Source organism: Salvelinus alpinus, chromosome 24, assembly GCF_045679555.1.
Source record: "Salvelinus alpinus chromosome 24, SLU_Salpinus.1, whole genome shotgun sequence".
Classification (NCBI taxonomy): Eukaryota; Metazoa; Chordata; class Actinopteri; order Salmoniformes; family Salmonidae; genus Salvelinus; species Salvelinus alpinus.
The window spans coordinates 12913395-12985483 of record NC_092109.1 but is presented as its reverse complement, the minus strand read 5'-3'; the positions used below and the strand labels follow the sequence as shown (position 1 = coordinate 12985483).

The following is a 72089-nucleotide window of genomic DNA, read 5'->3' as shown; positions in this document are numbered from 1 at the left end:
CTGAGCAATCGGGGGAGAAGGGCTTTGGTCAGGGAGGTGACCAAGAACTCAATGGTCACTCTGACAGAGCTCTAGAGTTCCTCTGTGGAGATGGGAGAACCTTCCAGAAGGACAACCATCTCTGCAGCACTCCACCAATCAGGCCTTTATGGTAGAGTGGCCAGACGAAAGCCACTCCTCAGTAAAAGGTACATGACAGCCCGCTTGGAGTATGCCAAAAGGCACCTAAAGACTCTCAGATCTTGAGAAACAAGATTCTCTGATCTGATGAAACCAAGGCTAAACTCATTGGCCTGAATGCCAAGCTTAATGCGTGGAGAAAACCAGGCACCATCCCTACGGTGAAGCATGGTGGTGGCAGCATCATGCTGTGGGGATGTTTTTCAGCAGTAGGGACTGAGAGACTAGTCAGGCTTGAGGCAAAGTTGAACAGAGCAAAGTCTTGAAAAATCCTTGACGGAAACCTGCTCCAGAGTGCCCAGGATCTCAGACTGGGGCAAAGGTTCATCTTCCAACAGGACAACGATCCTAAGTATACAGCCAAGACAACGCAGGAGTAGCTTCGGGATCAGTATCTGAATGTCCTTGAGTGGCCCAGCCAGAGCCCAGACTTGAACCCAATTGAACATCTCTGGAGAGACCTGAAAAAAAGCTGTTCAGCGATGCTCCCCATCCAATCTGACAGAGCTTGAGAGGATCTGCAGAGGAGAATGTGAGAAACTCCATAAATACAGGTGTTCCAAGCTTGTAGCGTCATACCCAAGAAGACTTGATGCTGTAATCGCTGCCAAAGGTACTTCAACAAAGTTTTGACTAAAGGGTCTGAATACTTATGTAAATTTAACATTTCATTTTTTTAAGCATATTAGCAAAAAAATCTAAAAACCTGTTTTGCTTTGTTATTATGTGGTATTGTGTGTAGATTGATGAGGGGAAAATAACAATTTAATCAATTTTAGAATAAGGCTGTTTGGTAACAAAATGTGGAAAAAGTCTGAATACTTTCCGAAGGCACTGCATATGTATTTATATTTACATATAGCCTACAAATAGCTGTACCACATAGACGTAGGCCTATTATGCTATAGGCATACCGCAGCATCCCTGTGGAATGCTTTCGACACCTTGTAGAGTCCATGCCCTGAAGAATTGAGGTTGTTCTGAGGGCAAAAGGTGGTGCAACTCAATATTAGAAAGGTGTTTTTAATGTATTGTATATATATTTTGCCAATTAGAAAGAATGACTCAGGTCGGTGTCTGTATACTGTATGCAGTTTCAACCCTGCTAGCTAGCTAACATTAGTAGCCACATTGTTTCAAGGGTCTTTCCTGAACTTTCTGACAAGGTGGGTGGTGCTGATGTAGCTAGCTACTATAAGCGCAGAGAGAGGGGAAGCTCAAGCTGGAGATGTATTTAGCATTTTTTTAAACAAGTTACAGCCCCAAATGAAATTGAAAAAAGTTAACTAACATAGTTAGCCTAATTGACAGTATTTGATTCTGAAATAATTTGAGGTCCCAATTACATCCTCACATTTTTCTAGGTTATAGGGGGTTAATGTAAATAGCCAACACATGGAGAGAAAAAAGTGGCTTGCTTAATGGGGCGCTCTGCAGTCGCTACATCCATGTTTTTGGCTTATAAATGAATGATATATAACCATTGAATCCTGTAGAATATAACTTGTAAATGCCACATGAGCATAGTTCAACTGTCGTACCCAAATATAAGCTTTTTTTACTCCAATGTGTGTAAACAAAATAAATGTAAATAAATACTATATAGCCTCAAAACATGGTTAAATTATAATGTTGATATAATGTATGGTCAGTCCTTGCATCCGTAGCTCTGTCTATGAATTTGAGTTTCGTTACCTTTCTCCAGCCCCATCCCTCAGCTTTTTGCCGAAACAGGTGGGGGAAACGCTTTGTTATTGTTTCAACTCCAGCCACCCAAGTCATCACATGGCGAGCGGTACCAGAGCGCAAAGTCTGGGAACAAAAGGCTCCCAAACAGCTTCTACCCCTAAGCCATAAATAAGACTGCTGAACAGTTAATCAAATGGCTACCCGGACTATTTGCATTGACCCCGTTTTTTATGCAGTGAGTCTCTTGCACTACCCACACACTCACACATACTACACTGATACTCCAACACACAGATACACACAGATTCACACAGATACACACACACACACACACACACACACACACACACACACACACACACACACACACACACTACAGTACATATGCTCACACACACAAAACACACATGTGCATATTGACACCACACACACACTCACACAGACACACTTTCACACTCTTCACATACGCTGCTGCTACTCTGTTAATTATCTATCCTGATTGCCTAGTCACTTTTACCACTACCTACATGTACAGTGGGGAGAACAAGTATTTGATACACTGCCGATTTTGCAGGTTTTCCTACTTACAAAGCATGTAGAGGTCTGTAATTTTTATCATAGGTACACTTCAACTATGAGAGACGGAATCTAAAACAAAAATCCAGAAAATCACATTGTATGATTTTTAAGTAATTAATTTGCATTTTATTGCATGACATAAGTATTTGATACATCAGAAAAGCAGAACTTAATATTTGGTACAGAAACCTTTGTTTGCAATTACAGAGATCATACGTTTCCTGTAGTTCTTGACTAGGTTTGCACACACTGCAGCAGGGATTTTGGCCCACTCCTCCCTACAGATCTTCTCCAGATCCTTCAGGTTTCGGGGCTGTCGCTGGGCAATACGGACTTTCAGCTCCCTCCAAAGATTTTCTATTGGGTTCAGGTCTGGAGACTGGCTAGGCCACTCCAGGACCTTGAGATGCTTCTTACGGAGCCACTCCTTAGTTGCCATGGCTGTGTGTTTCGTGTCGTTGTCATGCTGGAAGACCCAGCCACGACCCATCTTCAATGCTCTTACTGAGGGAAGGAGGTTGTTGGCCAAGATCTCGCGATACATGGCCCCATCCATCCTCCCCTCAATACGGTGCAGTCGTCCTGTCCCCTTTGCAGAAAAGCATCCCCAAAGAATGATGTTTCCACCTCCATGCTTCACGGTTGGGATGGTGTTCTTGGGGTTGTACTCATACTTCTTCTTCCTCCAAACACGGCGAGTGGATTTAGACCAAAAAGCTCTATTTTTGTCTCATCAGACCACATGACCTTCTCCCATTCCTCCTCTGGATCATCCAGATGGTCATTGGCAAACTTCAGACAGGCCTGGACATGCACTGGCTTAAGCAGGGGGACCTTGCGTGCGCTGCAGGAGTTTAATCCATGACGGCGTAGTCTGTTACTAATGGTTTTCTTTGAGACTGTGGTCCCAGCTCTCTTCAGGTCATTGACCAGGTCCTGCCGTGTAGTTCTGGGCTGATCCCTCACCTTCCTCATGATCATTGATGCCCCACGAGGTGAAATCTTGCATGGAGCCCCAGACCGAGGGTGATTGACCGTCATCTTGAACTTCTTCCATTTTCTAATAATTGCGCCAACAGTTGTTTCCTTCTCACCAAGCTGCTTGCCTATTGTCCTGTAGCCCATCCCAGCCTTGTGCAGGTCTACAATTTTATCCCTGATGTCCTTACACAGCTCTCTGGTCTTGGCCATTGTGGAGAGGTTGGAATCTGTTTGATTGAGTGTGTGGACAGGTGTCTTTTATACAGGTAACGAGTTCAAACAGGTGCAGTTAATACAGGTAATGAGTGGAGAACAGGAGGGCTTCTTAAAGAAAAACTAACAGGTCTGTGAGAGCCGGAATTCTTACTGGTTGGTAGGTGATCAAATACTTATGTCATGCAATAAAATGCAAATTAATTATTTAAAAATCATACAATGTGATTTTCTGGATTTTTGTTTTAGATTCCGTCTCTCACAGTTGAAGTGTACCTATGATAAAAATTACAGACCTCTACATGCTTTGTAAGTAGGAAAACCTGCAAAATCGGCAGTGTATCAAATACTTGTTCTCCCCACTGTATATATTTCGTCAATTTTTTGTATATTTTTTTAACTCTGCGTTGTTGGAAAGGGGCTCATAAGTAAGAATTTTCATGGTCAATTTGATTTGATTTGAACTGCTGATTGCCCCTTTAACTCTTTCTGCATTTTTGGTTTTAACTCTGTAAATTTTTTGTGAATTTATTAATTTTGTGTTTATTGTTGGGGGGGGCGTGTCACTGAATGTCACTTGTCATATGGGCAATTTCACCTGTTTGTGGACTGGGCTTTGTTTGTCATGTCATTGCAGTTTAGTGTCACTTTACAAGGACATATGTCACTGTTATGTTATGGGGAAGAGATATAGAAACTATGTTTCCAGGTAGCAACCATGGACTAGTTAGGATATTTAAAGGGGTATAACAGTTTAACTAAAGAAAAATAGGCCATCTTGCATTTTTCCACCACTGGTTCAGCATTATTACATAGGAACTACCATCTCTGTTTCAAGGTAGCAACCATGGACTGGTTAGGATATTTAAAGGGGTATAACAGTTTAACTAAAGAAAAATAGGTCATCTTGCATTTTGCAGCACTGATTCAGCGTTATTACATAGGAACTACCATCTCTGTTTCAAGGTAACAACCATGGGCTGGATGGGGTGTCAGGAAAGGATTGGGAGGAAACAACAGGGATTGTTAAATGCGTTTGTTAGGTGTTAAGCCTGTGGTAGCTCCTGCAGTGAAATGACCAAATCGCCTTCTAGTGGCCTCATTGGTGGAATGTTATTCATACTTGTCATCATTTAATAATTAATAAACATTATTTATTTTTTAGGCTGAAAATCTGTTACTTCTATGTCAAACGGTTTTGTTATATTTCTTCTGTGACGTATATAAAGTGTAATATTGGGATGTAAACTCAAAATCACGTGCGCCGAATATAACAGGTATAGATCATACAGTGAAATGCTTACTTACAAGCCCTTAACCAGCAATGCAGTTTTAAGAAAATACCCCCCAAAAAGTAAGAGATAAGAATAACAAATGATTAAAGAGCAGCAGTAAATAACAATGGCAGGGCTATATAAAGGGGGTAGTAGAGGCTATTTAGGAGCCTCTTGGACCTAGACTTGGCGCTCCGGTACCGATTGCCATCCGGTAGCAGAGTGAATATATTTCAACTCTATATCTGACATGTGTGTGAGGTGTATACTTTAGTTTCAAAGTACATTTGTTTCAAAGTACATTTGTTTCAAAGTACATTTGTTTAAGACTATCAACAAACACTCCGTGTGACCCTGATTTAGCCCACTCCAGTAAAAGGTTAAAATATGCTTAAAATGGTTAAAATATCAAAAGGCGATTGTGACCGTGTTGAAATATATTTGGGAAATAAATATAGACATGGTTTTAAAAAGGTAGTGGTAATATTTTACTCAGTAAATAAATTTGTAGGTGGCTTAATTTACACTGTATCGCAGCTAAACTTACCTCATACCCAGGTTAAGTTGTGCCTAGAGACCACTTTTTTGGGGGGACAAGCTTTGTTTTCAAAACTGTAATGTTTACATGAATTCTGATTATTTCCAGAGATACAAAACATTTGTTAGAAATAATATTATATTTCCCTTGACTGAGGGATGCTGAATGTAAAATACCTCAACTTAACCCCACTCTCCCCTAGCAAACCTTGCACTCTGCCTGTAATTATTATTATCTTAACATTATGCATGTTCTGGCAGTTTGCTACCCTGAAGGAGCAGAGTCTAATGCCAAGACTAACATATTGCATCTATTGTAATCTTTTCTAATAAATCGTTAAACGATCACGTGGCTTTTCCTGTCTACACCAGAGTTTCGTTGGAAAATACCCTCGGGTGCTTTTTCTTAGGTAAAGATAATGATAGGGCTCAATTCAATTGAACCTGTGGTATTTACACAGTAGTTATTTTTCAAATGTTAAAAGCTAATTCAGAGAATGGATCTGGGTACGGTAAAAAAAACTACTTCTATTAGTACCACTAGCAACACAACATCATGCCATCGTGTAGTAACACACGGAAAATAGAACTCCTACTCTTCTTGACTCCCCTCACAAATAAAAACGTTCCATTTTCAGAATAAAAGTGCATATGAGCAGCAGCCATCAGAGATGTGGCGTAAGACATTGACATGGAGGGTTTTGATTGAACAACTGCATCACCTTTAACCTATTTATCAGAAAGGTTTTGCTAACCAACATTCATTATAACCTAGACAGTGTGTCACTTTGTGTCACTTTGACAAATCACATTTTATTTTCATTAAATGCTCTTTGCAAACAATTGTTACAAGCCCTCACCAGTCACAATCTACCAAACAGCAAGGAAATGTCTGGGAAGAGAGCCGAAACAACCTCCTGCCTGGTCAAAGTAAGTCCACAACTCCGGAATCCTGGAAAAACATGACATCAGCATTAGCATCTAGCCCTAACTGCCAAAACAAGCACTGAGACCACGAACAGGTTGACAAGTGTCTTGTTAGGGAAGCAGTAAAGACACATGTAGTCTACAGTACACCTACTACTGCTGCTACTGTGTGCATGACGTGTGGGTCTCAACCCAACGCATAATGTAAAGAGTTTTTCGGGACTGTTAGAGCATAGGCCATGGGCATGATGAATGTCTAACATTGTGGCTTGCAGTTAAATAGTCCAAGACGCTGGTGGGAGCAATCAAGGGTTCAAAGGCATACAGTGGTTTTGAATGTCCGCCTCTGATATTTACCATATGGGAACGCAGCATTTAACCACAAAGCTGCTCCTTCTAAATGAGAGCATTTAGAGGTTTTATCTGAGGCTATAGCTTCACTGTTGGGGCATATAGATGCTGTCCACATTAGATGTAAATGAATCTCATAGAAAATGCTATATGTTGTATGCCATAAGTTAAGGAGAGGTATCATCGCTGTAACCTTGAACGAACCTTAGCTCGAACATTTTTGAAAGTCGCACGATATACTGTATGTTTAACACAACATTTTACAACTTTAACAACCACGTTCCAAAGATGAATGTGAGATACAGTACATGTGGCCTATATCCAAGTGCCTCCCAACTTCCTGAAGGCAATTTCATTGGTTTGTTGGGTATCAAGTGTTCTAGAAAACTGGAGTGCAGACGAACGTCGACCTTATCAGTCACTACAGTAACTGCTCTGCCGTGACGACCACCATTTAAAATGGCCTTGCATTAATCACCTTCAAATGACTGATTGGGGAGTTCCATGCATACGTATTCAACAAAGTCGGAAGCTGAGACTAAGTGCATCACATACTGTATAGCCTACCCCCATTAACGGGGTCAGAGTAGAGTTCTGCTAGACAAAATAAGGCATCCATTATCCTGTTTAGTCTGGATGGAAACTGTTGGCATTGGTGAATAGGGATGATGATTTATAATGCAGCCCAAGGCTAGTGAGGACGGTGATGTCATTCTCAGACTGTGGGCTTCAAGGAGGACAGGGGAATGCACTGCTTTGTCATCACCGTCTGTCCTTTCCTGGCGCCAGCTACAAACGAGAGGCTGGGGCATCCATCACACACACAGATGTGAATAAGACATGCATGTACACAGGTGCATACACGCGCCCACGTGCACACACGCACACAGCCTGAGAGTAGCGAGTCAGTGAGATCCATTAGGCTTTCCTCTCATTTGTAGCCTACTTACTCACTCACTCCTATTGTCTTCACCACTGTACACTGTCTAGTCGGGCCGGGGTACATTAGATCATGTGGTGTAACGTTTCTGCACTTGTAAATACAGTAGATGACATATCAGAAGTCAAATAAGGGTTATGTGCTATAAGAGTACAAGATGATATCGTCTAGTAGCTTACAAACCATTGAAACTGAACCTGTATTGACTCTAGGGTCAAGACAGTGTTGGAGCCTGCTCTAAATCTAATACATGGAGGTTATCACTTTGCCACACACACAGGATGTACAGTACGTCAAGGGACTGTTAACGTTCAGGTGGGTAAATAAAGGCCTGAGTGAATACAGGTCCCATTGAGGATATTAGTGCCAAAGTTGAACAACATTCCGTTATGGTCAGAAACATGACCTTGACGACCTTGTAAAACTGCCTCTGTGCCTCGCTGCTGGGATTATGTTTGCAAAACTATAGAGGGATCAAATGTCTGTTTGTCACACACACATAGAGAACACACACACACACACAGAAAGAGAGTGCCAGACAAAGAAAAGTGAACAATGGAAAATGAATATTAGGCGGGTGAACCACTCTCTGTCTCTCACTCTCTTGTCAAAACGCTGGCTTAGAGTCCCGACCGCACACAGTGTTTCTCCTGAGTCCTGCGGCACTTGACGTGTCAGTTTCACAGTCTCCAGACCCCTAAACTGCCCTCTGACGCCTTAGTCCATCAGAAATATGATTAGGGAACCTCAAACATGACATACAGCTGTGCTCTATAGTTGAGCACCTCTGGGCGACATTGTTTGAATTCTACTGTTGACAAGTCACAGGCACAGCGGTAAATTTGAATGGTAAGCACTGTCATTACAGCATTGTCATTTTACAGCCTAAACTCATAAACCAGACAGATCCAGGTGTCTGATTACCTGTGAAAAGCTGGTGGTCATCCGATATAACTACTGCTGTACACACCCTTTCTATTCATTTTCTGTCCGTACTGTTTATACAAACCATCATATATATAATATACAGTGCATTTGGAAAGTATTCAGACCCCTTAACTTTTTCTACATTTTGTTACGTTACAGGACATCATTAACCAGAGCCTGGAACACAGCAGGGGAGTTGGTAAGGACAAATGGCATGACCAGATACTCGTAGTGACCGCTGGCTGTGTAGAAGGCAGTTTTCCACTCGTCCCCTTCCCGTATCCGCACCAGGTGGTAGGCATTCTGTAGGTCCAGCTTGGAGAACACAGTGGCTCCCTGGAGCGGCTCGAAGGCCGAGGAGATGAGAGGTAGCGGGTAGCGGTTCCTCACCGTGATGTCGTTGAGACCTCGGTAGTCGATGCACGGGCGCAGGGTTTTGTTCTTCTTCACCACAAAGAAGAACCTTGTGCCGGTGGGGGAGGCAGAAGGACAGATGAACCCAGGAGCCTGGGAGTCCTTAATGTAGGTCTCCATAGCCTTGGCCACCGGACCCAACAGAGAGTACAGTCGTCCCCGAGGCGGAGTGGTGCCTGGGAGAAGGTCAATCCCGCAGCCATATGGTCGGTGCGGCAGCGAAGTGGCCCGTGCCTTACTGAACACCTCCTGTCACGTAGAGTAGGCCAGAAGGCTAAACTGAAAAACCTAAAGATGGCAGAGCCGCAAAAGTACTTCTGTGCAAGTGTGTTTATTTACATAGTGAATCAGGAAGAAAAACCACAGTACTACCATCCAAAGTATACATTATGGGGACAGCTTAAAAACAATGCTGCCCCCATCAACAGCTCAATCCAAAATGGTTCCCCCCTTGAACTGAAAGAGAGGGGAAGCATTTGTAGGGGAAGCCCCTCCCATCAGAACATACCCAGCACTAATTAATTAAGCAATTACCTTCATCAAAGCCTACATTTTCCACTCAGCTAAACATAATTAACTATATACATTGCAACACGTTTCTTGTGATACAATATACCAATATAACACATTTACAAAATCCCATCCCTACTGACATAGAGCCTTCCAATATGCTCATTCACATGAATGAGCCATTCGGGACAGCCTGATTACCGTAGCTCTGGTCTTTATCCCAGCATACACAGAAGCTACAGAGATGGAGAGAGAGGAACAGAACCAAACAAACAACACGCTCATCCATAACATTGATAAGTACAATAAACGTTGCTTAAATTAAACATGAACGCTTGTCTGTATATTCTTTATACCATAAACTGTTACTGACGGGAGGTAAGAATAAAGTGTCAATTGTATGTACTAAGATAGAGAAGTTAACTTGTGTGTCGACCCACATTGTTAACGTAGCTGATAACAGAGCAGGGAGGCGCGATAAATGTGTGTGTGTTAGTGTACCAAACGCTTCCCGCGGCCAGTGACGGACTTCTCCGACACACCTCCCGAAGGTCCTGGTACTCCGCGGGAATATCGAAGAGGTCCGGGGCAACTTCTCAGCCACCAGGAAGACGTCCCGGGGCAGGCTGCGCTGACTTCAGGCAATGGGTGTGGCAGAACCAGCTCCAGCCCATGATGGCACCGGCAGAACAGTCAATGAGGGGATTGGGTCGCTGGAGCCAGGAGAATTCCAATACCCCGGGAACCTGAGGAGACTTAATGAGAAGGAACTGGATCGTCTCGCTGTGGTTCTCTGACACACATAAGTTGATAGGGGTGGTATTGTGGGTGACCCGGCCTATAGAGCGCCCGTCCAGTACTCTAACGTCCATAGGAATGGATAGGGGCTGAGTGGGGATATCCAGCTCGGAAGCCAGGGTAGCGTCCATAAAGCTCTCATCGGCCCCAGAATCGATGAGTACCCGGAGAGATTTCGACTGGTTCCCCCAAAGCAACATGGCATGAAAAGGGATGCGAGTAAGGGGACAGGAAAAGGTCTCTCTCACCAGAGTACTCGCTTCTACCGTTGAGCCTGGTCTTTTAGTGGACAGGTGGAGACGAAATGACCAGTAGTCACGCAATACAGGCAGCTCTTAGTGTGAAGCCTGTATAGCCAGACAGCCTAGCTCTGCCTCATTGCATGGGCTCGGGAAGAGATGAATCGGCAGTCTTCGGAGGCTCTCGTGGGAAGTCGGGTAGCCTCGGGTTCACCCCGGCAACGGAGCCGTCGGGGACTTCTGGGATATCTCGGAGGCGAGGTGGAATCGAATCGAATCTCCTTCCTTCATTCCCGTAGTCGCCCATTGATCCGAATGGTCAAGGCGATGAGCGAGTCGAGATTCTTCTGTAGTTCCCGGGCTGCAAGCTAGTCCTTTACTTCCTCTGATACTCCGTGTAGGAACATGTCAAACAGAGCTTCCGGGTTAAAAGCACTCTCAGTTGCCAACGTGCGGAAATCCATTGCGTTGTCTGCCACACTACGGGAGTCTTGACGTAGCTGGAGCAGCTTGCGAGCAGCCTCCCTCCCAGACAACGGAGAATCAAACACCTTCCAAACCTCCTCCCCGAACTCCTCCAGACTGAGGCAGACGGTGGATTGTTTCTCCCACACCGCCGTGGCCCAGGCAGGTGCCCTCCCAGACATCAGCGTTATGATGTACGCTATCCTCGAATGGGCTGAGGGGAACGAAGAAGACTGCAGCTCGAAAATGAGGGAGCACTGGGAGAGAAAAGTCCAGCAGGTTCCGGAATCTCCAGCGTAGCGCTCCGGAGGAGGTAAGTGGAGTTCTCGGGTCACTGGGGTAGGCTGGGAGATCACCATTGTGGTAGGCTGCCTAACAGACAGACAGACGGAATTACTCCAGCTATGTGTTAAACGCTCGGTCATGGCGTTCGGCCAAGGTCTGGAACCCTTCCATGAGACCACTAAGCAACTCCTCGTGCCTTCCAATGATGGCTCCTTGGGAGGAGAGGGCATTGCGGAGCTGGTCAGAGTCTGCTGGGTCAGTCATGGCCAGTTCATACTATCAGGTTTCAGGTATGACCCAGATGCAGACAGTGTCGAAGAAACAAAAGTTTATTTTTCCTACAGGGGCAGGCAAACAACAGGTCAAAGGCTGGCAGAAGTTAATAATCCAGAGAGGGTGCAAAAGTTCCAGAACGGCAGGCAGTCTCAGGGTCAGGGCAGGCAGGGGTCAATAAACCAGTGAGGTGGGGCAAGGAATAGAACGGCAGGCAGGGTCAGGGCAGGAAAAACGGTCAAAACCGGGAAGGACTAAAAAACAGGTGTAAGAACAGACAGGATCAGGGGAACAAACGCTGGTAGGTTTCACGAAACAAAACGAACTGGCAACAGACAAACAGAGAACACAGGTATAAATACACAGGGGATAATGGGGAAGACGGGCGACACCTGGAGAGGGGTGGAGACAAGCACAAAGACAGGTGAAACAGATCAGGGTGTGACAGAATATTTACATTCATGCACTTCAAAATTAATTTCTTAACTTTGTCCCATAAACATTTAACTGCAGGGTACTCCCACATCATATGAAGGATGATTTAGGGGACACAGTGAACAGTTGGGACTTGGGGCCAATTTCATCATAAAACTGTGAACAAACTTAAAATGTAAAGGTTGATGGTTCGGATTACATCATATTGGTCCATATTCTGTTCCAGTTAAAGGGTTGTTCAGATTCACTTAGATCCGTGGACCCTACTTTTTTAATGGCTAGCTCAGAATATGAGCTTTCCAAATGTTGTTTACATCAGTCATTTTGGGAGCCAAGATAATTTATTTAGATAGTTTGGATAGTTCGGTAGTTGGATTTCCCAAGGGACTACATAGGCCAGCATGCTGACCTAAATTCAGGGCCTAACACTAACTTTTTTGTATACCAGCCACTGTGGCACGTAGATTTTTTTTTTTTAATCTATCATTCAGTTTTTTACCAGCCCAAATTTTTTGGGCCATAATTACAGACAAATGGATTGGCATGCTTAGTAATGTTTCTAAAACAATAAATGTATAACTAGTAAGAATGAATGTGGTATATTGCTCAATTTAATTTAATATTCTGTGACCTGAGTCTTTTAACCAAAATATCAGAGACAAAAATGTTCTGCTCCCCCTTTAATGTTACCTTGGTAACAGGGCCACTCAATTCTTCATGTGTGCCTGTGAGACTTTCACTAGCACAGGCTGATGATGTATCTTTTTGATAGAAGTGGAAGCAAATTCAAACATTGAAAAGCAACCTAGCTGTGAACAAAACAATGTAAAAAGGCCAAAAAGCACGAGGACAAAGTCTCACTTTTATGGCCATATGAATTTTGAAACCGCACTATTTTATCCCAATAGCCAGAAGGAGGAGACATGGAAGCATTGAGCTAGATTGTTTAGATATAGTAACATTTTGTCAGCGCATAATGAGATGAAGTGATCAGTATATTTTAAGGAAATTGGTGTTGTTTCCTTCGATTAACAAATTGCTTGGGCCAGGGGTTCCATGGATAATAAAAATAGCAAAGGATAAATCGGATCACCTGTCTGCTGCTTCTAGTGATTCTGAACGGAGCAGAACCGATATTGCCTGGTATAACTATGGCTAAGAGACTGGCATATAGTATTTTAATCATATTAATGAAATTGGAGCCAATTCCTATATGTTCCAAGACAGACCAGAGATATGACCATTCTAGTCTATAAAAAGCTTTTTCTGCATCGAGAGATAAAGCAACCCAAGGAGCTATTGTTTCTGATGAAGCATTTAAGATATGTAATAATCAACAAAGTTTATCCAACAAAGTTTTTTTAACTGCTTCGGTCCGTGTGGACCAATTCCTCCCTTCCTATAGTCAGAAACTCAAACAGGATGTACCCGTGTTAAGAACTATTCAACGCTCGCCTGACCAATCGGAATCCACGCATCAAGAGAATAATATCGACGTATACGCTGGTTCGGTGAGTGAGTTTATATGGAAGTGAATAGGAGATGTTGTACCCACTGCGACTATTAAAATCCTACTCTAACCAGAAAAAATAGATAGATGCCGGCATTCGCGCAAAATTGAAAGCGCGAACGACCGCATTTAACCATGGAAAGGTGACTGGGATTATGGGTGAATACAAACAATGTAGTTATTCCCTCCGCAAGGCAATCAAACAAGCAAAATGTCAGTATAGGGACAAAGTGGAGTCGCAATTCAATGGCTCAGACACGAGACGTATGTGGTAGGGTCTACAGACAATCACGGACTACAAAAAGAAAACCAACCACGGACACCGACGTCTTGCTTCCAGACAAACTAAACACCTTCTTTGCCCGCTTTGGGCTCTCCTTCTCCATAGCCGATGTGAGTAAGACATTTAAACGTGTTAACCCTCACAAGGCTGCCGGCCCAGACACCATCCCTAGCCGCGTCCTCAGAGCATGCTGGCTGGTGTGTTTACGGACATATTCAATCTCTCCCTATCCCAGTCTGCTGTCCCCACATGCTTCAAGATGGCCACCATTGTTCCTGTACCTAAGAAGGCAAAGCTAACTGAACTAAATGACTATCGCCCCATAGCACTCACTTCTGTCATCATGAAGTGCTTTGAGAGGCTAGTTAAGGATCATATCACCTCCACCTTACCTGTCACCCTAGACCCACTTCAATTTGCTTACCGCCCCAATAGGTCCACAGACGAAGCAGTCGCCATAACGCTGCACAATGCATTATCCCATCTGGACAAGAGGAATACCTATGTAAGAATGCTGTTCATTGACTATAGCTCAGCATTCAACACCATAGTACCCTCCAAGCTCATCATTAAGCTAGAGACCATGGGTCTCAGCACCGCCCTGTGTAATTGGGTCCCGGACTTTGACGGGCCGCCCCCAGGTGGTGAAGGTAGGAAACAACATCTTCACTTCGCTGATCCTCAACACTGGGGCCCCACAAGGGTGCGTGCTCAGCCCCCTCCTGTACTCCCTGTTCACCGATGACTGCATGGCCATGCACGCCTCCAACTCAATCATCAAGTTTGCAGACGACACAACAGTAGTAGGCTTGATTACCAACAACGACGAGACAACCTACAGGGAGGAGGTGAGGGCACTCGGAGTGTGGTGTCAGCAAAACAACCTCTCACTCAACGTCAACAAAACAAAGGAGATGATCGTGGACTTCAGGAAACAGCAGAGGAAGCACACCCCTATCCACATCAACGGGACAGTAGTGGAGAAGGTGGAAAATTTTAAGTTTCTCGGCGTACACATCACAGACAGACTGAAATGGTCCACCCACACAGACAGTGTGGTGAAGAAGGCGCAACAGCGCCTCTTCAACCTTAGGAGGCTGAAGAAATTTGGCTTGTCACCTAAAACCCCTCCCAAACTTTTACAGATGCACAATCGAGAGCATCCTGTCGGGCTGCATCATCGCCTGGTACGGCAACTGCTCCGCCCACAACCGCAAGACTCTCCAGAGGGTAGTGCGGTCTGAACAACGCATCACCGGGGGCAAACTACCTGCCCTCCGTGACACCTACATCACCTGGTGTCACAGGAAGGCCAAAAAGATCATCAAGGACAATAACCACCCGAGTCACTGCCTGTTCACCCCGCTACCATCCAAAAGGCGAGGTCAGTACAGGTGTTCAATGCTGGGACCGAGAGACGGAAAAGCAGCTTCTATCTCAAGGCCATCAGACTGTTAAACAGCCATCACTAACACAGAGAGGCTGCTGCCTACATACAGACATGAAATCATTGGCCACTTAAATAAATGGATCACTAGTCACTTTAATAATGCCACTTTAACAATGTTTACATATCTTACATTACTCATCTCATATGTATATACTGTATTTTATGCCATCTATTGCATCTTGCCTGGGCTGCTCTGTCATTGCTCATCCATATATTTATATATATATATATACATGTACAGTGGGGAGAACAAGTATTTGATACACTGCCGATTTTGCAGGTTTTCCTACTTACAAAGCATGTAGAGGTCTGTCATTTTTATCATAGGTACACTTCAACTGTGAGAGACGGAATCTAAAACAAAAATCCAGAAAATCACATTGTATGATTTTTAAGTAATTAATTTGCATTTTATTGCATGACATAAGTATTTGATCACCTACCAGCCAGTAAGAATTCCGGCTCTCACAGACCTGTTAGTTTTTCTTTAAGAAGCCCTCCTGTTCTCCACTCATTACCTGTATTAACTGCACCTGTTTGAACTCGTTACCTGTATAAAAGACACCTGTCCACACACTCAATCAAACAGACTCCAACCTCTCCACAATGGCCAAGACCAGAGAGCTGTGTAAGGACATCAGGGATAAATTGTAGACCTGTACAAGGCTGGGATGGGCTACAGGACAATAGCCAAGCAGCTTGGTGAGAAGGCAACAACTGTTGGCACAATTATTAGAAAATGGAAGAAGTTCAAGATGACGGTCAATCACCCTCGGTCTGGGGCTCCATGCAAGATCTCACCTCGTGGGGCATCAATGATCATGAGGAATGTGAGGGATCAGCCCAGAACTACACGGCAGGACCTGGTCAATGACCTGAAGAGAGCTGGGACCACAGTCTCAAAGAAAACCATTAGTAACACACTACGCCGTCATGGATTAAAATCCTGCAGCGCACGCAAGGTCCCCCTGCTCAAGCCAGCGCATGTCCAGGCCCGTCTGAAGTTTGCCAATGACCATCTGGATGATCCAGAGGAGGAATGGGAGAAGGTCATGTGGTCTGATGAGACAAAAATAGAGCTTTTTGCTCTAAACTCCACTCGCCGTGTTTGGAGGAATAGAAGGATGAGTACAACCCCAAGAACACCATCCCAACCGTGAAGCATGGAGGTGGAAACATAATTCTTTGGGGATGCTTTTCTGCAAAGGGGACAGGACGACTGCACCGTATTGAGGGGAGGATGGATGGGGCCATGTATCGCGAGATCTTGACCAACAACCTCCTTCCCTCAGTAAGAGCATTGAAGATGGGTCGTGGCTGGGTCTTCCAGCATGACAACGACCCGAAACACACAGCCAGGGCAACTAAGGAGTGGCTCCGTAAGAAGCATCTCAAGGTCCTGGAGTGGCCTAGCCAGTCTCCAGACCTGAACCCAATAGAAAATCTTTGGAGGGAGCCGAAAGTCCGTATTGCCCAGCGACAGCCCCGAAACCTGAAGGATCTGGAGAAGGTCTGTATGGAGGAGTGGGCCAAAATCCCTGCTGCAGTGTGTGCAAACCTGGTCAAGAACTACAGGAAACGTATGATCTCTGTAATTGCAAACTAAGGTTTCTGTACCAAATATTCAGTTCTGCTTTTCTGATGTATCAAATACTTATGTCATGCAATAAAATGCAAATTAATTACTTAAAAATCATACAATGTGATTTTCTGGATTTTTGTTTTAGATTCCTTCTCTCACAGTTGAAGTGTACCTATGATAAAAATTACAGACCTCTACATGCTTTGTAAGTAGGAAAACCTGCAAAATTGTCAGTGTATCAAATACTTGTTCTCCCCACTGTATATATATTCTTATTCCATTCCTTTACTTAGATTTGTGTTTTTAGGTAGTTGTGGAATTGTTAGATTACATGTTAGATATTGCTGCACTGTCGGAACTAGAAGCACAAGCATTTCGCTACACTCGCAATAACATCTGCTAACCATGTGTATGTGACCAATAGAATTTGATTTGATTTATTGTGTGTAGATTGATGAGGAAAAAACGTTTATTTAATCCATTTTAGAATAAGGCTGTAATGTAACAAAATGTGGGAAAAGTAAATGGGTCTGAATACTTTCCAAATGCACTGCATACTCTACTGTTTGAATACTTTCTTAACTTCTTCCAAAGGCATGATTGAGCCTTAGACTGATACCCACATAATCTTTCTGTCTATGATTCCAACCCAAGGACACACATTTTGCCAATGCACTCGCAAGTCTATTTGGCAATGTTTCCCTGACAGTCTTACAGCGTCGGGGCAATGACTGGAAGTCACCTCAGCTGCCCTCTAACATCTCCCAGAGAGTGATACTCTAGCCTAGTAGTGGTTGGATGAGTCATGATTCATGATGAGACCGTGGAACTGAACTGGCAGTGCCAAGGCTTTCCTACAGGAAGTGGTGGGAAGGGAAGAGGACTGGCCCACACAGATGTCGAGGCTCCTGTAGCTTTATTATTGGCAAACCTCTCCATTGGGCCTGGACTATAAGCGCTTGGAGGCTGGACGAATCAGCTTTTGTCTCCCAGGGAGCAGTATGTACAGTGGGGCAAAAAAGTATTTAGTCAGCCACCAATTGTGCAAGTTCTCCCACTTAAAAAGATGAGAGAGGCCTGTAATTAAAAATCCTACAATGTGATTTTCTGGAGAAAAAAAATCTCATTTTGTCTGTCATAGTTGAAGTGTACCTATGATGAAAATTACAGGCCTCTCTCATCTTTTTAAGTGGGAGAACTTGCACAATTGGTGGCTGACTAAATACTTTTTTGCCCCACTATATATTACATGCCTAATTGAAATGAACGAATGAGTTTTAAAAATGTCTAAGGATTTTTATAATCTCCTAGATTCGTTTTTTAGACTTTGTTCTGGACATGCTAGAAAGGATGAAAGTACACTATATTACAAAAGTATGTGGCCACCCCTTAAAATTAGTGGATTCTGCTATTTCAGCCACACCCATTGCTGACGGGTGTATAAAATTGAGCACACAGCCATGCAATCTCCATAGACAAAAATTGGCAGTAGAATGCCCTACTGAAGAGATCTTAACGCAACAGCATACAATTACTTTCTAGACGATTCTGTGCTTCCAACTTTAACTTTGTGGCAACAGTTTGGGGAAGGCCTTTTCCTGTTTCAGCATGACAATGCCTCCGTGCACAAAGCGAGGTCCATACAGAAATGGTTTGTGGAGATTGTTTTGAAGAACTTGACTGGCATGCACAGAGCCCTGACCTCAACCCCGTCGAACACCATTGGATTGAATTGAAACACTGGTTGAGAGCCAGGCCGCCTAACATCCGAACCTCACTAATGCTCTTGTGTCTGAATGGAAGCAAGTCCCCGCAGCAATGTCCCAACATTTAGTGGAAAGCCTTCCCAGAAGAGTGGAGGTTGCTATGGCAGCAAAGGGGGTCCATGATTTTGGAATGACACGAGCAGGTGTCCACATACTTCTGATCATGTAGTGTATGTGTATGATGCATAACTGCGGAATTAATGGTCTTGTTAATCAACAATGTTCAATAGTGCCTCTTCTGTCTATTCTAGCATGGCCTGTTTGTTGAGCCAAAACCCAAACCCTGGATAGGAGTCCAGTCCTCTGGCATTTTGTTGATGGGTAGGACTCAGGGAATAATAAGGTTTGCAGGACTGCCTTCCAAAAAGAGATAAGAGTTTGCTGATGATAATTGATTAACTCTGTAAGAGACAAGTGGATGGACGGGACAATGAACTCGCACCTGGCACCTGTCATTATTGACTTTACAGCACCAACTGGTTAGCAATGAGTCGGTAAGACATACAGTTGAAGTCGGAAGTTTACATACACCTTACCCAAATACATTTAAACTCCTTTTTTCACAATTCCTGACATTTAATCCAAGTAAAAATTCCCTGTTTTAGGTGAGTTAGGATCACCACATTATTTTAAGAATGTGAAATGTCAGAATAATAGTGGAGAGAATTATTTATTTCAGCTTTAATTTCATTCATCACATTCCCAGTGGGTCAGAAGTTTACATACACTCAATTAGTATTTGGTAGCATTGCCTTTAAATTGTTTAACTTGGGCCAAACGTTTCGGTTGCCTTCCACAATAAGTTGGGTGAATTTTGCCCCATTCCTCCTGACAGAGCTGGTGTAACTGAATCAGGTTTGTAGGACTCCTTGCTCGCTCACACTTTTTTCAGTTTTGCCCAAAAATGTTCTGTAGGAATGAGGTCAGGGCTTTGTGATGGCCACTCCAATACCTTGACTTTGTTGTCCTTAAGCCATTTTGCCACAACTTTGGAAGTATGCTTGGGGTCATTGTCCATTTGGAAGACCCATTTGCGACCAAGCTTTAACTTCCTGACTGATGTCTTGAGATGTTGCTTCAATATATCCACATAACTTTCCTCCCTCATGATGCCATCTAATTTGTGAAGTGCACCAGTCCCTCCTGCAGCAAAGCACCCCCACAACATGATGCTGCCACTCCCGTGCTTCACGGTTGGGATGGTGTTCTTCGGCTTACAAGTCTCCCCTTTTTCCTCAAAACATAACGATGGTCATTATGGCCAAACAGTTCTATTTTTGTTTCATCAGACCAGAGGACATTTCTCCAAAAAGTACGATCTTTGTCCCCATGTGCAGTTGCAAACCGTAGTCTGGCTTTTTTATGGCGGTTTTGGAGCAGTGGCTTCTTCCTTGATGAGCGGCCTTTCAGGTTATGTTGGTATAGGACTCGTTTTACTGTGGATATAGATACTTTTGTACCTGTATCCTCCAGCATCTTCACAAGGTCCTTTGCTGTTGTTCTGGGATTGATTTGCACTTTTCGCACCAAAGTACGTTCATCTCTAGGAGACAGAATGCGTCTCCTTCCTGAGCGGTATGACGGCTGCGTGGTCCCATGGTGTTTATACTTGTGTACTATTGTTTGTACAGATTAACGTGGTACCTTCAGGCATTGGGAAATTGCTCCCAAGGATGAACCAGACTTGTGAAGGTCTACAATATTTTTTCTGAGGTCTTGGCTGATTTCTTCTGATTTTCCCATGATGTCAAGCAAAGAGGCACTGAGTTTGAAGGTAGGCCTTGAAATACATCCACAGGTACACCTCCAATTGACTCAAATGATGTCAATTAGCTTATCAGAAGCGTCTGAAGCCATGACATCATTTCTGGAATTTTCCAAGCTGTTTAAAGGCACAGTCAATTTAGTGTATATAAACTTCTGACCCATTGGAATTGTGATACAGTGAATTATAAGTGAAATAATCTGTCTGTAAACAATTGTTAGAAAAATCACTTGTGTCATACACAAAGGAGATGTCCTAAACGACTTGCCAAAACTATAGTTTGTTAACAATAAATTTGTGGACCGGTTGAAAAACTATTTTTAATGACTCCAACCTAAGTGTATGTAAACTTCCGACTTCAACTGTATGTGGCTCTATGCTAATGATAATTGATACGCAGATCTGGTTTCCCTACTATGGTTGGAGTGCATTCTACCGGCAGATTATACCCTCAGCGGGCAGAGGCCATATGCCATTATGCCATTATATCATTCATGTTTGTGTGCATGTCTGTGTATGTCTGTGTACATGTGTGTTTTGTGTGCGTGTTCGTGTGAGAGCCACTATGACAGTGAGTCAAATCAAAATCAAATCAAATCTTATTTGTCACAATAATGTCTACACAATAGGTGTAGTAGACATGACAGTGAAATGCTTACTTACAAGCCCTTAACCAACAATGCAGTTTTAAGAAAAATAAAAAAATAAATATAACAATGTTATTGTTATATTGAACCCCGTTCCGCTAGCGGAACCCCTCGTCAACAGCCAATAAAATTGCAGGGCGCCAAATACAAAACAACAGAAATCTCATAAATCAAATTTCTCAAACATACAAGTATTAGGCACCATTTTAAAGATAAAACTCTCGTTAATCCAGCCACAGTGTCTGATTTCAAAAATGATTTACAGCGAAAGCTCCACGAACGATTATGTTAGGGCACCACCAAGTCACAGATAAACCCAGCCATTTTTCCAGCCAAAGAAAGGAGTCACAAAAAGCACAAATAGAGATAAAATGAATCACTAACCTTTGATGATCTTCATCAGATGACACTCATAGGACTTCATGTTACACAATAATGTATGTTTTGTTCGGTAAAGGTCATATTTATATCCAAAAATCTTATTTTACATTGGTGTGTTAGATTCAGTAGTTCCAAGACATGCAGTGATATTGCAGAGAGCCACATGAATTCACAGAAATACTCATAATAAATGTTGATGAAAATACAGCAATTATACATGAAACTTTAGATACACTTCTCCTGAATGCAACCGCTGTGTCAGATTTCAAACTTTACGGAAAAAGCATAATCTGAGAACGGCGCTCAGAGCCCAAACCAGCCAGAGAAATATACGCCATGTTGGGTAGTCAACATTATTCATATATAAATATTCACTTACCTTTGATGATCTTCATCAGAATGCACTCCCAGGAATCGCAGTTCCACAATAAATGCTTGTCCTGTTCAACAATGTCCATCATTTATGTCCATTTATGTCCAATAGCTTCTTTTGTTAGGGCATTTGGTAAACAATCCAAAAGCGCGATCTGGTCCATTCGGACAAAACGTTCAAAAAGTTATATTACAGGTCGAAGAAACTTGTCAAACTAAGTATAGAATCAATCTTTAGGATGTTTTTATCATAAAAGTTCAATACTGTTCCAACCGGAGAATTCCATTGTCTGTAGAATTGTACTGGAACGAGAGCAACCTCTCAAGTAAAAGCGAGTGACTGAGAACGAGGCTGTAGGCAGACCCCTTAGTAAAACAGATCCCATCCGGCCCCCCTTCACATGAGCAGCCTGAAACCACGTTCTAAAGACCGTTGACATATAGTGGAAGCCTTAGGAAGTGAAAAATAACCCATATCCCACTGTGTATTCGATAGGGGTGAGTTCAAAAACTGCAAACCTCAGATTTCCCACTTCCTGTTTGGATTTTTTTCTCAGGTTTTTGCCTGCCATATGTTATACTCACAGACATCATTCAAACAGTTTTAGAAACTTCAGAGTGTTTTCTATCCAATACTAATAATAATATGCATATATTAGCATCTGGGACTGAGTAGGAGGCAGTTCACTCTGGGCATGCTATTCATCCAAAAGTGAAAATGCTGCCCCCTATCCCAAACAAGTTTTAAGGAGCAACAATAAAATAACAGTAACGAGGCTATATAGGGGGTTCTGGTACAGAGTCAATGTGTGGGGGCACCGGTTAGTCGAGGCAATTGAGGTAATATGTACATGTAGGTAGAGGTAAAGTGACTATGCATGGATAATAAATAGAGAACAGCAGCAGCGTAAAAATGGGTGGTGGGGTGGGAACAATGCAAATAGTCCAGGGTAGCCATTTGATTAACTGTTCAAGAGTCTTATGGCTTGGGGGTAGAAGCTTAAGAAGCCTTTTTGACCTAGACTAGGCACTCCGGTACCGCTTGCCGTGTGGTAGCAGAGAGAACAGTCTATGACTAGGCTGGCTGGAGTCGTTGGCAATTTTCTAGGCCTTCCTCTGACACCGCCTGGTATAGAGGTCCTGGATAGCAGGAAGCTTAGCCCCAGTGATGTACTGGGCCGTACGGGGTTTCTGTGACAATGGTGTTGATGTGTGCCATGACCAGCCTTTTCACTAACTCTGTGCAGCCTATCATCTCATGCTAGCGGACAATTATATAGGCCCAGTATGGCTGTGGAATGGAGCTTTTGTTTTAATAGACATGTAAGTGGAGATGATCCTCCTTGTGGATTGTGGTTAATATTGTTTGGGAACTTGTTCCATTGAATTACTTATTGTCCATATTCACATTAACACATACATATTCATCTTTTAACATCCAGCCAAAACAATATACTCCAACATACCGTAAATCACCAAACCCATGTACCAGCCATAGGAAATGAACCTGGGTTATATCAAGGCGCGTTTAGATATCTTGCAGTGTTGCAAAGCTGCAGCCAGATGCGGGCCAAATACTTTTACTGTTTCTGGGCAAACTTGAAAGGAGTTAGTCTGACCATCTGCTATGTATATTTCAAAATGACAATGTTTTATTAGAGAACAACGTAAACTGTTGTTTTGAGGGTGAAATTGAAACCACAGGATTATGTCATCATCAAAATCAAATTGTATTTGCCACATGCGCCGAATACAACAGACCTTACAGTGAAAAGCTTACTTACAAGCCCTTAACCAAAACAGTTTTAAGAAAAATAAGTGTTAAGAAAGTATTTACTAAAATAAGTTAAAAAAAGAAAAAAGAAAAGGAGAAAATAGAAAATAACTAATAATTAAAGAGCAACAATAAAATAAGAGTAGCAAGGCTATATACAGGGAGTACCGGTACAGAGTCAATGTACGGGGGCACAGGTTAGTCGAGGTAATGCAACCAGTCAGGATGCTCTCGATGGTACAGCTGTAGAACCTTTTGAGGATCTGAGGACCAATGTCAAATCTTTTCAGTGTCCTGAGGGGGAATAGGTGTGTCGTGCCCTCTTCACGCCTGTCTTGGTGTGTTTGGACCATGATAGTTTGTTGGTGATGTGGACGCCAAGGAACCTACTCCACTACAGCCTCATCGATGAGAATGGGTCCAAACACACCAAGACAGTCATGAAGAGTGCACGACAACACCTATTCAGTGTGGAGTGCAATAGAGATTACATCATCTGTGGATCTGTTGGGGCGATATGCAAATTGGAGTGGGTTTAGGGTTCCTGGAATAATACTGTTGATGTGAGCCATGACCAGCCTTTCAAAACACTTCATGGCTACAGATGTGAGTGCTACAGGTCGTAGTCATTTAGGCAGGTTACCTTAGTGTTCTTGGGCACAGGGACTATCGTGGGCTGCTTGAAACATGTTGGTATTACAGACTCAGTCAGGGACAGGTTGAAAATGTCAGTGAAGACACTTGCTAGTTGGTCAGCGTATATTCGGAGTACATGTTCTGGTAATCCGTCTGGCCCTGCGGCCTTGTGAATGTTGACCTTAAAAGGTCCCACTCACATCGGCTACAGAAAGCGTGATCATACAGTCATCTGGAACAGCTGGTGCTCTCATGCATGCTTCAGTGTTGCTTGCATAGAAGTCATTTTGCTCATCTGGTAGGTTTGTGTCGCTGGGCAGCTCGCGGCTGTGCTTCCCTTTGTAGTCCGTAATATTTTGCAAACCTTGCCACATCCAACGAGCGTCGGAGCCGGTGTAGTAAGATTCAATCTTAGTCCTCTATTGACACTTTGCCTGTTTGATGGTTTGTCGGAGGGCATAGCGGGATTTCTTATAAGCTTCCGGGTTTGAGTCCCGCTCCTTGAAAGCAGCAGCTCTACCCTTTAGCACAGTGCGGATGTTGCTTGTAATCCATGGCTTCTGATAGTGGTATATACGTACGGTCACTGTGGGGATGACGTCATCAGTGCACTTATTGATGAAGCCAGTGACCGATGTGATGTACCCCTCAATGCCATCGAAGAATCCCGGAACATATTCTAGTCTGTGCTAGCAAAACAGTCCTGTAGCTTAGCATCTGCGTCACCTGACCACTACCATATTGAGCGAGTCACTGATACTTCCTGCTTTAGTTTTTGCTCTTAAGCAGGAATCAGTAGGATAGAGTTATGGTCAGATTTGCCAAATGAAGGGCTAAGGAGAGCTTTGTATGCCTTTTTTTCCTCTGCTTGCACAAGTAACATGCTGGTAGAAATGAGGTAAAACAGATTTAAGTTTCTCTTCATTAAAGTCCCCGGCCACTAGGAGCGCCACCTCTGAATGGTCATTTTCTTGTTTGCCTCATACAGCTCGTCAAGTGTGGTCTTAGTGCCAGCATCGGTTTGTGATGGTAAATAGACAGCTACGAAAAATATAGATGAAACCTCTCTTGGTAAATAGTGTGGTCTACAGCTTATCATGAGATACTCTACCTTAGGCGAGCAAAACCTTGAGACTTCCTTAATATTAGATTTCGTGCACCAGCTGTTATTTAGAAATAGACACAAACCGCCACCCCTTGTCTTACTGGAGGCAGCTGTTCTATCTTGGCGATGCATGGAAAACCCAGCTAGCTCTATGTTATCCATGTCGTCGTTCAGCCACAACTCGGTGAAACATAAGATATTACAGTTTTTAATGTCCCGTTGGTAGCTTAGTCTTGATCGGAGCTCATCCATTTTATTATCCAATGATTGCACGTTGGCTAATAGGACTGATGGTAGAGGCGGATTACCCACTCGCCATCAGATCCTTACAAGGCACCCCGACCTACGTCCCCGATATCTCCTTTTCTTCTTCATGCGAATGACGCGGATTTGGGCCTTGTCCGGTGTCTGAAGTAAATCCTTTGTGTCCGACTCGTTAAAGAAAGAATCTTTGTCCAGTACAAGGTGAGTAATAGCTGTCCTGATATCCAGAAGCTCTTTTTGGTCTTAAGAGATGGTGGCAGAAACATTACATACAAAATAAGATACAAATAACGTGAAAAAACACACACAATAGTACAATTGGTTAGGAGCCCGTAAAACGGCAACCATTTCCTCCGGCGCCATTAGTGATCTCAAGATCATGGTAACCAATTTTCAACATAGACAAACCTTATATAAAATATGTTGAATTTGTACCTTTGAAACAGCGTCAGATCTTCAACTTTATATCCACTATCAGAAAAAAAACAATGGTCTATCGTTAGAATTAAATGAATTCCATCTGGTTATTGGGACAGACATGAATGCCATTTTGGACATGCAAGACAATCCACACACAACCAAAGCTCTCCAGCATATACTCTCTGATTACAACCTCATTGATGCCTGGCGATCACATAATTCTAAAGCAAAAGAGTACACTTTTCTACTCAAACGGCATAAAACATTGTCACAAGTTGATTTATACTATCATCTACACCTCCATTTGCTTTAATCAAGAAAATAGAAATTCACCATACCTGACCACCAAACTTACTATTGCCAACTTCAAATCTTAGAATCTACATAAAGAGTCACAAGATGGCGTTTCATGTTTCATTTCTACAAAATCCTACATTCTGTGATCAATTTGAAACAAACTAAATTCATTCATAATGATCAATAAATATTAAGTTGACGACCCCCAGATTCAATTTTATAAAGAATAATGCAACTACATTTGCATCTGGCTTGAATAAATCACAATTAAAGAAGATATACAAATTTGAAATGTTAACTGTGTTAGAGCATTCTCAACAAAAACTCTTTATAGACCAGGTAGCTATTACTCTTTCTAAAGCCAAGACAGAACTTCATTTACTGATAAGACAGAGAGCAGCCTTTTCCATCCATCGAGTTAGACTCAACCATTACCTCCATGGTAATCATCCTAGTCATTTACCGGCCAACAAGCTACGCAGTAATGATCAATTATCTGATATAGCAACTATTGCATCTGAAACAGGGGAATTACTATCAGAACCCAAATGAATCAATCAAAGGTTCTCCCGCTTCTACATGGAACTGTATACCTCTGATTGTAAATCACACCAAGCCAGACGAAGTCCTTTCTAAAATAATTAAGATGTAACGTTCGTCCTGGAAAGAAGGTGAACAAAACACAGCATGGTAAGTGTTCATTGTAATTTTATAGATAAACTGAACACTGACACAACAAAAAACAACAACGAGGGTGAACGAAACGAAACAGTCCTGTCTGGTGCAGACACAAAACAGAAAACAACTACCCACAAAACCCATGTGGGCAAGAGCTACCTAAGTATGGTTCTCAATCAGAGACAACGATAGACAGCTGCCTCTGATTGAGAACCACACCCGGCCAACCAACAAAGAAATAAAAAAAACATAGAACACAGAACATAGAATGCCCACCCCAACTCACGCCCTGACCAAACCAACATAGAGACATAAAAAGGATCTCTAAGACAGTGACCCCCCCCCCCCCCCCCAAAGGTGCGTACTCCGGCCGCAAAACCTAAATCTATAGGGGAGAGTCTGGGTGGGCATCTATCCGCGGTGGCGGCTCTGGTGCGGGACGTGGACCCCGCTCCACCTTAGGCTTGGCCCACTTAGGTGGCGCCTCTGGAGCGGGGACCCTCGCCGCCGACCCTGGACTGGGGACCCTCTGGCGGCTCCGGACAGGAGGGTGACTCTGGCGGCTCCGGACAGGAGGGAGACTCTGGCGGCTCCGGACAGGAGGGAGACTCTGGCGGCTCCGGACTGGAGGGCGTCGCTGGAGGTTCCGGACTAGAGGGCGTCGCTGGAGGCTCCGGACTAGAGGGCGTCGCTGGAGGCTCCGGACTGAAGGGCGTCGCTGGAAGCTCCGGCCTGGAGGGTGTCGCTGGAAGCTCCGGACTGACGGCCTTCTTTGGAGGCCTCGTGCCATAACTCCTCACTGGAGGCTTCGTGCCATGGATCCTCACTGGAGGCTTCGTGCCATGGATCATCACTGGAGGCTTCATGCCATGGATCATCACTGGAGGCTTCGTGCCATGGATCCTTACTGGAGGCTTCGTGCCATGGATCATCACTGGAGGCTTCGTGCCATGGATCAACACTGGAGGCTTCGTGCCATTGATCATCACTGGAGGCTTCGTGCCATGGATCCTTACTGGAGGCTTCGTGCCATGGATCATCACTGGAGGCTTCATGCCATGGATCATCACTGGAGGCTTCGTGTCATGGATCATCACTGGAGGCTTCGTGCCATTGATCCTCACTGGAGGCTTCGTGCCATGGATCATCACTGGAGGCTTCGTGCCATGGATCATCACTGGAGGCTTCTTGCCATGGATCATCACTGGAGGCTTCGTGCCATTGATCATCACTGGAGGCTTCGTGCCATGGATCCTCACTGGAGGCTTCGTGCCATGGATCATCACTGGAGGCTTCGTGTCATGGATCATCACTGGAGGCTTCGTGCCATGGATCCTCACTGGAGGCTTCGTGCCATGGATCCTCACTGGAGGGTTCGTGCCATGGATCCTCACTGGAGGCTTCATGCCATGGATCATCACTGGAGGCTTCGTGCCATGGATCATCACTGGAGGCTTCGTGCCATGGATCATCACTGGAGGCTTCACTCTGGGAGAAGGCACAGGACTCACCAGGCTGGGGAGACATGCAGGAGGGTTAGGGCTTAGCACAGGCACAGGACTCACCAGGCTGGGGAGACATGCAGGAGGCCTTGTCCTTGGCCGAGGCACCGGGTACACTGGGCCGGGGAGGCGCACTGGAGGTCTCGAGCTAAGAGCCTGCACCACCCGTCCTGGCTGGATGGTGACTTTGGCCCTGCACGTGCGGGTCACAGGCACAGAACGCACTGGGCTGTGCAGACGCACTGGAGACACAGTGCGCAGAGCCGGCGCACGATAACCCGGGCCGAGGAGACGTACTGGAGGCCTGGAGAGCAGGGCTGGCACACTCCGTCCTGGCTCGATGCCCACTCTAGCCCGGCCGATGCGAGGAGCTGGGATATAGCGCACCGGGCTAAGAACACATACTGGAGGCACCGTGCGCTCCACCGCATAACACGGTGCCTGACCAGTACGACGCTCGCCACGGTAAGCACGGGGAGTTGGCTCAGGTCTCCAACCTGACTCCGCCAATCTCCTCGTGTGCCCCCCGCAAAAAAAAAATATGGGGCTGCCTCTCGTGCACGTTTCCTCGAGCCAACTGGCGATGCTACGTTTCCTCGTAGCGTCGCCGCTCCGCTTTAGCTGCCTCCAGCTCCTCTTTAGGACGGCGATACTCTCCCGGCTGTGCCCAGGGTCCTTTGCCGTCCAAGATTTCCTCCCATGTACAGGAGTCCATTCCACCACGCTGCTTGGTCCTTTGGTGGTGGGTAGTTCTGTAACGTTCGACCTGGACAGAAGGTGACCAAAACGCAACGTGGTAAGTGTTCATTGTAATTTTATAGATAAACTGAACACTGAAACAACAAAAAACAACGAGAGTGAACGAAACGAAACAGTCCTGTCTGGTGCAGACACAAAACAGAAAACAACTACCCACAAAAACAATGTGGGCAAGAGCTAAGTATGGTTCTCAATCAGAGACAACGATAGACAGCTGCCTCTGATTGAGAACCACACCTGGCCAACCAACAAAGAAATACAAAACATAGAACACAGAACATAGAATGCCCACCCCAACTCACGCCCTGACCAAACCAACATAGAGACATAAAAAAGATCTCTAAGGTCAGGGCGTGACATAAGAACACCTCTCTCAACAGAGGAAACCATCTCACTGGGAACCCAAATCTCTCAATAAACTCCAAAGGGCATTGGATAGCATGAATAAAGGCAAATCCCCTGCGCAACGCCTGTTTTGTGTGTGTGTGTGTGTGTGTGTGTGTGTGTGTGTGTGTGTGTGTGTGTGTGTGTGTGTGTGTGTGTGTGTGTGTGTGTGTGTGTGTGTGTGTGTGTGTGTGTGTGTGTGTGTGTGTGTGTGTGTGTGTGTGTGTGTGTGTGTGTGTGTGTGTGTGTGTGTGTGTGTGCGTGCGTGCGTGCGTGTGTGTGTGTGAGAGAGAGCCATTATGACATGATCTCACTTGGGTCCCTGCTTATACTCACAATGTGGCGTCTTCAGTAACAGGCTACCAGTGAGTCACTTCCTCTGTGCAGCCAACAACCTCTTCATCTCATGCTAGTGAACGATTATACAGGCCCAGTATGGCTGGGGAATGGAGCTTTTGTTTTAATAGACATGTAACTGGGGATGATTCTCCTTGTACATTGTGGTGGCTATTGTTTGTGAAATTGTTCCATTCCATGACTTATTGTCCATATTCACATTTACACATATTCATCTTTTAACATCCTGCCAAAACAATATACTGCAACATACCGTAAATCACCAACCCCATGTACCAGCCATAGGAAATGAACCTGGGTTATATCAAGGCGCGTTTAGATATCTTGCAGAGTGTTTCAAAGCTGCAGCCAGATGCGGGCCAATAGGTTTTACTGTTTGTTTCTGGTCAAACTTGAAAGGAGTTAGTCTGACCATCTGTCATGTATACTTCAATATGACAGCGTTTTAGTAGAGACCATGAGAAGGAGCTGCCCACTGGCCACAAACTGGATGAATAAACATTGTTTCAATGTAATTTGTCAATGTATTGTGACATGGAATCTACACGGATAATACATTGGATTTGAAAAAGTAATCAACTGTTGTTTTGAGGGTGAAATTTAAACCACAGGATTATGTCAACATGGTAACCAATTTTCACCATAGACATGTGTACAGAGAAGTTGTACCTTTAAAAAAATGTCAGATATTCAACGTTATATCATCATCAGAAAAAAACTATAGTCTATCGTTAGAATCAACTGAATTGCATCTGGTTATAGGGACAGACATGAATGCCATTTTGGATATGCGAGACAAATCTAATAAGACAAACTACAATCCACACGCAACCAAGGCTTTCTAGCATATGCTCTCTAATTACAACCTCATTGATGCCTGGCGAGCACATAATCCTAAAGCAAAATAGTGCACTTTCTACTCAAACAGGCACAAAACATCCTCACGAATTGATTTCATGCTATTATCTACACCTCTCAACATACGAGCTTGTCTGACCACCACGCTTACTAAGGCCAACTTAAGTCTTAGAATATACTAAAAGAGACACAAAATGGAATTTCATTGTTTCATTTCTACAAAATCCTACATTCTGTGATCAATTTCAAATTGAACTAAATTAATTCACAATGATCAATAAAAATAATATGTGATGCTACTAAAGGGTTTATTCAAAATAACGCAACTGTATTTGCATCTGAGTTGAGTATATCACAATTAAAGAAATGTTGTTAAATGTGTTAGAGCGTTCTAAACAAACACTCCAGACCAGGTAGCTATTACTCTTTCTAAAGTTAAGACAGAGCTTCATTTATTCATAAGACAGAGAGAAGAATTTGCCATCCATCGAGTTAGACTCAACCATTACTTCCATGGTAACCGTCCTAGTCGTTTACTGGCCAACAAGCTACGCAGTAATGATCAATTATCTGATATAGCAACTATTGATTCTGAAACAGGGGAATTACTATCAGAACCCAAATGAATCAATCAAAGATTCTCCCGCTTCTATAAAGAACTGTACACCTCTGATTGTAAATCACACCAAGCCAGACTTTCTAAAATAATTAAGAACTCCCCTTCTGTCAACAGAGGAAGCCATCTTGCTGGGAGCCCAAATCTCTCTCAATGAACTCAAAAGAGCACTGGACAGCATAAATAAAGACAAATCACATGGATGAGATGGGATTCCTCCTGAGGTCTATTGACAATTTGGGAATCAGTTAGGTCCACTATTGCTCAAAATGAATAATACAGCCGTTCACAAAGGTTCATTTGGGAGAGATGTGAATACAGCACCAATTTTGATTTTATATAAAAAAAGGTAAGGATGCCACCCAGTGTTGTCCTCCTGTCTCAAGACTTACTTACCCAAATTGGTCCACACTGACCAAAGCAGGTTTGTTAAAAAGTTTTTATCCTCAGATAACCTCCATCGACTATAAATTATCTTAGATGCTTCATCAGAAATAACAGTTTCTTGGGCTGTATATTATCTCTCGATGCAGAAAAAGCTTTGGTAGACTAGAATGGTCATATTGCTGGTCTGTCTTGGAACATATGGGAATTGGCTCCAATTTCTCTAATATGATAAAAATATATATATATATGTCAATCCCTCAGCTATAGTTATAACAGGCTAAATCTGCTCTGCTCCATTCAGAATCACTAGAAGCAGCATACAAGGCGATCCAATTTCTCCTTTGCTTATTACCCATGGAACCCCTGGCCTAGGCAATTTTTCAATCGATGGAATTAACACCAATTTCCTCAAATGTACTGATCACTTCATCCCATTACACTCTGATGATATTTTACTATGTCTACACAATGTATCTCAATTGCTCCAAAACACATTGAAGATCATAGATACATTCAGCTTCATCTCAAATGATAAAGTTAATCTTACAAATTCTGTCCTACTGCCTCTCAAGACCCTCTTGGAGGACCATCTCTACTTAAGGAATCCCAATCGTTTCCCATTTTAAATATTTCGGACTAGATGTATTTCCTTCCTAAGATAAAACAATTGACAGAAATAACAGGAAGCTCAAATCAATTAAATCCAACCTCAGTAGATTGAATAACATCCCATTTGTTTTACCGGGATAATACCTATTGACAAAATGAATTTATTGCCAGGGCTGAATTTCTTTAGTTCAATGTTTACCATGGCTCCGACTTCTGGCTATTGAGATCAAATTCATAGTGCGGTTTCAAAATGTGTATGACAAGATACAATTAACACATTTACAAAGAAGTAAAGGAGGACCATCCATACCAAACTTTAAATAGATTTTCCAGGCACTCCAATTTTGCCCCATCCTAAATTGGTTAAGACAGGATTCTAAATGGTATGCCCATACTCCAATATTTCACAATAATGCCTTGCGATCAGGAGGGTGGCCTTTTGCATCCCCCCAATGGTCAAAATGTGAAATCCATACCCTTACCGATGTCATGGAAAGAACATTCCAAGACTTGAAAGATACATGCACATTACCAGGCAACTCCTTTTTTTCTATATTTACATCTTAGGTCAGCTATGCTGGTCTATGGAGTCCCTTGAGAAACCAAACTCCTGAACCATCTAATGATGGGATTTATAAATAAATTATCTGGGCACCCGAAAGGACTGATTTCTATAATATATAAACAACTTTTGGAAAGCTCATACTCTGAGCTAGCCATTTAAAAAGTATAGTCCACATATCTAGTTGAATCTGAACAACCATTTAATAAACAAATTAGGCACATTTGGGCAGTCTTGATACAACATTTTGAACAGAAATGCAATGGTTCATTGGATCAGTCTAAAACTTTGCCCATACACTGCTGCCATCTAGTGGCCAAAATCTAAATTGCAGTTGGGCTGGAATTCTACATTATGGCCTTTCTCTTGCATTTCAAAGATGATGGTACAAAAAAATACAAAAGAACAGTTGGTTTTTCTTTGTATTATCTTTTACCAGATCTATTGTGTTATATTATCCTACATTCCTGCCTGAGTTACAGGCAGTTAGATTTGGGTATGTCATTTTAGGCGAAAATTGGGAAAAAAGGGATAGATCCTTAAGAGGTTTTAACTGGAACAGAAAATGGACAAATCTGACCTTGGCATCCCATATTCCGAACCATAAACGTATACATTTTAAGTTGCTTCTGGGGCAAAGTTGGAAAATGTATTTCGAAGTGCATGAATTAAAATATTGAATGCTTTGCATCTATTATGTTACTTAACAACATCAATCAATCAGAGAAGATGACTGCTAGCAGGTAGCACTGCTGCAATTTTTTTGTTGTTGACCAAAACCAAAAGTTTTGGTACACCAGTTTTGGTACACCAGCTTCAAACAGCTGTAAAAATCTATTTTCTGTTATTGAAAATGTATTTCACAGCGGTTTAGACTTTACAATGATTCCCTACACTATTCAGTGTTTGTTTTCTCACATAAACTGAAATTGAACAGTGTAGAATTTTTTCAAATAGGAAACGATTTCCACTAAATAACACAGTCACAAAGTCAGAACAGCGTTCCCATTTTGACAACATATGATGCTCCGGCGGGAGAAATCTTTCTCTGAAATTACAATAAAATTTAAAAAATGTAATCCTGTGTAGCACATTTAAAGAATAGGACTTAATCAAGTCAAACTTGACTTAAAGTGCATTTCAAGTTTTATTCGATTTTTGGTTGAGATGGAAATGTGAATCCAACGTATCAATTATTAATTTGTAGATAAACTGGATATTGAAGTGTGTTTGGTTGTCAACGCAACCAAATATCAACATTTGAAGGAGATGTATCTTTGCTTGAATAGTTCCATCTGTGCAGCTGATGTAGTCCAGCTTTAATTCCAGTTTGTCTGCCAATTAACTATTGATATGTTGGATTCACATCTCCATCTCAATCAAAAATCTGAGTTAAAGAAGTAGGACTAAATAAAATCTAACTTTAAATTTTAAAAAACTTCAGAGGGATACATGATGCTGTTTGGATAAAGCATTGGAATGATAGAACCTTTTCAGCTAGTTGTGCCTGTTATACAGATCATGGGAAAAGAAAAGCATGTGTGTGTGTGTGTGTGTGTATGATTGTTTGAAATGCAAATGAATAAGTGTGGAAATTATGTGTCTAGGTACACTATTTGATTCAAACTATGCACTGTAAAGTTCAAAAAAGTTCAAAACACCTACAGTAAATCATCTTCTTCAAGAATGTCTTCCTCTTCAAAAGTGACATTTAAAAACAGCTACAAAAAGTACACACAATATGAGACTGTATTGAAGAAGCAATAACTACACAGCTGATGGGGTAGTGACACTAACATTTTATCACACTAAAGACAGTTGCTTAAAATTTTCTAAGAAAATGTCCTTTCCTAAGGCTCCACACAAAACTTTCAGTCTCAAATCACCTTATTATGCAACACCCTCAGTCGCCACCCCCCATCTTTATTAGGGCAATAACCAGCCCCAGGTATGCTCATTAAGAGGGCGCGGCTCCCTCTAACAAGCACTCTGATTGGCTCTCAGAGAAAACGTGATATCACAGACAGCCCTATATATTACTGCCAGGTCACAGGTCAGCCATGAAATTGGGGTACAACTGAGCGTTTGTTTTAAAAGAGGTAGTTGTTTCTAAAGTGTCAGCAGTTTTCTTGGAGTTGAGGGACCTTGGTTTTGGGATAGGAGAGCTACCTAGTTGGTTTAGAGGACCGGTGTCTTTCATCAAATCAAATACAATTTTATTTGTCACATGCTTCATAGACAACAGGTGTAGACTAACAGTGAAACACTTACTTACGGGTCCATTTCCAACAATGTAGAGTTAAAGATAAGATAAAGAATTTAATAAAACATTTAAAAATTGTGACACAAAGAATAAATAACAAATAAAAATAACAAGTGGAACAAAACAGACTGAAACAGTCTGTTTCCAATTAGTGAACATACAGTATATATATATATATTTTTTTATGTTCCATTGCATGCCCTAATGAACACAATCATGGTGACAGCTTGTTGGGTTTCACTTTCTGTTCACTTGAGAGAGAGAGACTAACTTGATCTGCAGCAGTCAGAAGCCAAAGGCTCTACTAAATCCATTCAGCGTTACAGGATGATTTAAATTTAAAGGCAATGTTCCTGCGTTAGCGGAGACTGCATTCACGGCTGCATATGTAGGCTCAATCGGAAATTACCTTTAAAGCGTCAATCAGCAGTTGAAACAATGACAAAGCTTTTTCCCCGCCCCTGTTTCAGTAAAAAACGAAGGGATGGGGCTGGAGAAATGTAACTACTCATAGACAGAGCTCTGGATGCAAAGCCTGACCATGCATGATATCAAAATTATAGTTTTTATCATGTTTTTAGGCTACATAGTGTTTGTTTACATTTACTTTGTTTACAAACATTGCAGTAAAACAAGCTTATATTTTGGGTTCTGATGGGGTACGGTAGTTTAACTAATCTCATAAGGCATTTATAAGTTATTTCAATAAATGTATGTAGCAACTGCAGATTTCCCCTTTAAATTGCGCAATCTGTAACGCTTCAGCGATACAGATGAAATAGTCCCAAGTCTTTGAATGAGGTATTAGACTCCATCTAACAATGAGAGCCCCAGACCGTCACATAGGAACACTTCTTGCAAAGCCATATTTTTCATGAAATCTCTATGTAACACGGTTAGCTGGCAAAAATAGGGATATCTTTGAAGTGTGCCGTATGTCACCATAATGAGGCAGTAGGAAAATGGAAAAACAGAATGCATGTAAGTCCCTAGTGCGATAATGATCCCATAAGACTGCCATACATCTATGGTTCCACATGCAGGGGGCCGGGTGGGAAACCTCAGTTTTTGGCCTGAATACTAGACCTACGGGCCCTCCTCAAATTAATGAGTGGAGCACTGGTGTGATAGGCCCTGACACAGTCTCCCATTCCTCATGAAAATAACACACGGTTACCCATAGCAACCACTTTTACAAGCCCTCTTCCCAAATGTAAAACACCTGGCTGAGTTTTCCAGTGCTTTGGGTCTCTTTTTTGACCTCAGTAGAGAGAGGCGAGAAGGAGGGTTAGTCGCTCATACACTATCAGCGATTCCTAGACCAAAAAAGTGACATGTCAAAGGCAATAAAGCATGAGTTCCCCACTGTGATGATTGGGTACTTGTTCAGGTCCAGGCACCAGATGTACTGTACTGAGGTGAGGAGGGCTATAGAGGGTACATTGTTGATATATTTGACAGCATTTTAAAATTGGTTTCACTGTAGATTATTCATACATGGCTATGTTCCACAAGGAATTAAAATATTTCATTTACCGTAGATGGTTATTTGAGAAATAGTAACTGTTTCCGCCTGAATTCTCAATACAGTTGAGTTATTTCGGAAAAAATAAAGTAAATGTTTTTCCACTTGGAACCGACAGGTTCCTTTTCTTAATTCCCTGATAATTCCACCACCTTAACGGACAAAGGAAATTATGAGTAAGGTCAAGGAAGCTGTCGGTTCCAAGTGGAAAAACATTGACTTTCTTTTTTCCGAAATAACTCTAATCTTCATGCACTGTCATTTTTTAATTGATAAGAGCTGGGTAAATGTGTAATCCGTTTGGATACGGCATTATTCTTTTCTCCTTTGAGAGCTTTACTTAATTGTTTTATTTATTGATACCTTAAAGGCAAATCAACGCCATATTCATCATCTCCAGCACCAACCCTACATCAACGTACAGTGGGGAGAACAAGTATTTGATACACTGCCGATTTTGCAGGTTTTCCTACTTACAAAGCATGTAGAGGTCTGTAATTTTTATCATAGGTACACTTCAACTGTGAGAGACGGAATCTAAAACAAAAATCCAGAAAATCACATTGTATGATTTTTAAGTAATTAATTTGCATTTTATTGCATGACATAAGTATTTGATACATCAGAAAAGCAGATCTTAATATTTGGTACAGAAACCTTTGTTTGCAATTACAGAGATCATACGTTTCCTGTAGTTCTTGACCAGGTTTGCACACACTGCAGCAGGGATTTTGCCGTTTCAAGCCAGACTAAACTCCTCTTCTCTCAACAGAGGAAGCCACCTCACTGGGAGCCCAAATCTCTCACATTAGATAGCATGAATAAAGGCAAATCACCTGGATGGGATGATTTTCCCCCTAATGTTTGAATCTATTAGGTTCACTATTGCTCAAAATGATTCACATAGCTGTTCACAGAGGTTAAAAGGCTAGGCGTCCCTGTAGCGGGACAACTTCCGGTGAAATAAATAATCATGAAAATTCTGGATATTAAACATTTAGGTAAATACAAGTGTCTTATATCAGTTAAAAGCTTAAATTCTTGTTAATCTAACTGCACTGTCTGATTTACAGTAGGCTTTACCGCGAAAGCATGCCATGCGATTGTTTGAGGACGGCGCACCACATCAAAATATTTTTCCACCAGGTTTCATAAATTCACAAATAGCGATTAAATATTCACTTACTTTTTGAAAATCTTCCTCTGTTTTGTCATCCAAAGGGTTCCAGCTACAACATGTAGTGTTGTTTTGTTAGATAAAATTCTTCTTTATATCCCAAAAAGTCAGTTTAGTTGGCGCCATCGATTTGAGTAATCCACTCGTTCAACTTGCAGAGAAAGGAATCCAAAAAGCTACCCCTAAACTTTGTATAAACAAGTCAAAATACGTTTCTATTCAATCGTCAGATACCCTAAAATGTAATTAAACTATAATATTTAATACGGAAAGAAGTATGTTCAATAGGAAAACGATATTAGCAGGGGCGTGTCCTCTTCGTCGCGCACGCATACACGAATTTCCAAGTCTGTGTCCCTGTAGTAAAACTCAGATTTCTTACTCATTTTGGAAGAAACAAGCCTGAAACCTTGAACAAAGACTACTGACACCTAGCGGAAGCCATAGGAATTGCATACTGGGAGCTAGATTTAATTATTTCCCTATACAGTCGTGGCCAAAAGTTTTGAGAATGACACAAATATTAATTTCCACAAAGTTTGCTGCTTCAGTGTCTTTAGATATTTTTGTCAGGTGATACCATGGAATACTGAAGTATAATTACAAGCATTTCATAAGTGTCAAAGGCTTTTATTGACAATTACATGAAGTTGATGCAAAGAGTCAATATTTGCAGTGTTGACCCTTCTTTTTCAAGACCTCTGCAATCCATCCTGGCATGCTGTCAATCAACTTCTGGGCCACATTCTGACTGATGGCAGCCCATTCTTGCATAATCAATGCTTGGAGTTGGTCAAAATTTGTGGGGTTTTGTTTGTCCACCCGCCTCTTGAGGATTGACCACAAGATCTCAATGGGATTAAGGTCTGAGGAGTTTCCTGCCCATGGACCCAAAATATCGATGTTTTGTTCCCCGAGCCACTTATCACTTTTGCCTTATGGCAAGGTGCTCCATCATGCTGGAAAAGGCATTGTTCATCGCCAAACTGTTCCTGGATGGTTGGGAGAAGTTGCTCTCGGAGGATGTGTTGGTTCCATTCATTATTCATGGCTGTGTTCTTAGGCAATATTGTGAGTGAGCCCACTCCCTTGGCTGAGAAGCAACCCCACACATGAATGGTCTCAGGATGCTTTACTGTTGGCATGACACAGGACTGATGGTAGCGCTCACCTTGTCTTCTCCGGACAAGCTTTTTTCCCCGAATGCCCCAAACAATCGGAAAGCGGATTCATCAGAGAAAATGACTTGAAAATGAAAATGACCCCAGTCCTCGGCAGTCCAATCCCTGTACCTTTTGCAGAATATCAGTCTGTCCCTGATGTTTTTCCTGGAGAGAATTGGCTTCTTTGCTGCCCTTCTTGACACCAGGCCATCCTCCAAAAGTATTTGCCTCACTGTGCATGCAGATGCACTCACACCTGCCTGCTGCCATTCCTGAGCAAGCTCTGTACTGGTGGTGCCCCGATCCCGCAGCTGAATCAACCGTAGGAGATGGTCCTGGTGCTTGCTGGACTTTCTTGGGCGCCCTGAAGCCTTCTTCACAACAATTGAACCGCTCTCCTTGAAGTTCTTGATGATCCGATAAATGGTTGAATTAGGTGCAATCTTACTGGCAGCAATATCCTTGCCTGTGAAGCCCTTTTTGTGCAAAGCAATGATGACGGCACGTGTTTCCTTGCAGGTAACCATGTTTGACAGAGGAAGATCAATGAATCCAAGCACCACCCTCCTTTTGAAGCTTCCAGTCTGTTATTCGAACTCAATCAGCATGACAGCGTGATCTCCAGCCTTGTCCTCGTCAACACTCACATCTGTGTTAACGAGAGAATCACTGACATGATGTCAGCTGGTCCTTTTGTGGCAGGGCTGAAATGCAGTGGAAATGTTTTTGGGGGATTCAGTTCATTTGCATGGCAAAGAGGGACTTTGCAATTAATTACAATTCATCTGATCACTCTTCATAACATTCTGGAGTATATGGAAATTGCCATCATACAAACTGAGGCAGCAGACTTTGTGAAAATGTATATTTGTGTCATTCTCAAAACTTTTGGCCATGACTGTACATTCCATTGGAAAAGCATGGGCTCTCAAAAAAAAGGTATTTCCGGTTGGTTTTTCTTTTGATTTTCTCCTACCATATCTATTGTGTTATAGTCTCCGACATTATTTTAACATTTCATCAACCTTCAGAGTGTTTTCTTTCCAATGGTACCCATTTTATGCATATCCTGGCTTCAGGGCCTGAGCAACAGGCAGTTTACCATGGGCATGTCAGTCAGGCGGAAATTGAGAAAAATAGACCCTAGCCTGAAGAAGTCTTAAAGTGGCTAGAGATTTGAGTCAGTATGTTGGCAGCAGCCACTCAATGTTAGTGATGGCTGTTTAGGGTCTCATCCTTCCTCATTTTTCAGAATACAAGCTTGAAACAATGTCTAAAGACTGTTGACGTCTAGTGGAAGCCATAGGAACTGCAATCTGGGTCCTACCCCATTACATACTGTATAGGCATTCAATTGGAAAGTACCCACATCAAAAATATCCCAATTCCTGGATGAATTTTCCTCAGGTTTTCACCTGCCATATCAGTTCTGTTATACTCACGGACATTACTCAGTTCTGTTATACTCACGGACATTTTACCAGTTTTGTAAACTTTTGAGTGTTTTCTATCCAAATCTACCAATTATATGCATATCCTAGCTTCTGGGCCTGAGTAACAGGCAGTTTACTTTGGGCACCTCAGTCATCCAAACTTCCGAATACTGCCCCCTATTCCAAAAAAGTTAACAGTCTGATGGCCTTGAGATAAAAGCTGTTTTTCAGTATCTCGGTCCCAGCTTTGATGCATCTGTACTGACCTCGCCTTCTGGATGATAGCGGGGTGAACAGGCAGTGGCTCGGGTGGTTGTTGTCCTTGATTATCTTTTTGGCCTTCCTGTGACAACGGGTGCTGAAGGTGTCCTGGAGGGCAGGTAGTTTTCCCCCGGTGATGCATTGTGCAGACCTCACTACCCTCTGGAGAGCCTTGCGGTTGTGGGCGGAGCAATTGCCGTACCAGGCAGTGATACAGCCCGACAGGATGCTCTCGATTGTGCATCTGCAAAAGTTTGTGAGGGTATTTGGTGACAAGCCTAATTTTTTCAGCCTCGTGAGGTTGAAGAGGCGCTGATGTGCTGTTGCGCCGTCATCGCCACACTGTCTGTGTGGGTGGACCATTTCAGTCTGTCCGTGATGTGTACGCCGAAGAACTTAAATCTTTGCACCTTCTCCACTACTGTCCCGTCGATGTGGATAGGGGGGTTCCCCTCTGCTGTTTACTGAAGTCCGCGATCATCTCCTTTGTTTTGTTGACGTTGAGTGTGAGGTTATTTTCCTGGCACCACACTCCGAGTGCCCTCACCTCCTCCCTGTAGGCCGTCTCGTCGTTGTTGGTAATCAAGCCTACCACTGTAGTGTCGTCTGCAAACTTGATGATTGAGTTGGAGGCGTGCATGGCCACGCAGTCATGGGTGAACACGGAGTACAGGAGAGGGCTAAGAACGCACCCTTGTGGTGCCCCAGTGTTGAGGATCAGCGGGGTGGAGATGTTGTTTCCTACCCTCACCACCTTGGGGCGGCCCGTCAAAGTCCAGGACCCAGTTGCACAGGGCGGGGTTGAGACCCAGGGTCTCGAGCTTAATGACGAGTTTGGAGGGTACTATGGTGTTAAATGCTGAGCTGTAGTCGATGAACAGCATTCTTACATAGTTATTCCTCTTGTCCAGATGGGTTAGGGCAGTGTGATTGTGATTGCGTCGTCTGTGGACCTATTGGGGCGGTAAGCAAATTGGAGGGGTCTAGGGTGTCAGGTAGGGTGGAGATGATATGATCCTTGACTAGTCTCTCAAAGCACTTCATGATGACGGAAGTGAGTACTATGGGGCGATAGTCGTTTAATCCAGTTACCTTAGCTTTCTTGGGAACAGGAACAATGGTGGCCCTCTTGAAGCATGTGGGAACAGCAGACTGGGGTAGGGATTGATTGAATATGTCCGTAAACACACCAGCCAGCTGGTCTGCGCATGCTCTGAGGACGCGGCTAGGGATGCCGTCTGAGCCGGCAGCCTTGCGAGGGTTAACACGTTTAAATGTTTTACTCACGTTGGCTGCGGTGAAGGAGAGTCCGCAGGTTTTGGTAGCGGGCCGTGTCGGTGGCACTGCATTGTCCTCAAAGCGAACATGAAGTTGTTTAGTTTGTCTGGGAGCAAGACATTGGGGTCCGCGACGGGGCTGGTTTTCTTTTTGTAGTCCATGATTGACTGTAGACCCTGCCATATACCTCTCATGTCTGAGCTGTTGAATTGCGACTCTACTTTGTCTCTACACTGACGCTTAGCTTGTTTGATTGCCTTGCGGAGGGAATAGCTACACTGTATTCTGGCATGTTTCCGGTCACCTTGCCCTAATTAAAAGCAGTGCTTTCAGTTTCGCGCGAATGCTGCCATCAATCCACGGTTTCTGGTTGGGAAAGGTTTTAATTGTCGCCGTGTGTACAACACCGATGCACTTGCTTATAAACTCGCTCACCGAATCAGCGTATACATCAATGTTGTTGTTCGACGCTATCCGGAACATATCCCAGTCCATGTGATTGAAGCAATCTTGAAGAGTGGAATCAGATTGGTCGGACCAGCGTTGAACAGACCTGAGCACGGGCGTTTCCTGTTTTAGTTTCTGTCTATAGGCTGGGAGCAACAAAATGGAGTCGTGGTCAGATTTGCCGAAAGGAGGGCGAGGGAGGGCTTTGTATGCGTCGCAGAAGTTTGAGTAACAGTGATCCAGAATTTTTCCAGCCCGGATCCTTCATTTGATATGCTGATAAAATAATCTTGTTTTCAGATTAGCCTTGTTAAAATCCCCAGCTACAATAAATGCAGCCTCAGGATATGTGGTTTCCAGTTTACATAGAGTCCAATGAAGTTCTTTCAGGGCCGTCGAGGTGTCTGCTTGGGGGGGATGTACACGACTGTGATTATAATCGAAGAGAATTCTCTTGGTAGATAATGCGGTCGGCATTTGATTGTAAGGAATTCTATATTGGTCACCTAACTCCTATATAATTCTATATTGTTCACCTAATTTCAGTATATGTGATAAAACAAGCAATGTGTAGAGAATCATAGTACCATCTAAATCGCTGTGAAATATATTTTCAATAACCGAAAGTAAGACTCAAAAGCAGGGGGGGGGATGGGGAGTAAATCCAGGAGGGGGGAAGAGTTGTTTGAATTCAGGAAAGTATTGTTGCAACTTGCCTAGCTTCCACAAGGGGCTGCGTGTAGACAAAGGGCTCTATTCAATCCACATCTTGGATTGTTCTGGTTTAATAATGTAATATAGCAGGACCGTTCCCGCTTTTGCAGAGATTACATTCCTGGTAAATGCTGCATAGATCAATCAGCTCAATCGGAAATTACCTTTACATTTCTATTGCATAATCTGTAACACCTCACTCAGTTTTACAGATTGAACATAGCACATAGTTCCTTTAGAAGGTACAGAATACGGTCAAGGGAATATTTGCCTCAGAGTGAATCCGAGATTCTCAGAATCTCTGGCAGATTACCAAATCTCATCAAAAGGAATTAAATAATTCCTGTATGAAGATCATGCATGATAACTGTAGTGATGGTGACCAGTGTCAAATAATGGTGAGCAGCACCCCCTACTGGTTGAATACAGGAACAGCAAAATCAATGACATCTACCTCCCTCTAACGTGGAGGAAGAGATGGAACTCAGAGGCTGTCCTACTATAAATGGCACCCTATTGGCCGATAGGGGTCAGATCAAAAGTAGTGCACTATAGGTTCCATTTGGGACACAGACAGACGGTTGGTAAAAGACAAACAAAACCCAGAAATCCAAAGACAAATTTATTGCATACTGCATGTTCTGTAAGAGCCTTTATAGCGTATATAGAGAACATCAATGAACACATTAGAATGTATATAGATCTGACTTCACAGTTTACCAATCACAGAACAAAGTTGTACCCTGTGGATACCTTTAAATAATACAAAGTGCACAATTAAAGTTAATTCAATTCAGCTGCATCAACAACTGTTAAAAGGGAACTGCCGAACTGTTTTCCTCTCACAGAAACAGTGGAGAGGACCACTGCATTAAGGCTTAACATTCAGACACCTAAAGAAAGATATATGATTGTACTGTAAGGAGATATTTTGCTTAACATACTAAATTGACGTCTCCATCAATCTATCTGGTTCCAAAAGTGACCCATGCATTATACTGGAATGAAACAAGAATACAAACCATAAACCTTAAATACACATTATTCTCCAAGCATATTTGGCACCATATTTGAGCATAGAATACAAGTACAACTTACAATACAACGTTTGTAATAATATGGAGGTAATATAGCATTTTGGCACAGCACAAGAATAAGTATTTATGTAAAGGACTGATCGTTATGTGCACTATACTTACTGATCAACTTCCCCTGTTTGAAGCTAAAAAGCTGCAGAAACGATTATTCCTATAATGAACATGGTCAGAATCTACTCCCGCAGAACCAAACCCTGTCTATAACCATCAGAGGACCAAACAACACCGTATTCACTGACTGAGGCCAAATACTACCCATTTAACAACCAAGGCACCCTTTCTCAGAGGAAAATTATATCAGTGGTTCTCAACCTCTGGTCCGAGGACCGGCACTGGTCTCTGGGATGCTGCTGACTGGTCCCTCAGATTGTTAGCTGACAACAACGTAGCCAGAAGTGCTTTCAAGGACCATAGCAGCTTGTCAGTTCTTGGTACAAGAGGGTCCATTGTTTTCTGGTCCCAGTGGCATATAAAAGGTTGAGAAACAGAGTTAAATTACACAGAATTACTGCAAGAACCTTTAAAGGGTCATTTTGAGGAATGTAAATATTGTGTTTTTTCCCCCACCTAGTTAACCCAGAAGAATAGGGTGACATGGTTGGTATTATGTGGCAGAGCTTTTGTTGTTGCACCATAATATGGCAATTCAACCAATATATGTTACTTTAAGGGGGTTTCCAGACCTGTCTTAAACCATCTCATAAAAACAAAAAGTAGGTATATAGATATCATTAATAATATATTCAACAATACTATGGTTATTAATAACAGTATGTGTATAGTAACATCAATATATTGAATTGCTCAACATTATGATATTATATGTATAAATTCTTATGAATATATATAGGCATCTGCTTGTGTTATACAGAAGCAGTGAGAGATATGACATAATAATAACGCTATCTTTATTTATACTCCTCCAAACGAATGCAAATCAATGCGTTCGCCATTGGTCTACGAGGTAAGACAATAACGAACTGCGATACTGAATATGAATTGAACCCTCCCATGCACAGAGAGGTTTCAACACAGGTCAAGACTGGTTTCAAAACAGGCCTGTGAAAACCCTGACGCAAGTCCAGAGGGGGAAGACTATTGGGGTAAATCAGCATCCCCTGGTGGACATGCATAGAACCTACAGATACATTCAGATCTAAAGGATTTCCTCTGATTTAGCATTTTGGTCAGCATCATTTGTGGGGCTTCATGAATAATAACACCACCTAGGCTAAGAGGATTTCACTGTCACCCACAGGTTAATGGGATTTATGTAGAGTTACATCAAACATCAATTAATGATTTTCAACCACTATGGTCCAATGGAAAATTATACCATCACATTCACTTGTTTTCACTTCGAGGCTACATCCCTCATTATCCTTCCACTTTAACCTCTTCAACTAACGCTCAACTGTCTATGCTAAAATTCGCATTGATCGCCACACATTTGTTTTACACCGGAAACAAAGCTGAGAGAGCAGCAAAACTACATACAAATGTACCGTACTGTAATATGGACAGAAAACAAGGAACACACCATTCCTTCAGTTCATTGAACCTGTATTAACCTCCATCTGTGGTGGGGCACAGTACTATGTGTTGAGATGTGAGCTACTGTACGGAGCATATCCTGGGGGGAAAGCTCTTCCAGGTTGGTGTATTTACCAGTGACAGAAATACACTTGTCGTATGCCTCAGGCTTTGATTGGCAAGCTGCCTTATAACACCCTGATAACTCCACTGTATCTTCCACAGATGTACCGAACCACCAATCCCGTAACCCTCGACCCCTAAAGAGAAACAAGAAACGCAACACTAAGTATATGTAAAAAATATATGCCTGGATACAAGACATGCAGGCAATGTCCACCATCACAGGTGGTTTAACTCACTAACAAGTGTAACAACTAACAAGGAAGAGCCCTCCAGCAACTCAATGAAAGGAGAGAGAGCACTTCAACATGAACAGGCCAATAAAAGATAGCAGGCATGCAATTTGCGCAAAAAAGGCAAACAAATGCCCATATTCTTATTCATAACATAACTCCACGTTTGTCTATGCAAATGTACTCAACAATGGCATTGAGAAGCTCACGATATCCACAATCAAAATCACTCGCGTTGAGATCGGAAACAAGAAAAAAATGTTAATACCCTGCTACACCAAGCCAAGCTCTACTTCTACGATAAGCAGTGGGTCGGTTTTATACACGGACAGGGAAAAGGTTCATATCCCTCTTTTTACTATCCTCTAAAGGCTACAATTCACTCACTCCAAGGTCTTATGAAAAACAAAGAGAGAAAAAGATGCCCTCCAACCGCCACATATCCCTATTTCAATACCACAGGTTCTGTCCTACTCAATATTGGGACTATATTCTGGAGTTACTTGTTTGTTCAGTTGCCTTTTCCATGGATTCAAATAATACAGAGCTAAAGTGGGGTTCAAGCACCATGAGGAACCAATATGTAGAGCTACAACAGAATTGCTCTGCAAAGGACCGCCTTGTACAACAGTGCAAGGGCCTCCTGAGCTGGGCAAACTGGAGCCGCATGCAGCATACAGTAGCAAGCATGTCAGTCTCCCTACTACTGGAGGGGACTGAAATAGGCCAGAATGGATCCCAAATGGAACCCAAATGGAGCCGAAATGGTGACCAACAGCAGCCAAAACGGAGCCTGAATTGCCACAATGCTGCTCAGTTGCCTCGCACTTCCACTTCAAAGGGTGCATCTAAAGGCCTGTGAGATCCACAATGGCCTTGATGAAGATTATGTCGTCGCGGATGTAGGAGTTCTTGGCGTCAAGCTTTGAGAGCGGGCAGAACAGCGGGCAGCCGCTGGCGATGTTCATCTCGCTCACAGGCCTCTGGAAGGAGGAGGAAGTGATGTCAGGCCGGAAGGCGTCGATGATGTGCTCCCTGCTACTCTGGTCCAGCAGCATCAGAGTCACCTGGTGAGAGGTAGAGAAAGAAAGAGAGAGCGAGCGAGCGACAAAAAGTGTGAATTCCACATAAGCATGTCTGATTAATACATCACAAATCTTCATGCAAAATCTACATTTATTGTACATTTTCAAGCCAATTTGAAGATTTATAAATTACAAGACTGACGTGAATTTCAGTATGTAAAAAAAATATGATAAAATCTGTGCATTTTATAAACGAGTCCACCGGTCCTTACCTTCTGGTTGAAGGGCCATTTCAGCAGAGCATCACTCAGTCCTCTCATCACCACAAAGAAAAGAGACAGGTGACTGCCACGCCCTGTCCCGTCCCCATTCAGGTAGATCCGCAGACACATCTTATAGCCGTATTTACTGGTGTAGAAGGCTGAAAGAGGAAAATTGGGATCAGAAACACAATAGACTACGTTTTGTGCTGTCCTTATGACTTGCACTACTACGGAACAATGTAGTCTCGAATTTGACTCAGTTTGTTCTGGCTTCAGTCTTGACTCGGACTGGAATAGCTCTGGTCTCACTTAAGGTGGTCTATAGCACTGGTTCTGGGAGATACCTGGTGAGAACATGGCGGGGGCTCGGCCAGCAATGGCGTCCTGTCTCTTCTTGGTGAAGTCAGAGATCCTCCAGACGAAGACGCCATCGAATGTGGTGGCCGACATCTCTCTCAGCCTGCCCTCCATCTCCGCTACCGTCAGGTCCTTCAGCCCCACCGTCCTCTCCAGCTGCCGCACCTGAGACACACGCACGCGCGCACACACCAATGTGCTAGCTTCTATGAATTCAAAACAAACTCTGAATCTCCAGCTTTATACCCCATTATACAACGCGTGGTTTGGAATTCCCATTGTTAGAGCCTCTCCCGCCCATGATATATGAGACAACATACACATGGCCACATTCATATTAAGTGGCATCGTTTACATCGTTACCTAGCAACCCCACTACCACTACTACTAGTCTTAGCACCTGTAATTCGTCATGGATGATTTTAAAGCGACTTTTGATTTGTTTTATCTACTAATGTTTAATGAATGGTGCCAACAAGAAGAGGAGGATTTTAAAAGAAATTAAACAAGAAGAAGAGCAAGTGGACCAGCAACCTGAGCCCAGCGTTAACATTAGACATGCAGAAATCAGTAACGTTAGCACAGCTATAGACGACATAGAAAAAGAGAAAATTAAGAAGCCAGCTACATCAAAACAGACCGACTGGGCAGTGAAGTGCTTTCTGGAATGGCTATCAGACAAGGGAATAAACATCGATCTGGCAACCGTTTCAAAACACGAGATGGGTAATATTCTCCGGCGTTTCTACGCCACCTACTGAATAAGGTGTGGTTTGATTTGCAGTTGCACTTTGGCCGAAAAGGCAATCGCAAACTGAAGGCAGACTCATTCGTAATAAAAGAAGACAAAAATGAAGAAATCAGGAACCACAAAAATCCAATGGAAAGAGACAGAGAGAATCGTTGTGCCTGCATGTATGAGAAACTAGGGCAATGAGCTCTGCTCCACGTGGAAATGTGCAATTCAGCATCAGAAATAAAGCTGTCGATGCTGTGACCATCCGAAAAACGATGTTTTTCTGATCTGCCTTATCAATGTCTTTGCTACAATGTTTCAGCTCTGTTTTCAGATGCATGGACAGCGCCCCCATAAAATGTTTCAAACTGGCATTCAATTTCCCTATGGATAGACCAGACGTGCACTGTTTTCAGAACCATGGACAGCATCCCTAGAAACCAAGGATCTGGATCTATCAACCAGCGCCTGGGTAGTTTTGCTTTACATGGCAGTCAATACGAATAGAACTAACAACCAGAGAACGCCTAAAATGTCACTTGACAACCAGTGTTAGTGAATGTGGCATCACGTTTTGTTGAAAAATGTATGGTTTGGGAAATAATCTAGATTGTTAATGCTGGTAACCCATTGTATAAAAGCAATAATACACTCAAGGCCATGTGTTATGACATTTTTATCAAGGCTGTGGTTGTGTACGCCCCTCGGCTTCGCCTCGTGGCTATGCCCATATCACAGCCATGATAAAAATGTAATAACACTTGGCATCTCATGTATTATTTCTTAAGTAAGTCATGCCATTGAATTTAAAGTGGCACTCCAGTCCCCTTTTCACCATATTTAACACCTGATTTACTTAACAAAAAGGCACATCTCAATAGGTGGTCCAGGTACAGTTGAAGTCGGAAGTTTACATACACTTAGGTTGGAGTCATTAAAATTCGTTTTTCAACCACTCCACAAATTTCTTGTTAACAAACTATAGTTTTGGCAAGTCGGTTAGGACATCTACTCTGTGCATGACACAAGTAATTTTTCCAACAATTGTTCACAGACAGATTATTTCACTTATAATTCACTGTATCACAATTCCAGTGGGTCAGAAGTTAACATACACTAAGTTGACTGTGCCTTTAAACAGCTTGGAAAATTCCAGAAAATGATGTCATGGCTTTAGAAGCTTCTGATAAGCTAATTGACATCATTTGAGTCAATTGGAGGTGTACCTATGGATGTATTTCAAGGCCTACCTTCAAACTCAGTGCCTCTTTGCTTGACATCATGGAAAAATCAAAAGAAATCTGCCAAGACCTCAGAAAAAACATTGTAGACCTCCACAAGTCTGGTTCATCTTTGGGAGCAATTTCCAAACGCCTGAAGGTACCACGTTCATCTGTACAAACAATAGTACGCAAGTATAAACACCATGGGACCACACAGCCGTCATACCGCTCAGGAAGGAGACGCGTTCTGTCTCCTAGAGATTAACGTACTTTGGTACGAAAAGTGCAAATCAATCCCAGAACAACAACAAAGGACCTTGTGAAGATGCTGGAGGAAACAGGTACAAAATGATCTATATCCACAGTAAAACGAGTCCTATATCGACATAACCTGAAAGGCCGCTCAGTAAGGAAGAAGCCACTGCTCCAAAACCGCCATAAAAAAGCATGACTATGGTTTGCACCTGATCGTACTTTTTGGAGAAATGTCCTCTGGTCTGATGAAACAAAAATAGAACTGTTTGGCCATAATGACCATCGTTATGTATGGAGGAAAAAGGGGGAGCCTTGCAAGCCGAAGAACACCATCCCAACCGTGAAGCAAGGGGGTGGCAGCATCAAGTTGTGGGGGTGCTTTGCTGCAGGAGGGACTGGTGCACTTCACAAAATACATGGCATTATGAGGAAGGAAAATTACGTGGATATATTGAAGCAACATCAGTCAGGAAGTTAAAGCTTGATCGCAAATGAGTCTTCCAAATGGACAATGACCCCAAGCATACTTCCAAAGTTGTGGCAAAATGGCTTAAGGACAACAAAGTCAAGGTATTGGAGTGGCCATCACAGACCCCTGACCTCAATCCTATAGAAAATGTGTTGGCAGAACTGAAAAAGCGTGTGCGAACAAGGAGGCCTACAAACCCGACTCAGTTACACCAGCTCTGTCAGAAGGAATGGGCCAAAATTCACCCAACTTATTGTGGGAAGCTTGTGGAAGGCAATGCTAACAAATACTAATTGAGTGTATATAAACTTCTGACCCACTGGGAATGTGCTGAAAGAAATAAAAGCTGAAATAAATAATTCTCTCTAATATTATTCTGACATTTCACATTCTTAAAATAAAGTGGTGATCCTAACTGACCTAAAACAGGGAATTTTTACTAGGATTAAATATCAGAAATTGTGAAAAACTGAGTTTAAATGTATTTGGCTAAGGTGTATGTAAACTTCTGACTTCAACTGTACATGTAAGTCATGACATAGGAACAGTTAGGGGGTGGGGCCTGTTTTGCTCTTTATTTCTCCTCTTTGGTTCATCAAGTAAGGAGAAGGCTGATGACATCACGGATTCCTATCAGACCAACTCCTTGAGTGCCCTACTGTTTGAAGTTTGCAGTTGTGTGAAAAACAAAATAACTATTTTTCTCCCAATTTTTTTTTTACCCTTTAGTGTGTGTACTTTACTATATTTATACTTGGGAAATCGCTTCCTACAATAAAAGTAAAACAAATCGCTGGAGGACGTCTTTAAATGTTGGAAAGGGACTCTATAAAGCAAATTACAATTTAATTTCTGCTTCAGGGTCCTCATTCCTACCTTGTTGCTCAGGGCCTCAATCTTATCCTGGTCCAGGCGATGCTGTCTGTTACCTGCCTCCATGGTGGTGGTGAAGCGTTCTACCTCTCGGTTCAACACACACACCACATTCTCAAACGTCCCCACCTTCACCTCCAGGTCAGTGCACCTGCGTCCCAGCTCCGCCACCTTGGTCTTCTCACTGTGGAGCTGCAGCTCCAGGGCCGCCCCCACCGAGCTAGGCAGGGGGGTGAAGGAGGTGGACACGGTCAGGGTTGGGACTGGGGCGGGAGGTGGAGGCAGAGGAAGAGCCGGGGTAGGAGGCCCGGGGAGACCTAAGGAGGAGGAAGAGGAGGAGGTGGCCCCCTGCACGGGAGGCCCGATCGAGGTGGTGCTGAGCTGGGAGACGCGGATCTCCAGCTCCCTGAGGGAACGGTGGAGGTCCAGGAGCTTGTGTCCGGCTAGCTCCAGTCCCTGCGGCTGCAGGCCCTCCATGCTCACCTTCAGGGATACATAAGTAAACACAGAGAAAATAACCACTCCATCAACAAAACAAAAGGAGCTGATCGTAGACTAGGAGACAGAAGATACTGTGTATTTAAATACTGTATTCTCGACAAAGCTCATTCTAATACTTCTACTACTGTACATTGCATTTTAGTTACACTGTTAATACGCACCAGATATTTATTTATATACTGTATTCTCGACATAGTTCACTCAAATATATCTACTGCGTACATACCATTTTTAGTATATCTTGGGTGAACACATCTGGTGTACATACGCATAGATTGCATTTGGATTACTGTTACTGTGCTATTTCATGTTAATTCGATTTGTTTTCCGATGTTTCTTGATTTACAATTTATTTATTTTTTTATTTTTTTCTACTTCATTGACATTTTACTGCATTGTTAGGAGCTAGTAACAAACATTCTGCTGCACCCGCTATAACATCTGCTAAACTGTGCATGCGACCAATAAACTTTGATTTGACGAGGCAAGTAAATGCTAAAGCTAATCTAAATGCTAACGCTAACGTAACTGCTAAGTAAATGGTAATGCCACCAACCATAATTTAGCGTAATAGGTGAGTACACTGCTATTCACCAAATAAAAAGGTGTATCAACAGCATTTCCGCTCCACTACATCCATGCTCACCCTCACCTTCATGCCCATAATGTAGTGTAGCAGCAGGTTGAGATGCTCGTATGCGCAGGCCCTCTCGTGGTCGTGGATCCTCTCCTTCTCCACCTGCACAGAGAGCGGGGGAGAGGACAGCTGTTCTAACAGTAGCACTTTAACCAGGTATTAACTAAGAAATAACATGGTCAAATGGTAATTACACAGTAACAACCTTGTTTGTTTCATTAGGATTGGTTAAAACCATAGCTCTGAAAAGATAAGAAAGCTACTTACTGACATATCACACCCAACAACATGGAATCTGCATGGCGTTCTGAATTTGCTGCAGAACTTAATGTGGTCCACATACTTGGGGAAAAAGCCAAAGAAGAAAAAAAGACAATGATTTGACAAGTTCTACAGCCATTTCAAACATCATCCTTCTTAAAATAGTGTGGATTCTTTTTCTCTCAATACTGTGCTTCCTTTTCTGTCATGCCTTTTCCAAATGCATTCAGTCACAAGTTCCCAATGACAATATAAAATCGGCTATATTGTGTGTGTTGACGATTTAAGAACTCACCTTCTCCCTGGGGATTTTCTTCTTGGCACAGCCTTCACAGATCATGGGGTACTTGGGGCAGATCTCGTCGTGGGCCTAAAAAGGACATGTTTTTGCATAGCTTCTTACACAAATTGATGCTACTACTCCTTGCAATCTTGACGAGATCATAAACCAGCCATTTGAGAGATTTAACAAACAACAGACGGATGGGCGTTCTCTCAGAGCCTGCATTATTTCTCACCTTGATGTTTTTGAAATGAAATGGTTCCTTGCAGTACTTGCAGTTGAGGGTTCTCTCAGGGCACTCTCGCTCGTTGTGGCGTTCCTGTTCGTTGAAGCGGATCCGCTCTTTACAGGAAGGGCAGGGGATGATCATGTACTCACACTTCTCTTCGTGGCTCAACTGTAAGAGACCGAAAATAAAGTTAGGATTCACTTGGCTTTAGTATACGTTCATAACAGTGTAACCAAGGATCTTCGGTCAAACTGATCATGACAAAAGAGCAAAGCAAAACCCAGACATACACTACAGTACTGAGATGCATTGCTTACAAGCATTTCTGGCACATTGGTGGTGCTCCTTATTTTCAATAATGCCTGTCTGTCTAAACGCATCGTTTGAACGATGAAAAGGTTGATAATCAGTCGAAAAAACAGGCAACTAACCTCGTATTCTTTAATATTGCCTTTCCAAGTGCAACCTTCGTTGATGCAGACAGCAGAGAGGTTTTCGACCTCTCTTCGAGCTGCGTTGTCAGGAAAAGCCTGCAGAAGTGAGAGCAAACAAAAATGGAGGCTTTTGCTGTTACAGTTAATCTGTCCTGTTTTCCAAACGCATCATTTATGATTGCGAGGTGTGTGTGTGTGTGTGTGTGTGTGTGTGTGTGTGTGTGTGTGTGTGTGTGTGTGTGTGTGTGTGTGTGTGTGTGTGTGTGTGTGTGTGTGTGTGTGTGTGTGTGTGTGTGCGTGCGTGCGTGCGTGCGTGCGTGCGTGCGTGCGTGCGTGCGTGAGAGAGAGATAAGTGCACACGCTCCAAATAACGTGGACGCACTGGCACTACCTTTGCATTATACAACACAAGGAGAAGCTACTGTACACACGGATAACACCAGCTAGACATTACTTCTGAATGACAGGGCTTTTATAAAACCAGTGTAAACAAGGTCCGATTCAAAAGTTGAATGACATCACCAGTATTTAAAGGATACATTTAGATCTCACGTTTTTCTTTGGGACGATGAACTGACACTGGAATAAAAGACTGAAGAAGAAGCTCCTAGAGATTGACATCTTTTAAATACAGTGCATTTGAAAACCCCTTGATTTTCCCCCCACATTTTGTTACGTTATAGCCTTATTCTAAAATGTATTAAATCGTTTTTTCCCCCTCATCAATCAACAAACAATACCCCATAATGACAAAGCAAAAACTGTAAGACATTTTTGCACATTTCTAAAAAATGTTTTTACTGAAATATCACATTTACATAAGTATTCAGACCCTTTACTCAGTACTTTGTTGAAGCACCTTTTGGCAGCGATTACAGCCTCGAATCTTCTTGGGTATGACGCTACAAGCTTGGCACACCTGTATTTGGGGAGTTTCTCCCATTCTTCTCTGCAGATTCTCTCAAGCTCTGTCAGGTAGGGTGGAGAGTGTTGCTGCACAGCTATTTTAAGGTCTCTCCAGAGTTGTCTGATCAGGTTCAAGTCCGGGCTCTGGCTGGGCCACTAAAGGACATGCTGAGACTTATCCCGAAGCCACTCCTGTGTTGTCTTGGCTGTGTGCTTAGGGTCATTGTCCTGTTGGAAGGTGAACCTTTGTCCCAGTCTGAGGTCCTGAGCTCTCTGGAGCAGGTTTTCATCAAGGATCTCTCGGTACTTTGCTCCGTTCATCTTTCCCTCAATCCTGCCTAGTCTCTCAGTGCCTGCCGCTGAAAAAAATCCCCACAGCATGATGCTGCCACCACTATGCTTCACCGTAGGGATGGTGCCAGGTTTCTTCCAGACGTGATGCTTGGCATTCAGGCCAAAGAGTTCAATCTGTTTCATCAGACCAGACAATCTTGTATCTCATGGTCTGCGAGTCTTTAGGTGCCTTTTGGCAAACTCCAAGCGGGCTGTCATGTGCCTTTTACTGAGGAGTGGCTTCTGTCTGACCACTCTATCATAAAGGCCTGATTGGTGGAGCGCTGCAGAAATGGTTGTCCTTCTGGAAGGTCACCCCTTCTCTACAGCGGAACTCTAGAGCTCTGTCAGAGTAACCATCGGGTTCTTGGTCACCTTCCTGTGGCCCTTCTCCCCCGATTTCTTAGTTTGGCTGGGTGGCCAGCTCTAGGAAGAGTCTTGGTGGTTCCAAACTTCTTCCATTTAAGAATGATGGAGGCCACTGTGCTCTTTTCCTCGACACAATCCTGTCTCGGAGCTCTACAGACAATTTCTTCGACCTCATGGCTTGGTTTTTGCTCTGACATGTACTGTCAACTGTGGGACCTTATATAGACATGTGTGTGCCTTTCCAAATCATGTCCAATCAATCGAATTTACCTCAGGTGGACTCCAATCAAGTTGTAGAAACATCTCAAGGATGATCGATGGAAACAGGATGCACCTGAGCTCAATTTCAAGTCTCATAGCAAAGGGTCTGAATACTTATGGAAATAACGTATTTCTGTTTTTTATTTTTAATACATTGGTAAACAATTCTAAAAACCTGTTTTCACTTTTTCAATTATCGGGTGTTGTGTGTGGATTGACTAGGATTATTAAAAAAATTTACATCCATTTTAGAATATGGTTGTAACGTAACAAAATGTGGAAAAAGCCAAGGGGCCTGAATACTTTCCTAATGCACTGTATGTATTCAAGAGCAAGTGTGCCTATATGTTCACAAAGACCAACATTGTAGACACTTACACAGCCTTGTTTTAGAATTGATGTGGGCTCTTCAAAAATGTCCTCTTTGATACAAGCATTGCATTTCTGAGGTCCATCTCTGCAATGGGAATATGTTGTCAACAAACAGTACAAAAGAACAGTACAGTGTGAAATATTGTCAAATGTGTAATATACACTGAGTGTACAAAACACTCCTTACATTGAGTTGCACCCCGCCCCCCTCTTTTGCCCTCAGAACATCCTCAATTCGCCGGGGCATGGATTCTACAAGGTGTCGAAAGCATTCCACAGGGCCATGTTGACTCCAATGCTTCCCACAATTGTGTCAAGTTGGCTGGATGCAGTGGTGGAAAAAGTACCCAATTGTCATACTTGAGTAAAAGTAAAGATACCTTAATAGAAAATGACTCACCCAGTAAAATACTACTTGAGTAAAAGTCTAAAAGTATTTGGTTTTACATATACTTAAGTATCAAAAGTAAATTGAATTGCTAAAATATACTTAAGCATTAAAAGTAAAAATAATTTCAAATTCCTTATATTAAGCAAACCAGATTTCACCATTACATATTTTTTAAATGTACGGATAGCCAGGGGCACACTCCAACATTATTAACAAACGAAGCACTTCTCTTGATAAGTGTGGGAACTGGACCATTTTCCTGTCCTGCTAAGCATTCAAAATGTACAAAATACTTATTTTCCACCATAATTTGCAAATAAATTCATAAAAAATCCTACAATGTGATTTTCTGGAATTTTTTTCCTCATTTTGTCTGTCATAGTTGAAGTGTACCTTTGATGAAAATTACAGGCCTCTCTCATCTTTTTAAGTGGGAGAACTTGCACAATTGGTGGCTGACTAAATACTTTTTTGCCCCACTGTAACTAGCACTTTTGGGTGTCAGGGAAAATGTATGGAGTAAAAAGTACATTATTTTCTTTAGGAATGTAGTGAAGTAAAAGTTGTCCAAAATATAAATACTAAAGTACAGATACCCTAAAAAAGACTTAAGTAGTACTTTAAAGTATTTTTACTTAACTACTTTACACCACTGGCTGGATGTCCTTTGGGTAGTGGACCCTTATTGATACAGGAAACTGTAAAGAGTGAAAAACTCGACACAAACCGGTGCACCTGGCACCTACTACCATACCCAGTTCAAAGGCACTTAAATATGTTGTCTTGCCCATTCATCTTCTGAATGGCACACATACACAATCCATGTCTCAAGGCCTAAAAATCCTTATTTAACCCATCTCCTCCCCTTCATCTACACTGATTAAAGTGGATTTAACAAGTGACATCAATAAGGCATCATAGGTTTCAACTGGATTCACCTGTTCAGTCTATGTCATGGAAAGAGCAGGTGTCCTTAATGTTTTGTACAATCAGTGTATTCATCAAGCATCATATCTTGGGGGACATTTCAATAGTCTAAAGTTTTACCAGACCAGCACATACACATTACAGGGAAAGGAGACAATAAAGACGATTGTATACAATTGAGATACACTCTTTGAACTCCTACCTGACAGTCATATTGAAGCAGTAGGAACAGAAGCGGTGTCCACACTGGGCTTGGAAGGGCCTCCGCAACAGGTTGTGACAGCAGTTACACAGGTGCTTATCCTCCAGCTTATTGGCCAGGATCTTCTTGGGGAAGCCGGGTTTGTTGCTCTCCATGGACGATGGAGGGGATGGTTCTTGCGTGGCCATGATTCACTCAGTACGCCTCAGACCTGGCAACAACAACGTCACAGAGTCCAAATAAATATGAAAACACTACTATGAGGTATTGACATGACAAGGCAGGTTTTTCTATGTGTTGATGACATGATAAAGCTAGAATGATCAGTGTGCGCAGGTCTCCATTTGCCAGCTTCTTATAAGTCTCTTTTTGAAATCAAACTATAATACTGGTTAATAAAGATAAAGGTGCAGAAAGTACGCTACATACTGATTTTTCTTGATATGACACTAGGGTCATTCCACCAATTCAGTGCCTTTTGAGAAGCGTAACCTTTTTTTGTAAAAAACAAATTTTCCCATCAAGGGGTTAAAGAAAAAAACACTATAGTAATAAAATAACAGGGTTGACTGTAACAGGTTTGACAAATTAATCTAAATAAGACATAAATCCCCTTGTGACAGGGGGAACGGAAGCATGTTGTGTGCAACAGGGAGGGGCAATAGAATGCAAGCTTCACAAAAGATTGTTAAAACATTTCTAGCCTATCTATAGGTAACAGGGTTGATGTGTTATGCTCGACCCGCTCAGCTTTCCACTGCTACAGGCATTGGGTTTTCCATGTATATTTCGAGGTTGGACGTTAGCTCGTTAGCTGCACTGATAGGCGTCACCTCGTTAGTCAGTGTGCTAGCTTGTCATCTCGTTAGTTGGAAGGTGTTCCACCTGTGCTGGCCCAGGTGATATTTAAGAGTGGCTGGCTCAGTGATCGTGAGAGATGTGGAGGGTTAACAGCTTTAGTTGGAGTGCCCTATTTGATTTCTTGAAAAACAATCCTTTATCTGATCTTCCCTGTTTTGCACCACTTTTTGGTTTGCTTCCTGTCTTTAAGGTATGGGTAATTATTTTGTTTGCCTGTTCTTGGGGAAATTTAGTGGGTGCTCATGGTAGGTCTTTTAGGTCCCAGTTGTTAGTCAACTTTCAGTGGATACCCACATGAGTCTTTCAGAACCCCTCCCAAAACCCCACCTTTTCTGTTTTGGTTGTTGTCAGTGACTCTGTTGATAGTTCCCCTTCTGTTTGAGTGACAATTTTTCATTTTCTTGCTGGGGAACATAACACCACAAAAAATGGCCAATACGAGTAGAACCAGTAGAACCATCTAACATGCTTTTACACTATGATTTGACTATTAGATGTTAAATGTTTTTTGAAAAAACAATTTAAAAAGGAATAGTTCTACCATATTATAGCGAGCAGTTCACGTAACTGGGTTAACCTTAAAATGAGACAGGAGTAAATTAATCACTAATCACATAATAAATAATACTCTTCAGAAATGACTAAGCAACAAAATAACCAGGGCTTTACGATGATGGTGAAAACTTGGGAGTTGGGGTTCAAATCTTCCTAGAAGGTGCAGAGGGTGCATGGAGGGACATGTCAAAATGCCGAGATTGTATTGAATTCTCCATGAGGTCTATATTAAATGGCACTTCATTTAATATAACATGCTTTTAAAATGATATAATTGTGCACAAGTTCTACTTAAAATATCAAAGGGATGCAAAATGCACTCTTTTCGTGGAACGACCCACTAATATAACACTACTTGTCATGTCAGAGAGAGACAATTTTGCAAAGCTGATAGGTTACAAAAGCGAGCCAATATTGCTTGTTTAAATGGTGGCATTATAGCCAAATAACTGCAAGGTATGGCATCTAGCCTAATCCTTTGACATTCCAAAAAGCTTGTCATTGTTGTACTAGAAAAAATAATTTTAACACCCATTCCAAACATTACGGTACAACTGACACACGATCCATCACATGGTATGCTTGTACTAGTACACCGTGCATAAAGACAGTCATTGACACTATCAACGACAACTTCAATGCAGCTAGCCAGGCCTATAGAGAGATAGCATAAGGCCCGTCTCCCTTTGTTTACATTTCGAGTCAGCAGTCATAGCGCCATGTCGCTCGAGCTACATTCGTGTCGGGAACAATTGATCGTCATGTCACCACAAACGAAATGCTCGGCGTAGTCAGACAATCCGAATGATGCTTACAAATCGTAAATCCATTGTTGTCGCCCTCCGCTTTCCCCTGTTGTTGTTGCTATAGCTATCAGCATCTTTAGCTGGAAGTGGTACCCAACACGTCTGCCGCCACGCCCCTTTAAAAAGCAGGTGCACAAACCAGTTTGATGTCGAAAGGGTTTCGTATTGAAAATGGACGACGGGCAATTACATGACATTTACCAGCGTTTTAAACCCTCATCGCTTGCAGGGGTAGTAGAATGCTCCTTCTCGTCGCAGCCCCGCGATGTACAAATGTACAAATGTTGCATGTGACTCTGCAGAAGAATGATTCAGTTTTCTTTAATGTTAACGACATAATACATATGGTACCGAGAAGCTAGCTAGGGCTGTTATTGTCCAACTTCGCCATTGCACTGTGCTGTGTGGGTGTTACGTCATGTGCAGCCTGAACATGGGTTGACCAATGATGTGTAGGCTACATATAAATCATTAGGATTGACTTGACAGCCAGACCAAACGTGAGCCTGTATAGGGGGGTGCATTCCTAACGGTATTCCTTTTCTAAAAGTTTCATACTAGACTAAAATTAAAATACATTCATACAAAAAAATATAGAGATACGGATCAATTCTACAGTTTAGATTTGCATAATTATATATGTTATACAATTTATAACACTTGACTATTATTTATACCAAATTCCAGTATAGTTACTATATAAGCATACCTCATGAGATACAGTTCCTCAAGTCAGCATTTGAGGTAGCTATAAATTGTAAGCCTAGCAACTGCCACCGCAACTGGTAAAAGAAAAACATTCAAAATAATAGATAATAGAACAGGACTATCTTCAGAAGTGAAACGTGACCTGTATCAAGGTTGTGTGAGGTGTTTCCCTGGTAAGTCAACAGTGCTCTGTGTATTCAGAGATATGGACACTGAAAGAGGATGCAAATATTTCATTCACTTGACACTGTCAAAAAGTACTAAGTCAATATGAAGCAAGTCTGTAGTTTGCTCTGTGGGAAGGTTGAATGGCCGCACTCAAGGTTAATTAGCAGTTAACCCACTGTTCCCCGGGCGCCGATGACGTGGATGTTGATTAAGGCAGCCCCCGCACCTCTCTGATTCAGAGGGGTTGTGTTAAATGCGGAAGGCATTTCAGTTGAAAGTATTCAGTTGTACAAATGACTAGGTATCCCCCTTTCCCTGCTTTGCCTGAATGCAAATCCTACTCAAAGTAGGGGACCATTTTTGGACAAGGTGAGGGAGCCACCAACACTATTGACATGCACCCCATCTCCCTATGCATCTGTGCCACTCCAGTAGAAAGGGGAGTAGTAGGGTCACTGACAGGACAGAGGTCAGTATCTGGGCTTTCACTCTGACAAAGATTTAAAAAGGAAATTAGGAAAGGAGTAATGAGAGAAACAACTAGCAAAAACAAACAAAAAACATTAATAAATGAGAATTAGCAGCATCTGCTGGTTCGGAGGTGCTATGCCTCGACACATGGCATTGCACTATTATGTTAAATCCTTAAGTGCTTATTGAAAATGCAAGCTATTCACCGAGTTATTAGCGGCATTTAGGCATGTTGAATGACAGTTTGTGATGAAAAATGAAGCAAGAACTATAAATATTGTATTGGCAAAGCATCTGTAACAAAAGGGAACATGAACAGCAGGCATTACATTTTGTCTTTAGAAAAACATTGAAATAGATGGGTCCTTGGGACCTACTCATATCTGAAAAAATCCCATTAATATTGAAAATGTTCAGATACAGTACTACACATAGGCTAAAGCTTATGGCTTGTCTTCACTAAGGGTTGCATCTTGACTTTTTTATTTTTATTTTTTTTATTTAACCTTTATTTAACCAGGTAGGCAAATTGAGAACACGTTCTCATTTACAATTGCGACCTGGCCAAGATAAAGCAAAGCAGTTCGACACATACAACAACACATAGTTACACATGGAGTAAAACAAACATATAGTCAATAATACAGTGAAAAAAAAAAAATAAGTCTATATACAATGTGAGCAAGTGAGGTGAGATAAGGGAGGTGAAGGCAAACAAATATATGTATAAATAAATAAAAATATAAAAGGCCATGGAGGCGAAGTGAGTACAACACAGCAAGTAAAATAAAAACTAAAAAAAAAAACAATGGAATGGTTGGTTTGCAGTGGAAGAAAGTGCAAAGTAGAGACAGAAATAATGGGGTGCAAAGGAGCAAAATAAATTAATAAATAAATACAGTAGGTAAAGAGGTAGTTGTTTGGGCTAAATTGTAGATGGGTTATGTACAGGTGCAGTAATCTATGAGCTGCTCTGACAGCTGGTGCTTAAAGCTAGTGAGGGAGATAGGTGTTTCCAGTTTCAGAGATTTTTGTAGTTCGTTCCAGTCATTGGCAGCAGAGAACTGGAAGGAGAGGCGTCCAAAGGAAGAATTGGTTTTGGGGGTGACTAGAGAGATATACCTGCTGGAGCGCGTGCTACAGGTAGGTGCTGCTATGGTGACCAGCGAGCTGAGATAAGGGGGGACTTTACCTAGCAGGGTCTTGTAGATGACCTGGAACCAGTGGGTTTGGCGACGAGTATGAAGCGAGGGCCAGCCAACGAGAGTGTACAGGTCGCAGTGGTGGGTAGTATATGGGGCTTTGGTGACAAAACGGATGGCACTGTGATAGACTGCATCCAATTTATTGAGTAGGGTTTTGGAGGCTATTTTGTAAATGACATCACCGAAGTCGAGGATTGGTAGGATGGTCAGTTTTACAAGGGTATGTTTGGCAGCATGAGTAAAGGATGCTTTGTTGCGGAATAGGAAGCCAATTCTAGATTTGACTTTGGATTGGAGATGTTTGATGTGAGTCTGGAAGGAGAGTTTACAGTCTAACCAGACACCTAGGTATTTGTAGGTGTTCACATATTCTAAGTCAGAGCCGTCCAAAGTAGTGATGTTGGACAGGCGGGCAGGAGCAGGCAGTGATCGGTTGAAGAGCATGCATTTGGTTTTACTTGTATTTAAGAGCAGTTGGAGGCCACGGAAGGAGAGTTGTATGGCATTGAAGCTCGCCTGGAGGGTTGTTAACACAGTGTCAAAAGAAGGGCCAGAAGTATACAGAATAGTGTCGTCTGCGTAGAGGTGGATCAGAGAATCACCAGCAGCAAGAGCGACATCATTGATGTAAACAGAGAAGAGAGTCGGTCCAAGAATTGAACCCTGTGGCACCCCCATAGAGACTGCCAGAGGCCCGGACAACAGACCCTCCGATTTGACACACTGAACTCGATCAGAGAAGTAGTTGGTGAACCAGGCGAGGCAATCATTAGAGAAACCAAGGCTGTCGAGTCTGCCAATGAGGATGTGGTGATTGACAGAGTCAAAGGCCTTGGCCAGGTCAATGAATACGGCTGCACAGTATTGTTTCCTATCGATGGCGGTTACGATATCGTTTATGACCTTGAGCGTGGCTGAGGTGCACCCATGACCAGCTCTGAAACCAGATTGCATTGCGGAGAAGGTGTGGTGGGATTCGAAATGGTCGGTAATCTGTTTGTTGACTTGGCTTTCGAAGACCTTAGAAAGGCAGGGTAGGATAGATATAGGTCTGTAGCAGTTAGGGTCAAGGGTGTCCCCCCCTTTGAAGAGGGGGATAACCGCAGCTGCTTTCCAATCTTTGGGGATCTCAGACGACACGAAAGAGAGGTTGAAGAGGCTAGTAATAGGGGTGGCAACAATTTCAGCAGATAGTTTTAGAAAGAAAGGGTCCAGATTATCTAGCCCGGCTGATTTGTAAGGGTCCAGATTTTGCAGCTCATTTAGAACATCAGCTGACTGTATTTGGGAGAAAGAGAAATGGGGAAGGCTTGGGCGAGTAGCAGAGGGGAGGGCAGTGCTGTTGTCCGGGGTAGGGGTAGCCAGGTGGAAAGCATGGCCAGCCGTAGAAAAATGCTTATTGAAATTCTCAATTATAGTGGATTTGTCGGTGGTGACAGTGTTTCCTATCTTCAGAGCGGTTGGAAGCTGGGAGGAGGTGTTCTTATTCTCCATGGACTTTACGGTGTCCCAGAACTTTTTTGAATTTGTGTTGCAGGAAGCAAATTTCTGCTTGAAAAAGCTAGCCTTGGCTGTTCTAACTGCCTGTGTATATTGGTTTCTGGCTTCCCTGAAAAGTTGCATATCACGGGGGCTGTTCGATGCTAATGCAGAACGCCATAGGATGTTTTTCTGTTGGTTAAGGGCAGTCAGGTCAGGAGAGAACCAAGGGCTATATCTGTTCCTGGTTCTAAATTTCTTGAATGGGGCATGCTTATTCAAGATGGTGAGGAAGGCATTTTTAAAAAATGACCAGGCATCCTCTACTGACGGGATGAGATCAATATCCTTCCAGGATACCCCGGCCAGGTCGATTAGAAAGGCCTGCTCGCTGAAGTGTTTCAGGGAGCGTTTGACAGTGATGAGTGGAGGTCGTTTGACCGCTGACCCATTACGGATGCAGGCAATGAGGCAGTGATCGCTGAGATCTTGGTTGAAAACAGCAGAGGTGTATTTGGAGGGCAAGTTTGTTAGGATGATATCTATGAGGGTACCCGTGTTTACGGAATTGGGGTGGTACCTGGTAGGTTCATTTATAATTTGTGTGAGATTGAGGGCATCAAGCTTAGATTGTAGGGTGGCTGGGGTGTTGAGCATGTTCAAATTTAGGTCGCCTAGCAGCACGAGCTCTGAAGATAGATGGGGGGCAATCAGTTCACATATAGTGTCCAGAGCACAGCTGGGGGCAGAGGGTGGTCTATAGCAGGCGGCAACGGTGAGAGACTTGTTTTTAGAGAGGTGGATTTTTAAAAGTAGAAGTTCAAATTGTTTGGGAACAGACCTGGATAGTATAACAGAACTCTGCAGGCAGTCTTTGCAGTAGATTGCAACACCGCCCCCTTTGGCCGTTCTATCTTGTCTGAAAATCTTGTAATTGGGGATGAAAATGTCTGAATTTTTGGTGGTCTTTCTAAGCCAGGATTCAGACACGGCTAAAACATCCGGGTTGGCAGAGTGTGCTAAAGCAGTGAACAAAACAAACTTAGGGAGGAGGCTTCTAATGTTAACATGCATGAAGCCAAGGCTATTACGGTTACAGAAGTCATCAAAAGAGAGCGCCTGGGGAATAGGAGTGGAGCCAGGTACTGCAGGGCCTGGATTCACCTCTACATCACCAGAGGAACAGAGGAGGAGTAGGATAAGGGTACGGCTAAAAGCTATGAGAATTGGTCGCCTAGAGCTACTAGAGCAGAGAGTAAAAGGAGGTTTCTGGGGGCGATAAAATAGTTTAAAGGAATAATGTACAGACAAAGGTATGGTAGGATGTGAATACAGTGGAGGTAAACCTAGGTATTGAGTGATGATGAGAGAGATATTGTCTCTAGAAACATCATTGAAACCAGGTGATGTCATCGCATATGTGGGTGGTGGAACTGAGAGGTTGGATATGGTATAGAGAGCAGGGCTAGAATCTCTACAGTGAAATAAGCCAATAAACACTAACCAGAACAGCAATGGACAAGGCATATTTACATTAAGGAGAGGCATGCTAATCGAGTGATCAATAAGGGTCCAGTGAGTAGAGGTTGGTTGGGGTCGTGGCGATCCAGACAGCTGGCCGGGTATATGGCTATCGGTAGCAGCATAGGATGGAGGTCTGTTTGTAGATACCTCGTGCGTTTCCGTCGGTAGGTTAGTGGGGTTCCGTGTAGTGGGGTTCCGTGTGGTAGAGGGGATCAATCCAAATTGGCAAAATAGATATAGTGACCCAAGGAAAAAATAAAATAAATAAATAATAATAATAATAATAGTTGTCCAATATACTTGTTCAAATAGCAGCCGATAAGACAGCTAACGATTAGCGGGCCTCAGATGAGCGTTCAGGTAACGTCGGGACGGAGGTGCCAGTTGGATAAATCCCTCGGGCAGATAACGTCGGCAGTCAGTCGCGGCAGTCAGTCGTGAAGGCCCGGTGGGGTTCCGTATCTGCAGCAGCAACAAAAGAAACGGGTCCGGATGGTGATGGAACTCCTCAGCTGGCTAGCTCCAGAATGATTAGAGTTTGCTCCGGGGTCGACGTAAGCCAATAGTCACACGGTTTGCAGCTAGCTAGCTGCGAAATCAAGGTACAAGTGTCCAGAGCCTGCGGCTGGAATCCGGGGAAACTGAGAGAAAAAGAGTCCCGGAATGCTCCGGTCCGAGTCGCGTTGCACAAAAGTGCCGGTAGATTATCGAGCTAAAGGAATAGCTGATGACCACTAAACGTGGGCAGCTGAAACACCAACGCTAGCCAGCAAACCGGCTAATTTCGGGGCAGCTACAGATTAGCTTCTGGCTAGCTATCGGAGTAGCTTCTGGTTAGCTTTCAGGCTAGCTTCTGAATTAGCCCCTGGCTAGCTTCCACGATGGATTTTCAGATTGAGGTAAATAATACTTTTTGTAATTGGTGAAGCGGGTTGCAGGAAAGCTTTTGCAGGAAAGCTTTTGTAGTTGAGTTCTTGGATAATAAAATAGATAAAAGATATGCGAAGAAAGGTGTAAATATATATATATACAGGACACGAACAATACGGAACAGAAAAAGACGTCTGAACTGCTAAGCCACCTTGGACGAGAGGACTTCAAATCTGCACACAAAATGCCAATTTAAATGAAAATCTCCCATTGACCTGCAGGCATGATTTAAGCAAAATTCTGAGTTATTAGCCGCATGAGTTTGATGTTAGGATTCGGACCAAGCTAGCTACATTTGCTGAAATGTCTCGATTACTCTGGCACGCAATCAGATACAAAATAATGGGTTTTGTCCTGAGTAGAGAGAGAAGGAAGATACTGCTATTGCACAATTAAGAAATGCTCTCTTTTCCAAAGTGTCCATCTGTTATTTGGCAACAGATTGCAGATCAAATCTGCAGTGTTTTCACCCGCGTTTTAAGAAGGAACTGCTTCGGTCCAGCGATGCAACCAACCGGTCCTTCAGTCAGGTCTCTTCAAGTATTTCACTGAATCTGGTTTCGTTGGATTATAGACAGGTTAAATGCATTTAATCTGTAAACAATAGAATGCCTTAGAGGCTGATGAGCGAAGAACACTCCCACAATGGACTCTTGACAATCCCCAACAAGATCATTATACTATTCACCCATTATGTAACCAAATGGAGAATGGTCACAAAAAATATATGTTATTGTGAAAGCAGAGCTATTGTCCCACTTAATGAAAAGTTGTTAGCTCAGTGACAGAGCTGACTGCATGGCATATTTGAGCAGTTTCATGGAGAGTGGCGAGGTGACAATTTTTATTTTATTTTACCTTTATTTAACTAGGCAAGTTAGTTAATTAAGAACAAATTCTTATTTTCAATGACGCCCTAGGAACAGTTGGTTAACTGCCTTGTTCAGGTGCCTTCCGATAGTGTTCACACCCCTTGACTTTCTACATTTTGTTATGTTACAGCCTGAATTTAAAATCTATTAAATTGAGATTGTGTCACTGACCTACACACTACCACATAATGTAAAAGTGGATTTTTTAAATTTTTAAATTACAAATTAGTTAAAAATTAAAAGCTGAAATGTCTTGAGTCAAGTATTCAATGCCTTCGTTATGGCAAGCCTTTAGTTCAGGAGTAACAATGTGCTTAACAAGTCATGTAATAAGTTGCATGGACTCACTGTGTGCAATAATAGTGTTTAACATAATTCTTTTAATGACTACATCATCTCTGTACCCCACACATACAATTATCTGTAAGGTCCGTAAGTCGAGCAGTGAATTTCAAACAGATTCAACCACAAAGACCAGGGAGGTTTTCTTTACCTAGCTCTTGTGCCATGTTTGGGTGGGTGTGTACAGCGCCTTCAGAAAGTATTCATACCCCTTGCCTTATTCCACATTTTGTTGTGTTGCAGCCTGAGTTCAAAATGGATTCAATATTTTTTTTAATCTACACACAATACCCCATAATGACAAAGTGAAAACATGTTTAGACATTTTTGCAATTTTATTGAAAATGAAATACAGAAATATAATTTACATAAGTATTCACACCCCTGAGCCAATATATGTTAGAATCACCTTTGGTAGTGAATACACCTGTGAGTTTCTGGGTAAGTCTGCAAGAGCTTTGCACACCTGGATTGTACAACATTATTCTGAAAATTCGTCAAGCTCTGTCAAGTTGTTTGTTGATCATTGCTAGACAGCCATTTTAAGTCTTGCCATAGATTTTCAAGATGATTTAAGTAAAAACTGTAACTTGGCCACTCAAAAACATTCAATGTCGTCTTGGTAAGCAACTCCAGTGTATATTTGGCCTTGTGTTTTAGGTTATTGTCTTGCTGAAAGGTGAATTTGTCTCCCAGTGTCTGTTGGGAAGAACCAGGTTTTCCTCTAGGATTTTGCCTGTGCTTAGCTCTATTCCATGTATTTCTATCCTTATAAAGCTCCCTAGTCCTTGCCGATGACAAGCATACCTATAACATGATGCAGCCACCACTATGCTTGAAAATATGAAGTGGTACTCAGTGATGTGTTTTGTTGGATTTGCCCCAAACATAACGCTTTGTATTCAGGACATAAAGTGAATTTCTTTGCCACATTTGTTGCAGTTTTACTTCAGTGCTATATTGCAAACAGGATGCATGTTTTGGAATATTTGTATTCTCTACAGGCTTCCTTCTATTCATTCTGTTATTTGAGCCTTCAACGTTTTCTCCCCTTATCAGTACTGCCACATGCAATCGTGTTCCCTGAACTCAGCCCCTCCCAAACTTCTTTATGGCACCCCTCATGTCTCTTTTGTAACTAATGTTCCTATACTTCTGAGTATAACAATGTTCAAAGTTTCACCCAGAATCCAACTCTTCTATCACAGGCATTAAATGCTAACTATTTTTAAAGTCACCATTGGCCTCTTGGTGAAATCCCTGAGTGGTTTCCTTCCTCTCTGGCAACTGAATTAGGAAGGATGCTTATCTTTGTAGTGACTGGGTGTATTGATACAACATACAAAGTGCACTTAATAACAACACCATCCTGCATTGACCCATCTACCAATAGGTTCCCTTCTTTGTGAAGGTAAAACAGGACAAGCTAGATTAGTAACTATTAGCTACACCCAAAGAGTGATCTTTAATGAAGTGGATGAAACTACTTTTAGGAGTAGCAAACAGTGAGCAGATGTTGACAGTCTTTTGTTGGCAAGACGACCAACCTTTTCTAGCTTGAAAAGGTTTGTCGACAACTAATAGATTTCTGCGTTGAAGTCGGCCTGTGATCTGTGATGCACAACGTTTCTGAAACAAAATATGCTCCGAATTAGCCATCATGTCTGAATCCAGGTGAATTCAGTTTCAGCTCATTCCCATGGCATGATGCAAATGAAAGACGACAAATGCAAAGGTCCATTTTACTTTATCCCGTCATTAGGATACATTTACATATTAATTATTGTAAAATAGCGCTTAAATTTAACACTGAAAGCAATTAACATTTAAATTGTATGGATTTTTAACACGTGGATTTTTACAATTTTCTATGGGAAATGTTTGGAAAAATTACATCAACCTACGTATTACGCATATTCATAACATGATAAAGAATGACAGAGATTCTTGACTGACCAAGTACTTCTTTGGGTTTTCCAACTGTTTGTGAAGACAAATTCCAGATGTATCATGCATTATAACGCCATCTACTGTATAGCAGGGCTAATATGGCTGGATTCTTATTGCATTGCAATTGTTAATATGTTAACTAATTCCCATTGCTGCACTGTATCTCAGACAAAGCTCTAGTGGCAGCTCTTACTTGGTGCATGCATAGTCCCCTACGGAACCCAACGAGTTCAACTGCTTCTCAAGAACCACAATTTTGAAGTCCATGTAACACGAGGACAAGACAAGGACACTTACTCTGCTAAGACAACACAAAAACGTCACACACCCATATGAGGGCTGGAATCCCCAGGAACCCTTTGGCTTTCAATAAGTAACAAGTATTTACAATTCAACTCCCATTGTTGAACATGACACAAACACACAATCCTACAACCAAGTTAACACCCCGGCCGGGACGAAACGGCCAGTTCACTTGGCTTGTTTCGACATGCCCAGCGACAAGTGAAATGATTAGCGAAATGACTTGTCAGGTGACTTCGACACCACCTTATCACCCATAATGAGAGGTTACTCACAGGAACAAAAAGACAAGTAGAAGGGTGTTCAATGATGCCGGCTGTAGCGATTTCACTTTGAATTCAACCCCCCTGGGCAGGCTTGGAGGGCCCTACAGATGAGACAGGATTAGTGCACAGGTCAGCAACACAGATGGACGGATTTACTAAGCATTTGCACCTGTGAAAGGTTTCTTTTTTTTCTCCAGAATGGATTAAAATCCCAAAAAGACAAAGCTAAACAAATCTTTATCGACACTTGCAGAACTGCATCTTTAAGATCTTAACCTTCTATTAATGTTTATTTACATTCTGTTCCACTCTTCAGCTTCCATTCCCTCTGGAAAATGATAGGTACCTGGCCCAGAGAATGGATCATTATCAAAAGAGTCTGTTTCCATTGCGCCGCGCTCGTACGTAGGGGCATCATACAATTCTGGTGAGCGGCTCCGTGCTTTTGGTTGGGGGTCTGGAGGTGTATGTCCGCATGCACCGCCATCTCTCTGTTCTTCACCTCGCCCAGGAACGTGCCTGGGATGCTGGGAAACGCTGCACAAACAAACACAGAATGCTCTCTGTGAACACTACAGGCCGCTAAGCATGTAAACATTAATAGCGTCGCTTCTCATCTCCTTTCAATTCAATATGCCTAACTACTAACTTTATCAGATGTGGCCTTGTTAATGGGTATCTAATCCGGCTCGCTTGTGCGCACTGAGACCATGTTAGCCCACTGAGCTAAAGCCAAGGCATTCTCTTGAGAGGCGAACAGGAGTCCTTAGGTCTCAGGCAAGATTACACTTCACGTGCATGTGGCTTACTTAACCCCCCTCTGTGTCATAGTCAGTCCTCCAATAAGCACATGCAGGGAACAGGTGAAATTACGTACAGGTCTCTCTCATTGATGGTTGTACGAAGACAATCCGCCTACAACCAATCAATACTTTATCTTTTCAAATAGACGTTATTGATTTGTTTAAACAAACCATAAAGTCATGACTGTATCAACATGTAAAAAGTAAATAGTGTCTGTTTAAATACAGTTGAACTCTTAGGTCTACAGGCTACAAGAAAAAGTGAGCCTGAAACAGTAAGATTTGGCTACAACTGTGTTTGGGCAGAGAAGCTTAAGTAACTGAAAGCATCTGATTGCACCTGGCAGTCCAACTCATGAGTCAATACTACTTATGATTCCAACTTTGCTTTTTTTTTTCTTTTGTAATTTTTTTTCTTTCACCTTTATTTAACCAGGTAGGCTAGTTGAGAACAAGTTCTCATTTACAACTGCGACCTGGCCAAGATAAGGCATAGCAGTGTGACACAGACAACAACAGAGTTACACATGGAATAACATGGAATAAACAATAAACAAGCCAATAACACAAAAAACAAGTCAATGACACAGTAGAAAACAGAAAGTCTATACAGTGGGGAGAACAAGTATTTGATACACTGCCGATTTTGCAGGTTTTCCTACTTACAAAGCATGTAGAGGTCTGTAATTTTTATCATAGGTACACTTCAACTATGAGAGACGGAATCTAAAACAAAAATCCAGAAAATCACATTGTATGATTTTTAAGTAATTAATTTGCATTTTATTGCATGACATAAGTATTTGATACATCAGAAAAGCAGAACTTAATATTTGGTACAGAAACCTTTGTTTGCAATTACAGAGATCATACGTTTCCTGTAGTTCTTGACTAGGTTTGTACACACTGCAGCAGGGATTTTGGCCCACTCCTCCCTACAGATCTTCTCCAGATCCTTCAGGTTTCGGGGCTGTCGCTGGGCAATACGGACTTTCAGCTCCCTCCAAAGATTTTCTATTGGGTTCAGGTCTGGAGACTGGCTAGGCCACTCCAGGACCTTGAGATGCTTCTTACGGAGCCACTCCTTAGTTGCCATGGCTGTGTGCTTCGTGTCGTTGTCATGCTGGAAGACCCAGCCACGACCCATCTTCAATGCTCTTACTGAGGGAAGGAGGTTGTTGGCCAAGATCTCGCGATACATGGCCCCATCCATCCTCCCCTCAATACGGTGCAGTCGTCCTGTCCCCTTTGCAGAAAAGCATCCCCAAAGAATGATGTTTCCACCTCCATGCTTCACGGTTGGGATGGTAT

General features: G+C 42.7%; 1 protein-coding gene and 1 long non-coding RNA gene across 3 annotated transcripts in view; both read right to left on the bottom strand.

Moving 5' to 3' along the window:
* Nucleotides 1-43851: 43851 nt before the first annotated feature.
* LOC139552192 (TNF receptor-associated factor 2-like) lies at nucleotides 43852-60179 on the bottom strand. 2 transcript variants are annotated; one of them, XM_071363660.1, is made up of 12 exons: nucleotides 59959-60179; nucleotides 57536-57746; nucleotides 56022-56100; nucleotides 53772-53870; nucleotides 53347-53508; nucleotides 53124-53198; nucleotides 52835-52909; nucleotides 52583-52669; nucleotides 51433-51912; nucleotides 47861-48038; nucleotides 47526-47674; nucleotides 43852-47295 (listed from the first exon to the last, which is right to left on the bottom strand). In XM_071363660.1, exons 2-12 carry the CDS (start codon nucleotides 57721-57723, stop codon nucleotides 47077-47079), a joined length of 1791 nt encoding a protein of 596 aa, XP_071219761.1. In that variant the 5' UTR covers nucleotides 57724-57746; nucleotides 59959-60179; the 3' UTR covers nucleotides 43852-47076. The 2 variants fall into 2 exon arrangements, with proteins under 2 accessions (XP_071219761.1, XP_071219762.1); XM_071363661.1 differs by lacking the exon at nucleotides 59959-60179 and adding an exon at nucleotides 59767-59931.
* A 10204-nt stretch (nucleotides 60180-70383) lies between these two features.
* LOC139552194 (uncharacterized) overlaps nucleotides 70384-72089 on the bottom strand; it is a 12593-nt gene continuing 10887 nt past the window's right edge. Inside the window, exon 3 of the long non-coding RNA XR_011670392.1 lies at nucleotides 70384-70512. This is a non-coding gene — a long non-coding RNA (uncharacterized lncRNA). The remainder of the gene's footprint in view (nucleotides 70513-72089) is intronic.

What these genes read in the sequence shown, in the direction of transcription:
- LOC139552192 (XM_071363660.1), bottom strand. Translation starts at nt 57,723, where the DNA reads ATGGCCACGCAAGAACCATCCCCTCCATCGTCCATGGAGAGCAACAAA. An exon ending in TTGAGGCCCTGAGCAACAAG is followed by an intron (nt 48,039 to 51,432) that starts GTAGGAATGAGG and finishes CGTGTGTCTCAG; the next exon opens with GTGCGGCAGCTGGAGAGGAC. An exon ending in AATGGCCCTTCAACCAGAAG is followed by an intron (nt 47,296 to 47,525) that starts GTAAGGACCGGT and finishes ACCTCTCACCAG; the next exon opens with GTGACTCTGATGCTGCTGGA.